The sequence below is a fragment of the Gadus macrocephalus genome, chromosome 7, assembly GCF_031168955.1.
Source record: "Gadus macrocephalus chromosome 7, ASM3116895v1".
In the NCBI taxonomy this organism is placed as follows: Eukaryota; Metazoa; Chordata; class Actinopteri; order Gadiformes; family Gadidae; genus Gadus; species Gadus macrocephalus.
Genome location: NC_082388.1, coordinates 7,574,438 through 7,646,526, shown reverse-complemented (window position 1 = coordinate 7,646,526; position 72,089 = coordinate 7,574,438). Strand labels below are relative to the sequence as shown.

General features: G+C 44.0%; 1 protein-coding gene and 2 long non-coding RNA genes across 3 annotated transcripts; 1 reads left to right on the top strand and 2 right to left on the bottom strand.

The window, feature by feature from the left end:
- Positions 1-1,885: 1,885 nt before the first annotated feature.
- Positions 1,886-4,506, top strand: LOC132461295 (uncharacterized). Its single transcript, XR_009526597.1, has 3 exons — positions 1,886-2,713; positions 2,872-2,968; positions 3,404-4,506. It is a non-coding gene; the product is annotated as an uncharacterized LOC132461295 (long non-coding RNA).
- Positions 4,507-28,651: 24,145 nt separating this feature from the next.
- Positions 28,652-38,000, bottom strand: LOC132461173 (putative nuclease HARBI1). The gene is made up of 3 exons (XM_060056218.1): positions 37,886-38,000; positions 29,193-29,636; positions 28,652-29,091 (listed from the first exon to the last, which is right to left on the bottom strand). Exons 1-3 carry the CDS (start codon positions 37,998-38,000, stop codon positions 28,652-28,654), a joined length of 999 nt encoding a protein of 332 aa, XP_059912201.1.
- Positions 38,001-60,651: 22,651 nt separating this feature from the next.
- Positions 60,652-61,368, bottom strand: LOC132461110 (uncharacterized). The gene is made up of 3 exons (XR_009526534.1): positions 61,180-61,368; positions 60,994-61,102; positions 60,652-60,886 (listed from the first exon to the last, which is right to left on the bottom strand). It is a non-coding gene; the product is annotated as an uncharacterized LOC132461110 (long non-coding RNA).
- Between the last annotated feature and the right edge of the window lie 10,721 nt (positions 61,369-72,089).

Here is a 72,089-nt window from a genome sequence, read left to right as displayed (position 1 = left end):
GGAGTTCAAGTACCTCGGGGTCTTGTTCGCGAGTGAGGGTACTATGGAGCGTGAGATTGGCCGGAGAATCGGAGCAGCGGGGGCGGTATTGCGTTCGCTTTACCGCACCGTTGTAACGAAAAGAGAGCTGAGCCGCAAGGCAAAGCTCTCGATCTACCGGTCGATCTTCGTTCCTATCCTCACCTATGGTCATGAGGGCTGGGTGATGACCGAAAGGACGAGATCGCGGGTACAAGCGGCCGAGATGAGTTTTCTCAGAAGGGTGGCTGGCGTCTCCCTTAGGGATAGGGTGAGAAGCTCAGCCATCCGTGAGGAACTCGGATTAGAGCCGCTGCTTCTTTACTTAGAAAGGAGTCAGCTGAGGTGGTTCGGGCATCTGGTAAGGATGCCCACTGGGCGCCTTCCTTGGGAGGTGTTTCAGGCACGTCCAGTGGGGAGGAGACCTCGGGGAAGACCCAGGACTAGGTGGCGAGATTATATCTCAACACTGGCCTGGGAACGCCTCGGGATCCCCCCCGTCAGAGTTGGTCAATGTGGCCCGGGAAAGGGAAGTCTGGGGCCCCCTGCTTGAGCTGCTCCCCCCGCGACCCGACCCCGGATAAGCGGACGAAAATGAGATGAGATGATGAGATGAGATTATTTGTGCCATTACTTTGTAACACGGAAGCTGTAGATCTATATTTTTTAAATAATTGCAAAGGCCTTTTTACCACTTCCATGACTGGTCTGGAGTGCATCGGTGTCTCCTCCGCCACTTATGCCCGAAATGGAGGGAGACCCGATGAGACCAGCCACTCGCTCCTCAAATGCGGTCAGTTCAAGGCTAGGGTCCACCCGGCCTCCTCCCGTTTCTTGCTTGGCCTGCTTCACAGCCGCAACACGTTATTTGGTGCCGAGCTTCATGTCGGACCATTTTTTCTTCACCTTATTCTGAATAAAATAACTTTAACGCAATGCAAACAATAGCATATATGTGAAATGTTTTAAGCTGGATAACAGAAATTTTACATTTAATTGATTATTTAGCCTAATTAATTTAATTAACAAACCTCTTCCGTAGCCCGATGAACATGCAACATCAACAACACTATTCACTGCAACATTTATTTCCTTCCATATAGCATTATTTTGCTTGCCTTTAATGCCAGCCTTTAGGCTACCAAACAATACCAGACGGTTCGCATCCACCATTGACACGAGCGTCTCCATTTCGGTCTCGGAAAAATTCCTCTCTTTTTTTTTACCGTTTGACGTTTCTCCATGTCGTAAAAGTTAGGGGCGAGACTTCTGAAGACGTGCTTTTATATGGGCGTGTTACGTTAATTACGATCGATCTCAGCCGCCGTATTTATCAACACCAAGATCCTTTGTACGCTGGGATTGGTGTGATACGAAAGTTTCGTGAATCTCACGTTGGTCCTATCGTAAAATGAATCATGCGTTCAGATTTGCGCTAATTTCTACGTTAGTTTGATAAATGAGGGCCAGTGGCTGGGTGGCTGTCATAGGCTACCAATGCCCATACATTTTGCTGTATGGTGTGTTAATCTTTCCCTCTCTTACTGCAGTGTCAGATTTAGTTAATTTGGAAGTAGCAGTTCAGGCGAACTGCTACTGTTCCCAGAAGAAAAACGATGAGCTTCACACCCTGCAGGTTACAGTGCTAGGAAGTCAGGCCTGAGTCTGAAATCAAACTCTATCTCGCTTTTCATAGTCTTTTGTGAATCAATGGGACTGTTACTTAGGCCTAACTTTCTGACCACTTTAATTAGATTTACATTTTGTGATTCAAACAACAAGCCCATCTCGTAATATGTAGCATAATGGATAGCCTAGAGCAGAGTTCTTTAACAGGGGGTCCGCGACCCCTAGGGGTTCCGCGGAGGTACTGCAGGGGGGGGGGGGTCGCAAACGTTTTTGTTGATTAGACATTTTTTTTATATTCCCCCCCCTAATTGTTTCCACAAATCGAAATGTCTTTAACTACACATTAACATGAATCCAACACATTAGCCGCGTTTACATGGACACTTTTGATCCGATGGAGAGAGCTTTTCTCTGCCTGCTCCTTCAATTAAGAAGAAGGATGGTTTAATATGAAACACAATTGTATACAATATATAAGTAGGGGGTCCCCGCTCCATCTCTCCGTCAGTTTGGGGGTCCTTGGCCGGGAAAACGTTGAAGACCCCTGGCCTAGAGCATGGTTTCAGACCTTCACAGATTCAGTTGCATGTTCAGGCTGTGTGTTTTTATTATTATTGTTTCTTGTTTCTGTTTCAAAATGCTCTCTTTCTCCAGATCTGCTGTTGCAGATGATAATGTTTTGTTTCATGTCTGCTGTTGCAGATTGTCATGTTTTGTTTTATATCTGCTGTTGCAGATTCTCTGTTCTCATATTTTGTTCCTTAATCCACTGATGTTAATGTGGTAAACTGTGTTCTCACAATTTACCTTGTGTAAAGCAAGGTGTGTGTATATATATATATATTCCCTGAAGTATGTTCTCCATGTCTAGATTGTGCTGAGTGCTGCCACACCTGTGGAATTGAATGGATTCTCCTGTTCATGTGCTGCTGGAGAGGCGTTATGCAACCACGTGGTTGCACTCCTCTTCCAGACACATCACTACCACTTCACAGGGGAGAAAAGCGTGCCAACACCTCTGTCGTGCATCAGTGTTCTGCAGTCGTGGCACCGACCAAGGACACAGGTTAATGTGTATCCCTCAGGCCTAGCCAAACATCCTGTATAGTTTACTCAATAATAGTATTTTAAGTTCTAGTTTATAGACAGACGTGACTAACACTGACTTAAGTGTTGCTACACTGATAATATGATTTATGTGCTGACATTTTCTTTTTGCTCCAGGGGATTCGCCCGGAACCCACTGACCAACTTGTGGTCAGAAAACCCAAGGCAGTTGGACGCACTAGCGTTAAATCAACGCTGTATCGAGCCTACCCAGGTAACGTTGTTTATCATTTTATTAATTAGGACAGAAATATATGCTCTATAAATTCAAGAGGTGGCGCACACAGGTCCTTTGTTAAATCACCAAAGGGTATTGAAATAGACAACGAAGGGCCGAAGCCTGAAATGTTTGGAAATTATTATGCATGTTATTTTAATTACCACATATCTTTTTTTGCTATTTCAGTACACTTTGGTGATGTAACAAAGGACCTGTGTGCACCTCCTCTTTTGAATTTGTAGACTGTCTTCATTGTTTTATACACCCTCCAATAGACAAACCGACACAGCCTAGTTGCAGATGCCATTCCAGCCTTCCCGGTATAACAATATGGCCATAATATGAAAACCTGCAGATTATGTATTATATTTGACACTGACATGTGTAAAATATTTAAAGATTAATGTTTCCTGTTACTTGTGTTCGTAGGACCCCTTCCTGACCCTGCGGTGCTGTCTGTCGGAGATGACCTGCGAGACCTTCTACCTCAACCGGGAATTTGCAAGATTGTATGTGACCTGGCCGACCTTACTTTAGTGGACTCTAAGTTTGGACCAGTCCCTCACGGTTCTGTTCTTTCATAACAGTGCCCCCCAGAAATATCCCAAGAAATTATTAAGCACCCAGAAGCCCCCTCATTCCCACAACTCCCCTTGTTAGGCTATACATTTGAACGACCCCTACAATTTGTTTCCACATACCTCCAGTTCCATCACCTTCAGACTTTAGAAGTCACCTCTGAATTGGCCACTTTAATTGAAGAGCACACAAGGGGGCAGTCAGAGAATCCTATGGGGAAGGAAGTCCTGCTGCCCCGTATAACTTCCAGTAGGTTTGGTGAAGTGGTTACTCTGAGAGGGGAGTCCTTTGCTCAGGCTCTCGCACTGAGGATCATAAAGGGGGGAAGGCAAACACCTGACATGAAAAGGGGTCTCGACCTCGAGCCAGCAGTGTTGCAACAGTATAGTGACATGTGTAATGTTAATGTCTATCCTTCTGGATTTGTTGTCCATCCTGAGGCGTTTTACGTCGGGGCTAGCCCTGATGCCACGGTGTATGATCCCACTGCAACCCCCCCCCCTTTGGCTTAGCTAAAGTCAAATGTCCAAATGTGGACAGTATAACAGAGGTCAAGCATGTGAAGTTTGTGAACGGTAAGGCCAAACTTAAAAACACCCAAATACTACAGGCAAGTGCAAGGCCAGATGGCCATCACTGGTTTGTCGTGGTGCGATTTCATTAAGTCAACAAAAAATGACCCGACAGTGGAAAGAATTTGGCATGATGAATCATTCATTAATGAGATGAAAGTTAAACTAGATCTGATTTATTTTAACACATACATTGACACATACCTCCTGAATGCCAAGTAAATATGGCCGAGGGACACACACACCCCATTTCATTTTCATTTCTTTCTGTTAAATGTATATATGTACATTTTAATTTTAATCAAAGAATTGGAAACGAACATTCCTGAACATTTGTTTAAGGTAACACACAGAACATCTTTCTGTTAAATGTAAATATCTATATATGTAAAATTACATTTTAATCAAAGAATTGGAAACGAACATTCCTGAACATTTGTTTAAGTCAACACACAGAACATTTCTTTCTGTTAAATGTAAATATGAATATATTAGTGCTGTCAAGCGATTCAAATATTTAATCGCGATTAATCACATTAAAGAGCCCATGCTATTAAAATCACATTTTTCCTATCGTTTGTTAAATAACATAGGTCTGAATAAGTTTGTGAGCTGTGGTAAGTTTGAAATCTATGCAGTTTGTCTGCTGAATGCAATAGGCAATGAAAGGAAAAAGGCAGAAGAAATGAGCCGATCTGGATAAGGTGACACTGTGACGTAGCGTTGTCAAATTATTATTCATGGCCCTGCCCACTTGGTTGGTTCGTAACCACCCACAAGAATTCTGAAGGAGTCGTGATTGAGCTAGTGCTAAATGATAATACCTGTACATTAGTTGCTGAGTTCGTAGTAACAGGCTAGTTACAGAATTTTTAATGCAATGGCAGAACGACATCGAAGTACATGAACTGCGACATGCTGCCTGCCGCCGGTTGCCGCGAAGCACCACCGCCTGGCAGCGGGCAGCCGGGCGGTGGTGCCTCGCGCCGGCAGCAGGCAGCGCGCGATTCTGTCTACTACAGATTGATGTGGAAGTGGAAGAACCAGAGACGTCGGAGAACCCGACGAAGTCCTTTGTGATTCATTATATCGTCTGGAGGTGCACACAGCTTTTGGCCGTGATAATATGTATTATTTGATATAGATATCTATGTATTATATGATATTATTTAGATATAGAGCTCCAGGACTGTAACGCAAGTGTTGTACACTTCCTTGTTATTTGGATAACCGTTCTGCTGTTGGTGTGATGGCGCATAACACGTCGGACTCTCGTCTCTGGTATTTCTACAACGAGACTCGTAGTGGGGGTTATCTCAGCCATGGTCGAGAATGAATTGGGGGAAAGGAACTTTGGCTTTGACTCCCTGAAGTAGGCATGAACCACGACATGGAGGAGAAAGGGATTGTTGACCGCGGTCATCTCGTGCCCGAGCCTCGCTGCCGATGGACCACCGCCTCGGCTTCAGGAGGCGGTGATTAGCGCTGACCGCTGCCGAGGCGGCGGGAAGCAGGGCTCAAGCGGGATACATTCGCGGCCAACAATCCCCTTCTCCTCCATGTCGTGGTACTTCAGGGAGTCAAAGTGGACAGAGAGTGTACGTCTAATTCTCAACACGGGCACGAACACACACACACACACTTGACTAAGTACACTGTATGAGGTATAAGTTTGACTAAATCAATACCAGCGAAATTATTTAGGCTAAAAGCCCACTGCAAACACAGTAAACAACACATATAGGCCCTAAAGCTACTAAAGATAAAAATTGTATTTGTTTTTCACTCACCGTTTGACTTCTTTACGGGAAAAGTATTAGTCCTTGTATAACGTGCGCTTCATAAATTCACCTCTTGTGACCGTTCAAGCCCACAGCAACAGTCTTGCTTGGTAAAGTGCACTGCTGGAACTTAGCCTACATCGTCTTTTATTTTTGGTTTCATAATCACACATGTGGAATTGCGCCTTGGCCTATTCGGCATATTGAACCGTCGGCCTAATGCGCCTCCTTTTTGAAAAGTCGGACAAACGGACCTTCGGACCAATGGGTTCCGTTTTCGGAACATTGAACCGTCGGCATAGTGGCATGTCGATCTAATGGGAAATATTTCGGACCATTGAGACGTCGGAACAATGAGGCGTCGGAATTACAGCATGGCACCACACAACAAATCAAATAGTGTGTCTTTTAATTACGGCATTTTCAGGCGTTTTACGTTACGTTGACATCAGTCATTAGTAAACTGGCTGGCGCTACTTTTTGCTAGTGACGTTTGGGGTCATCCCTATGTTCCCCGGGTCCTATGTTCCCCGGGTCCTATGTTCCCCGGGTCCTATGTTCCCCGTTTTTCCCAAAAAGGGTCCTATGTTCCCCTGTAGCCATTGTTACGTATTTTAAGAACATAAGCTGCCTCCACATAGCCTCTAGGAAGCAGATTCAAACACACAAGCTGCATTACCCTCACATAACCACAAGGAAGCAGGACCAAACATAAGCCGTAAATACTATACATAGCCACAAGGGGAGCAGGACCTTACTGAAGGCTGCAATAGCTGCTCCATCCACAGAAGGCAGCACCTCAGACAAGTGAGGAAGCCGAGGCTAATACGTCACACCGGCTCCGCCCACTTCACACAGGCCGCGTGGATTTGAACATAACAGTATACAGAGAAGTAGAGGAGGCAGAAACTTCAGGCAGCTCAGACTTAAGGGTTAGAGTTTTGATCAGCTGGGAGTCGCTCAGCACGTGTTGGACACACTTCCCCTCCTTTTGCTCCGTAGTTACCATACTGAAATACTTTGACAAATAAAGTGAGTTAAAAGCGATCCGGGATTGGGCTACTTTGAATATGAATGCTGCACCATACATACCGGGGAGCATAGTCCTATGTTCCCCGCAATCTATCAATCTTTAAAAATATTTAAACTTTGACGCGACATTCCCGTGATGTCAGCCAATCGGCGTTCAACAGCGTGGCCACTGAGTGACATGTGTAACGTAACAGCCAATCAGCGTTCAACCGGCCAACTCAGTGCAGTGCAGTCCGGGGTGAACTGCAGCATTGAAGAGAAAGTGATTGTTGCCATTTGCGACTCTTTATATAATAGTATATAATATAATATAATTGTATAATAATATCACGGCCAAAAGCTCTGTGCGCCTCCGGATGGCCGTAGCGCGGGGAGCTCTCGTAGGGATTGGGCTTCTCGGGGTTTGTTTACCGGCGTATGAATAGACCGTCAGGTTCTCCGACGTCTCTCCCTCTTCCACAAAAGGTAAAGACGTGCAATGGTAGTTATCTCGGCCGGAATTTGGCAGTAATGGTGGAAAAAGTAACAGACCGGGGAACATAGAACCCTTTTTTTGAAAAAGGGTCCTATGTTCCCCGGTCACATACATATTAGGGAACATAGGACCCGGGGAACAGACACGCTCCCTGACGGTTGACCTCATTGGCCAACCTGCGCTACTTCAGGATGGGACGTTGCAAATTTAATGCAAAATGGTTTGAGGAGGATAAATTTCGGGGGTGGTTGGAGATGACAGGTGACTACGAGGCAAGGTGTCGTTTATGCCGAAAGTCATTCATATTAGGGACAATGGGAGCAAAAGCTCTTGAGTCCCACATGAAGTCGAAGAAACATATCCGATACTCCGCGGCAGCTAGCGGGACTACACCGATGCCTGTATTATTGGAAAGAAGTGGACCGAAAAGTTCAGAATCCGTGGCTAGTACGTCACATCAGACGGCGTTAACCGGCTTTGTGTCGCCACCAGAAACCCAGAAGGCGGAGGTATTGTGGGTTCTCCACACGGTGAGCAGACATAATTCGTTCAAATCTAACGAGGACATTAGTAGCGTCTTTGCTGCTATGTTCCCAGATTCAGAGTTTGCGAAGTCGTTCACCTGTGGTGAAAACAAAACGGCCTATCTCGCCAAATACGGCATTGCATCTTTTATAAAAAGCGAGCTGTCACGCAGCGTACAGGATAAACAGTACGTCCTCATGTTCGACGAGAGCATGAACAAGACAACTAAAAGTAAACAGATGGATATGCAGAGTTCTTCAAAGAAAGTAGTCCAATCCGGATCGCTTTCAACTTAACTTTTGTCAAAGTATTTCGGTATGGTAACTACGGAGCAAAAGGAGGGGAAGTGTGTCGAACACGTGCTGAGCGACTCCCAGCTGATCAAAACTCTAACCCGCGAGTCTGAGCTACCGGAAGATTCTGGCGTCCAACCTCTCTGTAGAGATTGTTAGGGTCAAGTCAGCGTGGCCTGTGTGAAGTGAAGGAGTTCCTGCAGGCCCTCAGGGAGAAAGTGCCGTTTATGCCAGAGGCCTTTGACCTCTGCAGGCTCATTGGCCGTACATACATCGTTCTGGTCGATGTCTGCCCGAGGGACCTTCGGGGACGTGGCACGATGGGCCGGTCCAACCTATACATCCGACCAAAGGTAGATGAACATTAACAAATAAGCACAACAGGTCAAATAAAATCAACATCGACCACTGTACCTGGCATTAACAACTTATTTTACAGGGTGCTGCAGGGCTGCCATTCCCTCAACCAATGAGGTCCGGCACTCTCTAAATGCACCCGTCTATGTTGACAGTATTCATGTTATAAAATGCTTCAAAACGGTTATTTTCACAATATAAGTGAATACTTTGACTGAGTACTCATTCAAGGTTTGTAGTTGTCTAAGAAGGAAGAGCAAATGTGGAAAAGATAACCACTCTTGCACTAGCAAGACATTTTTTTGAAAACATTAATTCCAAGTCTGTCGTCTGTTCATTGAGAAACTACTTTTTCAGGGTTACCATCTAAGATCCCAGGCTCCTCTTCAGCCAGCCAGTGGCCTGAAGTTGTTAGCTTTTGTAATAGGGCTTTATTTAGACCGAGCCAGTACAGAATATCGGCATAGGTAAAGAATACTGATGGTCTTTACATTTCAGGTACCTCTGCCACCTGCTGGCCAACCTGCCGGCCCAGAAACCCTGCACACCCTGCCCAGCCCTTCTCCACCTCCCAGCCCTTCGCCACCTCCCAGCCCTTCGCCACCTCCCAGCCCTTCGCCACCTGCCAGCCCTATCCCATCTGCCAGTAGTCTGAGTAGTGAACCGTGTTTCCCATTAATAACTTAGTCTGGTGCTCCGTCAGAATCCCAATTTTTCCCTCAATAATTTAAGAATAAACTGAAATTATCTTTAAACTTGTGACAGTATCACTTTTGTCTTTAACTTGCACAGTTTTGCACTCCACTGATTTTCGTTGTTGCACTGTTCCTTGTCTTGGCTTGTCTTTTACCGTTTACTTCTTTTTGTTGTATTTTCTTTGCACCTTGGTCCATATGAAAATAATTTTGTTTACTGTAAACTGTTTATGTAAAATGACAATGAAAGTAGGAATGCGCGATATAAACGATATACACGATAAAAAATGGCCTACGATAGAGATTTTAGTTATATTGCTCTATCGCGATAATGTATGTTTGACGCGATCTATCCATGACTCGCGAAATATAAAGAGCCACGAGCTGCAACCAGCTGCATCGCATCATCCGCGACACGCGGAATTTAAAGAGCCATGAGCTCCAACCGGCTTCAACGCATCATCGTTATCTAAGTAAATATGGCTGAAAGCGAAACGGAGGAGCTGGTGATTGCTCTCATTTCATGTTCATTTCAAAATTATATGCGTTCATTTTGCACTTATTGTTTTAATAGCAAGTATCTGTGCACACACTTGGAAGATTTTTTTATTTAAAATAGCCATGCCTAATACTGGACGTATTTCCCTAATTCACAGTATCAGTTTCTTTATTAACAAGACACCACCAATTTTTATTTCATTAAGAGAAGTATACGTCATTACACAGAAGATTTTTTTCTTTTTTAAAGTCTCTGCAGCTACAACATTATGTTGTATGATTAGTTTTGCACAATAAATGTTCTCAAAACGACATACATTTAGCAGTTAAGCTTTCCTTAGAGTCTATGTAACCTGTTCTGAAATGGTTCTATTATGATTTATATATCGTGATATATATCGTTATCGCAATAGGTTGCATGTATATCGCAATATGGATTTTAGGCCATATCGCCCATCCCTGAATGAAAGTAGTTTTAAGTAGTAGTGCAACGGTTCACGGGTTACCCGTGATCCGTACGGATCAACCCTCACGGTTTGGGACGCAAGTGATCCGTGGATCGTGGATAAAAGTTGTGCATTCACGTGATCAGCGCATGCTTAAAGGACAATTCCGGTATTAACAACATCATCAAGTATCATAGCGAAATACAGTTTCTGTTGTGTTTTATTTGGCGTTCTGTAAATCCCATTGAAATGGGAACCAGAAGCGGACATGATTATGTTTGGTTGTAGTCTTGTCTCTCGGTTCTCCGTATCAACAGTAGGGTTAGAACCGAGCGAAATTACTACAATCAATCCCCCTTGCAATGAGCAACGAGTCTTCCAACCAAAATCAATGGATTTACAAAATGCCAAATAAAACCAGACAGAAACTATATTTTGCTACCAAACTTGATGAAAAAAAAGAAGATGAGGATGTCTGCATTGCCTTTGGAGAGTGTGGACTCTAAACTCTCCCCAGGTAATGCAGATATCCTGAGTTTAAAGTTGTAAATCCAGATTAAAAATAATAATAATATTGACTATGCTTAAAGGAAGCAGGAATATTACCACATTTTTCACTCTATTTTGTTTTTACACATTTGAAGATTCTACTTAAAGTCACATTTGTCTTGTTATCTTATTTGCTGTTGATCCAAAAATGATCCGACCCGTGACTCAGAAACCATGACACGTTCCGAACCTTGAGTTTTGTGATCCGTAGCACCCCTAATTTTAAGTAGTGTTCATTAATCCTGTCCTGGAGGACTGCTTATCCTATACAATTTAACCCTCTCCCTGCATCTACACAGCTGATAATCAGGGATAGCTAAAATGACTAACAGGATAAGTGGTACTCCAGGAGAGGTCTGAGAAGCACTGCTGTAAGGTGATATAGATTTTATAAAAACCTGAATCCTTCAGCCACTGCAGGACCTTGTGCTGAAATTGGGTCAGGGAAGCCGGGTGAAAGCTTTAAGGGGGGAGGAGTTTCAATGTGCCGCTAGGGCCTTCAACAGGTCGAGTTTTGACCCCTACACTAGGTTGGATGTGGTGTTTGTGGATGGCGATGGGGTGGCAGAAGGAGCAGTGGATGAGGGGGGACCGACCAGAGAGTTCTGTACCCTCCTCATCCACCAAATACAGAACAACTGTATCTTTGAATGTCCTGAGGGTAACAAAACCCTGGCCCTGAACAGTGTTGGTAAGCTTTGAATTTAATATATGGTATTGAGCGTTGCAATTTTGAGTTAACATGCATTTAAAATGAGCAACAAACTTTAATAACCTTGTGCTTTTCCCCTTATCACAGCATTGCAGAAAGGACAGTACAGGCTGGTGGGGATGATGATTGCCCTCTGCCTGGTGCAGGGGCAGGTCTCTCCTCGATTTTTATCACAGCGCCTCTACAGACAGGTTTGTAATCTGTCCCCTCTTCCTGACACTTGGGAAGAGGTGACAGATTACAATTTGAGGACCAAGCTCCAAAAGGCAAGTAAATGGTTAATGTTAATTGAAGGGTTTTTGTGTCAAGATACTGTGTGGTGTGCTCTAAAGTGTACTACATACATACATACATACCTGTAAATACAGCACTGCATAGGGAATTAGTGAACCAATGCCTAGATTGTGACAGAACCAGCTTAACACATTTTATATTTTTTTTGGAAGAATGAAACATTGATTTATTATTGCACACTTAGGGTTAAACAAGGACTTTTGAACATTCCTATTGTGATCTGAGAAATGCAACATAAACCATAACCTACATTTCTCTGCTGAGATTAATAAAGTATATCTTATCTTAACTAAGGACGACGAAAGATTGGCACATGTCAGGCAGTGTAAAATTCCTGTTAATGTTCACATGCGTTCGTTCTTACAAGTTATCTCTTATGTACTAACAGATGGAGATACGAGTCTCACCCTGGGGGCGGTTTTGGCATTTGCAACGGGCCTCAAAAGGATTCCTGCTGTGGGTTTTCCCATCCAACCCCGGCTTGAATTCCTCCATGAGGAAGATGGACCGGCCCTTTTCCCCACGGCCAATACCTGTTCCCTGGTCCTCAGGCTACCGGTGTATCCGGAGTACAATCGATTTAAGGAGGCCATGGAGGAAGCAATAACCCCCTGTGGGAGTACCTTTGGTACTAATTTGGTGTAATTAGGCGTGGCCTAATTTGGTGCTCAACCCCGTGGAAGGACGCTTGGAGTGCCCCACACACACACAGGGAAGGACACTTGGAGTGCCCCCACACACACACACACACACACACACAGGGAAGGACGCTTGGAGTGCCCCCCCACACACACACACACAGGGAAGGACGCTTGGAGTGCCCCCACACACACACACAGGGAAGGACGCTTGGAGTGCCCCCCCCCACACACACACACACACACACAGGGAAGGACGCTTGGAGTGCCCCCACACACACACACACACACACACCTTTTTTCCCACTCATGACCTGCACCTTGACATGGTGAGTGGGCTTTCCACCAAGCCAGGTCAAACTATTGTGTTCCAGCCTCACTATGTTAAAGGTAAACAAAAACAGAGTCTAGGCAGGAAGCTGTGCTCATCCCTGTTCAGTGGTGTTTGCTCGGTTAAAGGTTGGGTATGGAATTCGCTTTTTTGGCAATTTTTTGCAAAATTACTTGAAATCCTTATCATAACCCACTTACAGCCACTGAGTTAGAAGTACTGACATGAAAATTAAACAAGTCAATCATCTGTGGAACAGGCAGGGCTCGAAAAACTCCAGCCAATGATTTCCATTGCCACCGAGTTGCATTGGACAGTAAGTACGTCACTCAAACGGTCGTACTGCACGCGCGACCCCTTCGTGCACGTACTCAAACCTCGTGACCCAGAGCAAAGTTTGTTGTTATCCTGCGGTAGCTACTGGAGCTAGCTAACTAACTAGCAAATGACTCACTCTCGTGCATCTGTGTTCGCTCGTGCATGATTGCGCGTCCATGTACTTGGAATGGGTGGAGTCAGCGCTGAAGGAGAGGGGGTAGGACCATTTGAGTTGTGTATTTTCAAAATCTGCTGGCATTTCGCAAATCCCATACCCAACCTTTAAGCAGTAGCTAAGTGTAGAGTACAAGATTACAACTTTTCGATATTCAAGATATTTATTGTCGTTTGCACAGCAGAAGTACAGGTACATTAGAATAATTGTACCTGGTGGGAGATGGTTGGATAGCCCGCGGCCGTGGGGCCTTCTCTGAGCCAAGCACATCTGGCTGTTCTTCTGCTAGCCATGGAGAAGAGGCAGAAAAGGATGAGCACACAGCAGCAGGAGGACCATCACCTCACTCATGTGGAGGAGACGACCCCTATAGCACTGACACAGGATGCTGGGGTAACACCATTGATGAACAGGTGCGTGTCTACTGGGCGAAAATGGGACCAGAATTATCCACTTACTTTAATGCTTTCCAGCAAGTCCTCAGCCGTTTCATGCCCAAGGAACTGTGATCCAAAATATCATCTTTCCAGAACCAAACGTGAACATCCATCCGTTTCCTCTTAAGTGGCTGGTTAAGAGACAGCAGGGCTAGTGGCATTTGCTGCTGCTCCCCCGTCGCATGAAGCCGCTGCTGGTGAATGCTCGAAGCGTCTGATTGGTTAAGCATGGTGCTGAACTCCCGCCCCCCTGGATACCCGTATGTATCTTTATGTTGTCCCTTGAGGCTATGTGTTGGCATTGCAACTTTGTTTATGGCTATGTGCGGGAATTACACTTGTTCTTGTATCAAAGCTAACATTATTAAACATTTAGAAGATGAAAATCTCTCTAAAATATGTTTGTTAATAATTGCTGTTACAGCTTAACTTTGACAACTACGATGGAGTCATAGGATTCATGAATGTTGCAAACAACCACTGGAAATTCCTGGTAAGAACCTTAATGAACATATTACAAAATATATCCTCAATAATAATAATAATCTGCCAATAGTGAAATTCTAATGAAATGTAATTTCTCCTTGTAGTATCTCAACAAGTTTGTCATGGATCCAATGGGTCAAGATGAGGACCAAGAGTCAGGCGTTTCTGCGGAACAGTTTCGGTAGGGTCCGCTAATAATAATGTAGATTATTTTAATAAATGTTATCAGTTAACTACAAAAAAAAATTGTGAATCTCTTGCAATTTTGTATTATTTTCTATTTAACATTAAGAATGATGTAATGTAACAACATTTTTTTGTTTGTTTGTAGCAAAGTAGGCCTTCATTCAATTAAAATTACAATCAAGATATAATATGTGTTTTGAATCTTTCAACCATCACTACAGCCAGTTCTTCAGGATGCGGCAGAACCGCTATCAACCACATCATGTCAACCACATCATTCAAAAGGATGGTTTTAACTGTGGTGTTTTCTTCATGAAGGTAATGTCTTCATCCCCTGATAAATAGTTTGAATATGAAAACATTTGTTTGTTTTGGCTTGTTTTTTATAAAAACATGACTGCTATGGGGTTGTGCTGAGTGAAGAACACAGATGAAGTTAAACTGATTTATTGTTAGAAAAATCCTGGGCAGTGAAGTGGAAATGGCTGCCACGGGCTGAGGTCGAAATGGTGAAGTGTCTACTAGGCAGGAGTTGCTGAGTGGCAGATGTCTGGCTGGACCTCTGAGCATCATAACAAAAGTATGAGCTTAGTAGAACATGAACCTAACTTGACACTTGGACAAACTATCAAACTAAGAGGCAGGAACGCCATAATAATAATGGCATCCTTAATTTTCTCACCCAAAAGTTTCTACTTTGTATTTCTATGATTAAACAGATGGCTACAGACGTTATGGAGGCTTTTCCCGTTGTCCCCCAGGGAATAGAAATACCCACATCACTAAAGGACTTAAAAGACCCGAGGATCACCATGGCGAAAACCATATTGCAGTGCCCTGGTTTGTAGAATGAACAATGATAATAAAAATTGGTACTGTAGAGTAACTTCTTCAAAGAAACAGTTAGTTATTATTAGTGTTATTAATTATCCATTTTATTCGTTACTCTGGATCATGCCCCATCCACCAACATGGAGGGAGCAGGATAAATGTTATGTGATGGGGCGTTGGCGTATATTTGTGTTTATATCCATTATTTACCCCACCTTTGATCAACAGTGAAAGTAATTTGTAAAATCACTATATTTTAGTCTTCAGTGAAACAGACCATTGTTCCAGTTGCGGCCAAGATAATCCCACTGGACAGAAGGGGAACACAACATGGGTAATTTATCAATTTAATATTAAAGAAGTTAAACTTTTGAATACGCAGAGTAGTACTGTAAAATCGCCCCTTCAATGGATACGGCTTTGGCTAAAATTTGATAGATATACAAATAGCATTTTTTTTCAAGAAAGTCTAATCTAATGTGCCGTGTTCTTTTTGGAAAAAGTCTGCCGAGTCAGGATCGCTTTAACTCACTTTATTTAGCAAAGGTTTGGACCAGCATTCATGAAGCAAAAGGAGGGGAATTGTACAAACACGCGTGGAGATACACTTAGTAGGGCATTCAAAAGGATGCTTTACCTGGAGCGTTCTAGCCCCCTGGGCTATGTGTTGGGACTTATCTACTGGGCAGGCGTGGACTCTATTATGTGCTCTGATTGGCTAAGCATGGTGCTGAACTCCCACGCTCCTGGATACCCGTATGCGTCTTTGTGCTGTCCCTTGCGGCTATGTGTTGGCATTGCAACATTGTTTGTGGCTATGTGCGGGAATTACACTTGTTCTTGTGGCCTTGAGCGTCTGGGTCTCTCGAACATCTTGACCGCTCGTATCTCTAGAATTGACACATGATGAATGGCCTCCTTTATGAGCTGGATGCCTCCCTAGGCTCCGGATCTCTCCTTAGCCTGATAAAGAAGACTCTTTAATTGGTAAGGGCATATGTGGCCTTGGTATGAATTGCGTTACAATTGTGATTTAAAAATGTATTTCAGGTTGAATGCACTAAATGCAAGAGGTGGTACCATCCGACCTGCATGGCCATGTCGGATGAAGAATGGGAAAAAGAGGAAGTAGCATTGAAATGGAACTGTGGCCTTTGCTGATTTACCGTACAAGGCGTCTACGTTACATATTGTGGTAACCCGGTGCTCGGTTGGGCCGGGTTCCACGGACAAAACACGCTTGGCATTGGGGTTTTAGCCATTGCAGGCATTTATTCACAATCAACTTAAATACAACAAGGAGCTCGCAGTCTCTAGGGCCTCCGTGGGCCTCTAGCCTCTCCCGGACACGAGCACTTCCTCCTTGCTCCCGTGCCGTGCCGTGCTGTGCTGTCCTGGACCTCCTTTTAAAATGGCTCCTCTGCCACCGGCCAGGTGTCCACCAATCCCCCTGATTGGGGAGGCGAGAGGGATGCTCTCCGTCGCCGGCTGGTGGGTGGGGGTGGTATACCCCGTCCTTCACGGTACCTCGGGCCTGTCCAGGCCGAGGTTTACGTGGCGGGATGCCACAATATATAACTTTGAATGTGCCTGGTATGTATGTAATGTAAGTAAACATAGAATAGATAGAATTCCTTCCTATTCCTGGCTGTAAAATTCATTTGAGCTTAATCACTTCGCTTTAGCAACTCGCAATTAATGCTAAACTCCCTGAAAGGTTGTATGTTTCATGCTCAAATAAATATTTGCATGCTTGATCTAAATTAAGAGCAGCAAATTTGGAAGAAAAATAAGTCAAAATAAAATATGAGAAATGTATTTAAATGACGCTCACTGTTATTATTCTGTGTAAGAATCTTGAAAAAGCTTTTTAAAGGGAAGCAAGAAGCTGTGAAATCTTCAATGTGAGTTTATGAACACATCGGTTTGGTGGGGAGCGTGTCTATGTTCCCCGGGTTTTATGCTCCCCGGGTCCTTTGTTCCCCTCTTTGTATGAGACTGGGGAACATAGGACCCTTTTTTAAAAAAAGGGTCCTATGTTCCCCGCTATATGTATGTGACCGGGGAACATAGGACCCTTTTTAAAAAATAGGGTTCTATGTTCCCCGGTCTGTTACTTTTTCCTTCATTACTGCCAAATTCCGGCCGAGATAACTACCGTTGCATGTCTTTACCTTTTGTGGAAGAGGGAGGCGCACAGAGCTTTTGACCGTGATATTATTATACAATTATATTATATTATATACTATCATATAAAGAGCTACGGGAGTCGCAAACGGCAACAATCACTTTATCCTCTGCACTGCACTGAGTTGGCCGGTTGAACGCTGATTGGCTGTTACGTTACACATGTCACTCAGTGGCCGATTGGCTGTCATCACGCGAATATTGCGTCAAAGTTTAAATATTTTTAAAGATTGATAGATTGCGGGGAACATAGGACCCTTTTCCCAGAAAAGGGTCCTATGTTCCCCGCTTTTCCGAAAAAGGGTCCTATGCTCCCCGGTATGTATGGCTACAGGGGAACATAGGACCCTTTTGGGGAAAAACGGGGAACATAGGACCTTTTTTTAAAAAAAAAAGGGTCCTATTTTCCCCGAGCGGGGAACATAGAACCCGGGGAACATAGGACCCGGGGAACATAGGGATGACCCCGTTTGGTGTTGATATCTTTAAAAACAAGGGAGCTATTACAAAATAAAAGATTTTGTGCTAATCCACAATGATTTTCAATTTTGAAAGCATGTCTCGTGTTCAAGGTTCAAGGTTTTTTATTAAATGTCCCAAGAGGGCCAATTAGTTCACAGCGAAGGAGGTAGTGGCTAAAAACACACAACAGAACAAGACAACAATGTGTTGTCTGTGGTGTGGACTCGGTGCCATGCCGTAATTCCGACGCCTCATTGTTCCGACGTCTCAATGGTCCGAAATATTTCCCATTAAATCGACATGCCACTATGCCGACGGTTCAATGTTCCGAAAACGGAACCCATTGGTCCGAAGGTCCGTTTGTCCGACTTTTCAAAAAGGAGACGCATTAGGCCGACGGTTCAATATGCCGAATAGGCCAAGGCGCAATTCCACATGTGTGATTATGAAACCAAAAATAAAAGACGGTATAGGCTAAGTTCCAGCAGTGCACTTCACCAAGCCAGACTGTTGCTGTGGGCTTGAACGGTCACAAGAGGTGAATTTATGAAGCGCACGTTATACAAGGACTAATACTTTTCCTGTAAAGAAGTCAAACGGTGAGTGAAAAAAAATACAATTTTTATCTTTAGTAGCTTTAGAGCCTATATTTGTTGTTTACTGTGTTTGCAGTGGGCTTTTAGCCTAAATAATGCAGCATTCTTCGAAGGAAGTAGTCCAATCCGGATCGGTTTTAACTGACTTTATTTGTTAAAGTATTTCGGTATGGTAACTATGGAGCAAAAGGAGGGGAAGTGTGTATAACACGTGCTGAGCGACTCCCAGCTGATCAAAACTCTAAAACTCTCGCAAGTCTGAGCTACCAAGAGTTTCTGAATCCCTCCACTTCTCTGTAGACTGTTATGGTCAAATCCACGCAGCCTGTGTGAAGTGGGCGCGGTGTGACGTATTAGCCTCGGCTTCCTCACTTGTCTGAGGTGCTGCCTTCTGTGGATGGAGCAGCTATAGGCTCTGTGCACTAGAACCCGGAAGTCAACTGACGGTGTCGGCATTCTAGTTTCCGGTCTACTTACTGACCCAGTCCATAGCGTGAACATGTCTGGCTTTTCTCGATGTCTCCAAGACCTACCGACAATAAATGTTAACGATGTTCACCGCATTGTTGGTGCTAGTTCCCTTGCACCTACAAGCAAGCGGGAAAAAGGATTTAAGCTCTATATTTCGAGTTATTTGCATAACTTTGAGGGTAGGTAACAGACTACCGGCTTTTTAGTGAACATTTGTTAGCGACAACATTTTTTTCTGTATTTAAAACACTTAACTGCCGTTGTTGTACTAACTGTACTAACGTGTGTCCATTTTTTAGTTTCTAGCAAAGATAAGGGAACATCGGAGGTGATTATCAGAGCATTGTGCCACAGGTCCATGAAGAAATCAGAGAAGCCTCACAGCTTGAGTGTATGTTAAAGCTAGCGATAAACAAACCATTATAAACAAACCGTTATACGCCTGTTTCTTTTATAACAGTGTCCGTGGGGGGATTTAGCTGAGGTCATATGTTTAATCAAATAATCAATACAAACATGTGTATTTAAAAAACACAGCGCACTTTCCTCGTCAGCCACCACAACACGCAGAAAGCTCCAGCCGAGAGCGTCCACCACGGCCCCAACACAGTGCAGGCACGCGAGCCGCACACACACAAACACACCAGCTTCACATTGCCTCAAACTCCACTAAAATGTCTCTTTTTGTATAGCACTGTAGTGCTCACGGTCAACACACACTGTACTAGTAGCACTGTACTCATGGTCTAAGTCCATCGGAACGGGTAGCTCAGGCTCTTCGGGGTCGGAGCAAGGCTCGGGACTCGCCGGTCTCTCTCTTCGCTCCCACACACCAGCCCGTGTTTGCCTCGCGATGAAGTTGTTCCAGTTGAACAAGGCACTGAGTTGGGCAAAAGGACCCGTAACCCTTTTCCAGTTGATGTGATCAACTTGTTGTCGAAATGCAGACTGCACACCTTTGTGTGGTTGGTGACTTCAAACCCCGTCCTCCTGATCTTCTGTATCCACTGCGCCCGAAGAATTGGGTTTTTTGGGAAGTGGTGGAAACTTAAATTGCCATTATACCGGCTGGAAGCTGAGCACAACGGTACACAGCAGTGTTGGTTTGATCCGCCTTCACTCCGTTGAAGCTTGTGAAGTCTTCTAACATTACATTTCCGTTGTTTGGTTGGGTTTTCCATCTTTTTACTATTTATAGTTGCCGTGGTAACTGATACGGGAAGTAGACCGGAAACTAGTATGCCGACACCTGGCGACACCGGAAGTTCGCTTCTAGAGTTGTGCACAGAGCCTATTGCAGCCTTTAGTAAGGTCCTGCTCCCCTTGTGGCTATGTGTAGTATTGACGGCTTATATGTTTGGTCCTGCTTCCTAGTGGTTATGTGAGGGTAATACAGCTTGTGTGTTTGAATCTGCTTCCTAGAGGCTATGTGGGGGCAGCTTATGTTCTTAAAATACGTAACAATAATTTTGCTGGTATTGATTTAGTCAAACTTATACCTCATACCGTGTACTTAGTCGTGTGTGTGTGTGTGTGTGTGTGTGTGTGTGTGTGTGTGTGTGTGTGTGTGTGTGTGTGTGTGTGTGTGTGTGTGTGTGTGTGTGTGTGTGTGTGTGTGTGTGTGTGTGTGTGTGTGTGTGTGTGTGTGTGTGCCCGTGTTGAAAATTAGACGTACGCTCTCTGTCCATGGGGCTGAAACACCGTGTCTAAAGGAAGTGAAGCGTTGTCACTTTGCTCTCCAATATTCATCGTGTACGTGATATGTAGGCCTAGGTTGTATTTTGGAGAGAGAGTGGGACAGAGCGAGAGAGAGCGAGAGCGCGAGCGAGGTATAAAACTCTTTATATGTAGGCCTATTCGGCATATTGAACCGTCGGCCTAATGCGCCTTCTTTTTGAAAAGTCGGACAAACGGACCTTCGGACCGATGGGTTCCGTTTTCGGAACATTGAACCGTCGGCATAGTGACATGTCGATCTAATGGGAAATATTTCGGACCATTGAGACGTCGGAACAATGAGGTGTCGGAATTACGGGCAGGCCCCTGTTGTGCGACAATTTCCCCTATAGTCTTAAAAAAAAACCTGCAAAATGTAATACCTAGAGCAAATTTACAGTAAATTTATGACAATTTATGGCCTTAATTTCACAAAAAAAAAAGTAAGACTTTTTAAGGACCCGCGGGAACCATGGATCAGCTATTTTCCACTATTAAAGTATCTATATGATATGTAGGCCTAATAATAATCATAGTTTAACATAAAATGTAAGGTTAATTTCTACCATACCTGGAGAATGAAAGATGAAACAAGGAGAGTGCTCTGAAGAGGACGGCAGCGGAGGAGGAGCTTTTGGACCACAGAACCCAGCGTGATGTACTAAGCCTGTTACGTATTTTAAGCACATAAGCTGCCCCCACACAGCCACTAGGAAGCAGGATCGAACACACAAGCTGTATCACCCTCACATAGCCACTAGGAAGCAGGATCGAACACACAAGCTGTATCACCCTCACATAGCCACTAGGAAGCAGGATCGAACGCATAAACTGCAATAACTACTCAAGCCACAGATAGCAGCACCTTTAGACAGGCGAGGAAGGCGTCACGTGGCCATTACGTCACACCGACCACGCCCACTTCACATAGGCCACGCCCACTGATCCTAACAAGCCAGACAGTAGCTGTGTTCGAAATCGTTCCCTATCATGGATGTAGTGCACTAAATAGGGTGCACGCCATTTTGTAGGGTGTTCGAATTCTCAGTGGTCCACTATATAGGGCACTATATAGTGGACTTAAAATAGGGTACATACGATGTTCCCTACATGTTACTCCCGTATACCACAATGCAATGCGGTTGTATTTTTCCAGGGGAGAAGAAGAAGCCGAATGACCGCGAAAACTAATACATTTAATGATGGAGTCTCCGGCTTTCGTTTAGAAATGTCAACAATTTATTTGGGATTTGACATAGAATATTGAACATTAAAAATTAATTAAACAAGGAAATGTAACATTCAACATCAATACAACCTCCAGCTTTCGTCGTGAGTGCCAGGTTTGTTTACATGATGTGGGCGCATCTGTCTGCGTCACACAAATACCCGGCGCATTTACTGACGCAAATGACGTTTAGAAATGTTCAGCGTAGTGTCCGAATTCTCGTTCCCTATTCCCTATATAGTGCACTATATCATGTACACTATATAGGGAATAGGGAACGAGTGTATAGGGAACGATTTCGAACACAGCTAGTGAGATTGTGTTTCAGAAACATCCGGTAGTCCAGACTTGCGAGTTAGATATAGTGGCCAGCTGTTTGTCGCTGACACGCGTGCACGATACAATTCCCCTCCTTTTGCTTCATAGTTACCATACCGAAATACTAATTGGACTACTTTCTTCAAGAATGCGGCAAGCCGTGTTTGTGAGTCGCTTGGAAATGACGCGGACAAAGTTGGCTGAGCAGGCTGAGGGAAAGGCCGGGTCCAAAATGGCTGAATTTATCACCAAGTCCAACACACTTCGCAGAAGGCAAAAAGAAAAAAATAAGAACTCGACCAATTGGAGGAAAGGATCCTCACAACTGAAACTTTTGTGACTGTGTAATCTCACATTTCTCTCCTTGACCCCTCATCTCTTGCTTCTCTCATCTATTTTCTCCCTCTCTTCATGTGTGTCCATGTCATCTCCTTTCCTCTGCCGTCTCAATTCCCACAGCCCCCCCTTCTCCTTTCTCCCTCTGTGACTCTCTATCTCTCTGTGTGCCAGCTAAGGTTATCACCTGACAAATGCAGGTAAAATTGTTATTGTTATATACGTTGTTATCGTTAACTTCTCTCTTAAAATTAGTTTTCGGACATGTTCAAACTGTCATGCATCACATACCACTCCATGGACTCTTTGAACAGCTTTTTTTTAGTCCAAAGTCCTGTGTGAGTTATTGTTGCATAAGTTAAATTGTTAAAATAAATTCCTCCTTTGGGACAGTAATTCACTGCTTAAGTCTGTGTGTGTGAGAATGTGTGTTTGTGGGTAAGTGTGTGAGATGAAACACACTTTATTATTAATCTTTATGGTTAAGTGTCTGGTTTTTAAGAAGTGCCAAGGAAACAATTCACGTAGGGGCTCGGTTAAGGTAAGGACAAGTGAAACTCGACTCAACACTATTCATGATGGGTATGACAGTGTCACATTTATACCTTATAGTAGGTAGAAAGTGGTGCTTTATATACCCCCCGCCCCGCTGCTTGATGTCGTGTTGGTAGTGTTACGTATTTTAAGTACATAAGCTGCTCCCACATAGCCATTAGGAAGCAGGATCGAACACTTAAAGGACAATTCCGGTATTTTGATCATTGAGCCCCCTTTCTGGTTTGTTGAGGATGAAATAGAGTGGGTGACACCGAAATTTGAATTATTGGTCCTTTCTCGGGTATTTGGCTCATTTTGAATCGCTCCTGCCTGCTTCACAATGGTTGTCTGTGTGCATACACAAACCTGTCAACCCAGCAACGCTTAACGTTCGTTTTCAAAAATGTGCACGTTACCGAGTGGTTAGTGGCATTCGTGAAGTTTAAAAAAAAAAAATCGGCGCAATATATGGTTTCCATCCGTGTTAGTTGCTAATTGGAACTATTTTTTCAGATACCTCACAACCGCATACACTTCCGCACAAGGTCCCACTCCGTGCAGCACCTACTTTCGACTTCCGTCGGCATCTGCCTGCACTTCCCACAGGCACACCACCAATTTCCCGGGATCCTGGGGACCGCTTCAGCCGGAGCTTCAGGCGCCTCCGTAGCCCTAGCCTCCATCTCACGTAGCTCCTCTTGGGTGAATTCTGGTTCAAAACTAAATCCAAACTCAAAATCGAGTGCGTCCTCCAGAAGCCACCTTTCATAATCCATTTTCAGTGATTTTCCCTAATCCGAGGTGCTCATGGTACAAGACTTTAAACCAACGTAAACAGCCCACCTTTCCGGTTCGGCTGAGTAATATCAACGTGCAGTAATGAGTCTTCCAACTGAAACCAACTGGCGATAAATGTGCAATAAAACACGACAGAAACCATATATTGCGCCGCTAATTTTTTTTTTTACTTCACGAATGCCACTAACCACTCGGTTACTTGCACATTTTTGAAAACGAACGTTTAGGGTTACTGGGTTGACAGGTTTGTGTATGCACACAGACAACCATTGTGAAGCAGGCAGGTGCGATTCAAAATGAGCCAAATACCCGAGAAAGGACTAAGGCTACGTTTACACGATGACGGTCTGAACAGAAGACGCAAAAGTGGCGTTGTGTATTCACTTTTTATTCTGCGTTTAGACGAGCGTTTTCGGGAGGAAATCTGCGTGCATACGGTGACGCAAAAGTGTGTGGAATTCGAATGGGTATGCATGCCAGGCGGCTAGGTGGTGCTGTGATACACTATCACACAACACCGCCATGTCTGAGCGCATGCGTAGAATCTTCCTTCTTCTCTTATCCGTGCCGCAAAAACCAAAAAGATCCTTCTTTGTTCAGTAATTCTATCTGTACATTTCATGGAAAGACTCCTCTACGCTTGTTAGAGCTGCCAGAGCAGCTTGAAGGTCCGACGCATGGAAATAATCTGACATGTTTGTTTATTTCCTTGTACTGGCACATGTATGTGACGTAAACGCGTACGCGACGTGAGCAGATCTGAGCAGTGTTTTGCGTCTTGGCAGTGTAGACGGAAACGGTAAGGCGGAGCGTATTCAACTTTTCCACTCTGGAGGGTGGTTTCAGATTTATGCGTTTTCATGCCCCTAAAACGCCGTCACCGTCTAAACGAAAGGCACTTCCGATAAAATATTTTGTCGTTTTTACCCGCAAGCGTCCTCGTGTAAACAGGGCCTAATAGTTCAGATTTCGGTGTCACCCACTCTATTTCTTCCTAAACAAACCAGAAAGGGGGCTCAATGATAAAAATACCGGAATTGTCCTTTAAGCTGCAATAACTACTCCAGCCACAGATGGCAGCACCTTTAGACAGGGGCGGAGCCATTACGTCACATAGGCCACGCCCGCTTGACGGGCATATAGCGTGTGATTCAAGTGGAGAGGACAGAGACTATAGGTAACCACGGAGAGAACCAGGCTTAAGCCCACGATATTGTCCCTCACACGCGTTAGATACAATTCCCTCCCTTAAGCTTCATAGTTACCATACCGAAACATGCCTACTTTAACAAATTAAGTGAGTTAAAAGCGACCAAGGATTGGACCACTTTCTTCCAAAAATAACGCAATAGTAGTAACAAATATTGTGAAGTAGTAAAAAAGGTAGTAAATTCATCTCTATTGTTACGTATTTTAAGCACATAAGCTGCCCCCACATAGCCACTAGGAAGCAGGATCGAACGCATAAACTGCAATAACTACTCCAGCCACAGATGGCAGCACCTTTAGACAGGTGAGGATGGCGAAGCCATTACTTTACACTGGTCACGCCCACTTGACGATCACAGCACGGAATTCAGATTGAGAGGCCAGAATCAATAGGTAGCCCCGCCGAGAGGAGCGGGCCTATGCCCAGGACTCGGAAGTAGTGCACGATTTTAGATACAATTCCCTCCCTTATGCTTCATAGTTACCATACCGAAATAAGCCTACTTTAACAAATAAAGTGAGTTAAAAGCGATCAAGGATTGGACTACTTTCTTGAAGAAAAAACGCAACACTATGATTCCTGCATATACCCTGTAACAGTACATTTTGTTGTGTGTGGACGCCACCCAGGCGAGAATTCCCAATTTTTTTAATTTCAGAATGTTGTTCCCCACTCTGTGGTGAATATACGAAAAAATGAAGTACTCGAGAAGCAAAGGTGAGCAGTTTATTAATTGTTCTAATGACATCAGGATGTCAGGAGCAACGAAAGCAGCAGACCCAGACCTAGTACTGAAGTGAAATGAAAATTGAGTGGAAGTAGGTAGGTGGGCGGTGCCAGGCTAGCTCAGTCACTGTCGTATCCATCCCAGTCACTCTGGAAGTCCATGCTGGTTCCAGTCAAAACTTGAGCATAACAGTCTCTTGCATGCTTCATCATGGTGGTGACTGTTTGCTTCTTTTTCAAAGTTAAGCTGAGGAGACCCTTGATCCCTTCTTCATTTAGTCCCAACAGCTCACCTTATGGGAGTAAAACAAAAAAGATAACGGCTACATTAAAAATCTCCGGAAAAACACTGTACAATATAGTATTCCATCATATTAATCAGTCCCTCCAGAAACATGTGGCGTTTTTTATGTGATTGTTGCGGCCAAAAATCCTTGATTATGCGGCACGTTTTCTTAAAAAATGCGATGAAATATGCGGCATGTTTATGCGATGGAATTGCGTGAACTTGCAAAAATTGCAGCTTTTCGATGACGTTCACGTCGCTTATTTACGTCACTTAGTAACGTTTCCATGGCAACGGGGAAATGGCTGCTCTTGTGTGAAGTAAACGCAAAATTTGAGATAAGACATTACTTTTTTGCAATGAAAATGCGGGGATTATGAAATCATGCAAGCCCCGCATATTTTGCGCGGAAATCAGCAATTGATGCAGTGAAAGTGCGGCATATTTGAAAATGTGGCCCACGCATGAATATGCAGACTTTGGCTGATTATGCGTTGAATTGTGCAATCGCGTATTTCTGGAGGGACTGATTAATTAAATACTGACTTTTCAATGGCTCCTTGTGTTACGTATTTTAAGCACATAAGCTGCCCCCACATAGCCACTAGGAAGCAGGATCGAACAAACGAGCTGCATTACCATCAAATAGCCACTAGGAAGCAGGATCGAACACATAAGCTGCAATAACTACTCCAGCCACAGATGGCAGCACCTTCAGACAGGGGCGGAGCCATTACGTCACATAGGCCACGCCCACTTGACGGGGAAAAGCGCGTGTTTGAAGTGGAGAGGACAGATGGTCTGTTAGAAACCACCTACTTGCTTCCTACTAACTATGACGTCAAATTGAGTAAGTAGAACGTAGTAAGCGAGTTTTAGGTAAGCGAGTAGTATCCGAATGTCTTCTACTTCCGGAAAGATTTTGTGTAAGCATCGCTAGCTTACTAGACGTACTCAACCGCCCCAGAATGCACTGCGTCTATTCAAAAGAACAATGGAAGCAATGGCGCTAAACGGGGAGCCGTAGCAGCAGAGCCCACAGCCATACCGATGTAAGTGAATCGTCTATTACCGATCGTATGTGGTCAAAATATATTTGATTTATTAGATTTTTTAGGATGAACGTAGCTTTGTTGTAGTCCAACATGTGTTTAAAGTTACCGTTCTTGATGACTAAAGGGTCAGCCTGTTGATAGCTATATAGCTTGTAAATACACGGGTAACAGTAATGCAAGTGATATCACCGTAGTTGTAATTAATTAATGTCACCAGCTGCGTTTCTATCCCCCTGCTACCATCGATAAAAAGTGTGCGTTATTGATCGTTCAAGGGACTGATGAAGACACGGAGGCGCTAATCAGATGGAGAGGGGCCAATGATGTTTTCTTCACGGGGAGGCGCAATAACTCCGTGTCCAGATTTCAGTGAGACACTCACTTTTCAATTGTGTTATTTCATTGTGTCATCTTACGTTTTATATAGAGGCACGAAAATATATCAAAGGGTTGAGGGTTACCTTTGTGCTCTCATGAGAAGTGTGTTTGTAAACATAGGCTATTGGATGAGACGAGTTAGTTTAGTTGCCCCTTTCATACGTTTATGCTAATTTGACCACTGTTATTTGTTTAGGACCTATATAAAGGACATGGAGCTGGAGGGGAAAGTAGAGGCCCTCTGGGCAAAAAAGAAGTGGGAGAACTTAAAACAGAAATACAAGGTGAGTCCAGGTATCATATTTTACCTTAGCTTGCCTTAAAAAAAAAAAAGTAAATAAAAAATGCTCCTGAAAAGCAAAACTGTTTATTCGTAATCTCTTAAAAAGAAAATCTGGAGGCTTGTATAGTGCATTTCAGATCCCAGTAAACCACATACGTAACTGATGAATAAAAAAAGGCCACAGCGAACTAACGTTGTAACCTGTGAATCATAGTTATCAGATGTTTCTTTGTTGTTGAGCTGGAGTGGCTCTCCTATGTTAGGAAAATGGAAGAGAAGGAAGAGGAAAAGGAAAGAAGAGCGGACGAGAGAGAGGAGCAGAAAGAGAGAGGAACTACAGAGAGAAGAGAGGAAGGAGAGAGAAAAGAGAGAGGAAGACAGAGAGAGAGTGGCGAGAATGGATGGATGCGAGGCAAAGGGAGGAAAGAAGAGAGAGAGCAGAGAGGGACAGGGACAATATGGCCAGGGAGGAAAGGCTGCTTGCCCTCTTAGAGGCCATAACAAAAAATAATAAATAAATAAAAAGTAAATTTGAACCGTTTCCTCTTTTGTTGCAGATAATTCTGAAGGATTATAAAGAGTAAAGGGAGGCAGTAATAACATGATATGAATGAAAACCATGCCAAATATGTACAATAACAAGCATTGATTTGGTTAGAATAAAGAGATATCAATATAACTATGTACATTAATTGGTTATCATGTTAGATCTAATTAAAACTGATCAGAAAAATCAAGTGAAGTAAAAAAAAAATATATATATAACTATGTACATTTATTTGTTATCATTTATATCTATTTACATTTGTGTGCTATAACTATTTACATATTTTTTTTATGTTATTTTATTTTTTTTACATTTACAAGATAATCAACAAAATCAACAATAATCATGTTCCAGAAGAACAGGAATCCTGAGCTCAGGAGCAGGAGCAGCAGACACTGCAGCTGCGAGTCTGTCCCGAAGAGTGTCCCCCGACTGCTGCTGGCACTCTTGGGCAACCTCATCCCCATCTCCGTTGTCGTCCTCCCCCTCAGGCTCCAGGATGTCCCCAGTGCCGATGCACAGGTTGTGTAGGAAGAGGCAGTCGATGATCACCTCCGACACAAACTCCACCTTCACCTCAAGGGCCTTTAAAAAGATGGAGCGCCACCTGGTCTTCAGCACCCCAAAGGCCCTCTCCACCACACACCTTGCCCTCGACATCTTCGCGTTATAGCGGCCCTGGACAGCGTTTCGGACAGGCTCCCGGTAGGGGGTCAGCAGATGGATCGGCTGAGCCAGGCAGGGATACCCTCCGTCGCCAAGGAGGCACCAACCTGGAGGGGGGTAAAGCTGATGTACGTAGAAAGGGCTGCTCTTCAGGAACCTGGCGTCGTGCACCGAGCCAGGGAACCCCACGTGCACGTCCAAATGCGACCTTCATGGTCGCAGATGGCCTGAAACTGTATGGAGTGGAACAGCTTTCGATTGAAGTAATCTGAAGCAAAGGCTCCAGGGGGCACAATGCGAACCTGGCATCCATCAATGGCCCCTGCCACATAGCCAAAAGCCGGGGATCCTGCCAGCTGCTGGAACCCAGCCCCAATTTCTGGCAGCTCATCCCTGCTCGGAAAGTGGATCTGCTGCCTGAAAATTTGCTGGATGCCTTTGCTCACCCTGTGGACCAAATCGTGGCATGTCGTGCGGGGAATGTCGAAGGCCTCCGACACCACTCGATAGGACGTTCCACACGCCAGCCAGAACAGGAACACCAGCACCTCAAAGGCCTTCCCCCACCCGTGGTCGACTGGCCCCTGGAGACGGTGGACCAGGCTATCCAGCGTAGGCCTGGAAAGGCGGAAGTCCTTCCTTAGGTCACCGTCTTCAAAGTAGAGGCGCACCAGGGGAACATGAATGTTCAGCCTGCAATATGGCCCTCTTGCACCAACCTGTAAATTATAATTATACATTCAATATCATTATTTATTCCAATCATGTATTTATTTATTTGTTCATTGTTTATTTAAATGTATGTTCTTATATATTGAAGCATTTAATCACATCAAATTATTTGTGTACTACGTTAATAATGATTTATTCATATCTATTTATTCTTACTATGTATGTAGGCTATTAGACTATTTATTTAAATGTATTCCTACTGTCTTATAGCCTGTAAATGCTTCTGCCTATGGTTTCTGCCAGATTATGAATAGTATTCATATCAAGTGTATTGATCAGTATTACATTAACAATGACTATTTATTCTTATCACTACTGTAGGCTTCTCATTAGTCTGAGGAGAAAATGAAGCAGTGTTCTAGACGCTCAAATAGATAGTAATCTAGGATTGCCATACTCTCTTATCAATTGTTGACAGCACTTTGATACAGTTTACCTAACAAATAGGGTACTTACTTCAGTACTACAACATAAATGTCCGTACATGGCAACCATGTATCGACGGCGAGCTGACTCCCTCCTTCGTCTCCGTGCTGCTGCGGCTCTCCTACGGCTGGTCATGTACATTTTACGAACGCGAGGATAAAAAAACAATAAAATAACAAATCTAAATCAAAAATGGAAATATAAAAGGCTGTCTGTCTAATCTAACAATCTATCTATCGGTCTATTTATCTGTAGGCTAGGTATGCAGGTAGGTATATATTCTGTATTAACTGGCAATCTAGCATTAGGACAAAGAAGAGGAAACGCGGGAAAATCAGATAGACAAGAAAAATATAAAATAATTAATCATTTTTTTAATAATTGTTTTAACATATCACCGCAAATCCTTAGGTTGAAGGTGTACTGTGACGTTAAATGTGACGTTTATATATTTATTTATAATATTTATTAACGGCGCCCGGCCGGTAGGTTATTGACACGTCATTTGATTCACGTCATCTGAGTGAGGTGAACCTGAGGTGGTTAAGTAACTTAACTTAACCTGAGGTGGTTAAGTAAGAACGGTCTTCCGAACGTCGATTGCTCAATCATTATTTAAGGATTCGAGTAGTAAGCCAAGTATTGAGTAGGTAGTAATTAGTAAGTCATTTCGAACAGACCCAGAGACTATAGGTAACCGCGGAGAGAACCGGGCTTGAGCCCAGGGCTTGAAGCTCACGATATTGTCCCTCACACGCGTTAGATACAATTCCCTCCCTTAAGCTTCATAGTTACCATACCGAAACATGCCTACTTTAACAAATAAAGTGAGTTAAAAGCGACCAAGGATTGGACCACTTTCTTCCAGAAATAACGCAATATTGTAAAAAATTAAAGTTACGCGCAACTACTGAAAATATGGTAACGAAACATAGTTCCTTTTTCAATTCGGCGCCACGTTACTTTTCCCAGGGACAGATTTGACAGCGCTACTGCCTTCTCAGGTAGTATGCTATTGCGCAAGCACGCGCCTGCGCAATAGTCCCTTCACAAGCTCTCATTCCACACCGACCGTACGAGACAGACGCTGGTAGCGTGAAGCTGTCTCTGCAATCAGACATTGCTTCCGCCGGCATTTTGAAAGCCAGTCCTTACGTCAAAATACCAGGGGTGGAACGAGATAACAAACGCTGTCACTGTTTACCTGTCTAAAAACATGGTTCCCTTTCAAAATGTTGAGAGAAAGGGCTTTAAAGAGATGGTTAATACACTCGATCCCAGGTACGCGTTACCTGCCCGCACACACTTCAGCCAAATTGAGATTCCAGAACTATACGGCAAGGTCCGCAAGCAAGTGGAGAAACTAATCCATACTATTAAACTACTGTTCAGAGGCATTTATATCGAAATTAGAAGATAAAATTAACATACCATGAGATAATACCGTTACCGTCATACCGTGATATACATTTTAGTCCATACCGTACAGCCCTAATTTGAGAACTATCTTGTGTTAAATTCGAGGTAAGTCAAGCTTTTTGGAGCAAGAACAACAGCTTTTTGTTTGCTTGATTCACGTTAGCTACCGCTTTTTTGATGTGATATAATTTAAGGGTGTTGTCCTAGGCTAATACCAACAGCAAATTTTTGTATAATAAAGGGCTACATTTTTAATCGAAATCTGTCAGTAGAAATCTTTCCATTGTATTGTGTTCTACAACCTCCGTAATGAATATTCACACTAAATCCCGCCCAGGGTAGCTCAGAATTCGAGTAGCCGTATATCTCGAAACACCGAACAGTCCTTGGACCGATGACTTCCCCCCCCCCCGGCAAACAGGCATGACATCTCGTTGAGCGTGTCTGCACGAGTGGAGAGAGATTTCCAATGCTTTGCCATCTCGGCAATAACAATCTTCCTCTACTCCTCAAGTCTCCTTATTGCCATCACAACATCGAATGTCTTCCTCTTTGTTTTCAAATCTAGAGTGTCTGGGATACAGGTGTGGAAAATAAGCCAAAGTATGATTATTTTTCAAAGAATTTCTGAGATCATCTGAAATAAGGCATATTTGGCTCTGTGCTACTATGTGAATCATATGAAATGGGCAACTGATTTGTGTATATACCACCATGTGAAAGTTGCCATGGCCAAACTGTCTTGCCAGAGAGAATGCTGTCAAAGACGATTCTTTCTGTATTTGGAACCCTGCTGTTGTATTTGTAAACAGAGCTAAGAATGGCCTTCTCTCAGATTTTGCGCCGAATCCGGGCCCGAACTTTGCTGCCATCGGCGTCTTTGTAAAGGCGCTGGGACCTTGTTTTAATGCTGGCCACCAACACTTCCATTCTACTAATCACTGCGTCAAAATCGGCATTCTTTTGGGACGTTGTTGCTGAGAAGAAAAGAAGTGTAAACATTTCCCTTACTTTTTCAAGGTACTAACTTAAATGAGCTAAGTCTCAATGTAACACAGAAGGCCACAGGGAAGTCATAAGGATTCTGCTATTTTTCTGCAGAACTAACACATTGATCAGTAATAGTATAACTCTCACCTTCTGCCCACTCTTTTATATCAGTGACCCAGCCCTCAACTTCAGCCTGTGTCACTGCCAGTTGGATTCTCATGAGCTCCAGGTCCTGAAGCTGGCTTTCCAGGCCTTTTGTGGCCTTTAAATAACAAAAGACGAGAACAAAAAATAAAAGTTATCCCTACACAAATATACAATAGAAGGCATCTAGAATATAAGCAAAAAAAATGACTCATAGCACTACCTTCTGATATCGGAGGGCAAGTGAAGTAGCCAAGTAATTCAACTTTTGCTGATTCCAGCGCAGGGCCATCAGCGTAAGCATGTCTGTACGTCCTGCAAAAAGTAAACTCATCTGTGTTGTACTACATGTCCCTCACCTGCCGTCTTGTGCCTTTTTCTCGTGAACAGAACAAATTATTAGCAGAGAGTTGACGGTGGGGGAGAAGAGTAATCAAGTAGCTTGGTACGGTGTTGCATGACCGTAGACAAATGGCGCAGGGCAGAAGAGTGGTACAAGTCAGTGTCTCGAGACATTTGGCGTAAAGTCTGAAAATGTGTGAACTCAACAAAGCTCAACATACTGAGGTACAGTAATTTGAGCGCTTTTGTTAACAGGGTGAGAAGGTGGAGATTTGCAGCTGCTACACTTTCCTTATAACACTTTCAATCCAAGTAGTGCAGTGTGTGGTTAACTTACCTGCTTTGGACATATGTTTTGTGGTCACAGCAATCCTAGAGAGGAACTGCTCAACCTCCTCCCCAAGTGTCAATCCGGCCCCTTGCTGGTAAGCTCCACTCCATTTAACATATCAAAGAAAATATTTATAAGCTGGCAGCATACCTTTGCAGGTGTTCAGGGACAGTCAATGAGATGGTTATGTTTTCTTACCACGCATTTAAAGTCATGGGCTTGAAACACTGACAGGAATGCCTTCATGCAAAGAAGGTGCTGGAGCTCCGGGCAGCTTTTTGCCACTTTGATGAGGTAGGGCCAGTACTTGCAGGTTACATTCATGGCAAAAAAGGTTATTGGCTCATTTGCCAGCATGTTCTGCAGGTAGAGGGAGAGTCATTCTGACTCCAGTCAATTTCGTGGGGTCCTTTTTGGGGCTCTCTCAGGGGCCTCTCGGAGATGGTTAGTTGAGGGTTAACGTTGGCTGGATTGTTTGAGGGTCCAGGTTCCTCAGCCTCGATGATTTGGCAGCCCCTTGACAGAGTGGGGAAGGTAAACTGCCGAGCATTGAAACACTTACAGGACACATTTTTCTGCGTGACACACATACAGCTCACATCCCTCGTGATCAAGTGGCCTTTTTCGTTAGTGACCACCTGATGTATTCTCATTGTCCCTGGGACAGACAGAATTTTCTCTGGCATGAGAGAGTGAGCTTCCTCACCTCTCTCAGCCTCCACGTAAAACAGGTTTGACTGAGGTGCTTGCCGTGAGCAATGCACGGTAGAGTGAGGCAGGGTCCGGAATGTCACGCCCTTGACACACAAGCTGATCCGCCAGTCTCTTCAATACTCCCCCCACACCATCGGGAGCTCCCTTTCCATTGCTGGCCTCGAAGAAGTTCCATGTACCACTCTTGAATCCTTTCCTGTACAGCTCTGTAGGGAACAAGAAGAAATTCCCCTTCTGCCTGTACTGCGTACATGGCCCATCAATAAAAAAGTGGACTACAGACACGGATGGATAATTGGCCTTAATGTAGTCGAATACTGGGTCAAAATGCTGCCAGATTGTTGGTGGACCTTTGTACTTGGATTCTGAGAGTGCAAAAGCAGACAGGGCTTGCATTTTCACCAACATACAGCACACCAGTATGCATGGTCGCTTGTTGGTGCGAGAAATGCACCACTTGAATCTCTGTACTCAATTTCCACAGTTTTTTGAGAAGTCTACATGTACAATGCATTCCTGTGATGATAGAGTCCTCTTAAGTTCTCTGGAGAATGAGAACTGCTGCCTGATGTTGAATGTATGCTTCTTGAACTTATGAAGCAGTAGAGTGAAATGGTTAATGCTGGTTAAGCTCCTTTAAGGAGCTTTCAATTTGTTTTTTGATGCTCACTTTGAATGACACAGCCTACTTTCCTTGTGGCCTGCATATCTTTCTCTTCAGTGTATGTTACCCGCATTGAGTGATCATATTTAGCAGCCAGAGGGAAGGTTTTGAGGTTGCATGACGAACACTCGCCATGCATACATTCCTTGTTTACTAGGGATGAGTCGGTCGCGACCGATTCGTTCACAACGAACGAATCCCGAACGTGAACGACAAGAACTGGTTCTTTGATTATTTTTTTTTAACATAAACCAAAAATATGGTCACGTAAATAAAATATACAAACGAACAGAGCTTCGTCTCCCCGCGACTTATATTGATTGAGTCTACAACGTTCTCAAAGATTCAGCCAATGAGAGGTAGCAATGGTGTTGCCATGGCACCTGGTTAAACAAATGACAAGGCGGTACCGTCGAATATGCGCGCTTTCTGTCTGACGTATCTTGGGTCATACCATTCGACGTGGGGCCACTCATATACCCCCCTACATTTCCGAAAATAGACTTGACCTCCATCTGTTTATTTGATAAACGCATTTCCCTTTGGAGTCTTTGCTCCATTCTACATCAATTCAAGAACAAACAAAGAAATTAAACTGCAGTTCGTATTTTTTATTTATGACCATGAAAGTTCTGTAATGCCTGAATAATGAAGAATTAAATGTAAAGTAAAATAAAATTATAAATATAAAACCATGAATGACATATAGAGAGTAAGCAAGTGGTATAAATATTGGTGGGACGTTTGGTTATAATATATAGTATATCTTGTCGATTTTCACGGGGGTAGAGCCTAGAAGTCGCTTAAATTATGCTCAGGGCCGTCTCGCGAGGGGGGCAGACACCAAATGACGTAATCTGACGTAACGAACGAATCTAAATGAACGAATCAAACAAACGAATCGTTATAGTGAACTGAACTGAAAGAACTAGTTCCTGGAAAATAATCATTTTGCCCATCCCTATTGTTTACAGTGCTGCAAGCAACCTCCTCTGTAAGTCTCTCAAGGCTTGAATCTGTGATCAAATGTAATTGTTTCAGCCTATCCACAACAAAGCCAAGGTTTTTCATGGACTTTGTACATGCAGGTATCTCTGTCCTGCATTGTTGGGTGTATAACCCAAAAGGGAAAGAGTCTGCAAAACAGGGAATAGGGCAGGGCCCTGTGTGGGTTTTCTGATTACAATTTCTTGTGTAGATTTAGACAAGAAACCTACACAAATCTACACATGTTTCTTGCCAGTCGTCAGGCGACTGACATCATCTCTCTCGCAGAACTCTTGTGATCTTGGTTTTGAATGCCTTTGGGAAGCGATTCTTAAAGGGTTAGGTTATTATATCGAAGTTCGGTTCTTGACCGTCATAGGACCCTGGGTGCACTGGCACACCATCTCCCAATCTTTTCATTCAATTTTTTCTTTTTTAGTGTATAATATTTATCATTTTTTTGTGTGTTCTTTTCTTTTTCTGTGAAAATAAAATCAGAGGAAGGGAAGGAAGAGCAGGGGGACCAGCAGCTGGGGTCTGAGGAGGCGCGGAGCAAAGTCAAGTGAACCCTCTATTATTTTGGTCTATTTTGTACCCCCAGGGGGATCGGAGGGAGCAGGGTGCCGTCACCGCCTGAGTGTCCAAGGGGCCGGGGCCCCGTGAGACCTCCCATAATGGGGCAGCCAGCACAGCAATCAGGTCGATATAAAAAAAAAAAGTGTATATACATGAATAAAAATAGAAGAGGGACAAATATATAAATACGCGCTCATACATCCTGATCCATCCACACCCATACTGTGGGTATGGGTGTACTTTGTTTCGCCGACATAAATGATGTGGCATTCGGAGCATGTGATGGCGTAAATTATATTTTTGTCCAGTATAGTGAGTTGTTGTGTGATAGGGCTGGAGGTGGAGGCGCGCTGGTTCCGGATGACCGCCAACTGCTGGAAATGGCCTCGGTGTTGAGAGGGGGCGCCTCTAGTGTCCGAGGAGAAGCGGGCCCGCACCAGGACATCCTGCAGGTTCCGGTTTTTCCTGTGAGCTGATATGATTGTGTGGTTTTGGAGTGCGGGGTTGTTGTGTTGTGCGTGTGTGAATGCGTTTTTCAGTTTGGAGTGTATGTGTATATGTGCTGATGAGGGGTATGATGCGTGTGTGTGGCTGCCGCCCTTGATCGTCTCCGCTCCTGATGGCAGGGGTCCCCTCAGGGAACCTGTTTGGGAAGACCACCTGACTTAGGGATCCAGGCACTCCTAGGCCCCACCTCAGCCGGGCTGTGGATAGGGGCGGACACCAAGTCCGTCCCTCCAGTATAAGGGAGCCGGCTAAGGTGAGGCATAGAGGAGGGGGGCTGGTTAGGGTCAGGGAGATGGTGGTGACTGATGTTCAAGACCTCCCCCGTATGTGCCTCCATATTTGGTAATAACAAATGTAAAAGTTATTTTGAGATGGTGATTCTTAAAGGGTTAGGGTTAGAGGAGTGGATTTCCTTCTAAAGTTTTCCACCTTCTTCTTGGAAACCCAGTAGCTTTTTGCCTGTATTTCTGGAGGTGGTATATTTTTATTATCTTCCCAGAGAATAGTTTAGAGATGAACTGTCTCTCTCTCTTTCATCTCGTGAGTTTTTATATTTACTTACTTTAAGTCCCTCAAAAGTGCAGAATGAAATGTGAGGGTTTTCCTTGCATCCGACCATTCGGATGGGGTTCTCAGGTGGTTAACTTTAGGAGATGGGGAAGGGCTTTTAATTTTTTTTTCTTATTTCAGCTTTTGCTTTATTTCCTCCAGTTCAGGTCGGAGCGTTTTTCTCTCCCTCTTTGACCTTAATCGCCCCTCACGACGTTGCCTGCAACACAATGAACTGATTGTCATCTACGTATCCAATCTTTCTTTCTCTCGCTCGCTCTCTCTGTCGCACTCGCTCACTAGCTCTGTCTCACTCTCACACTTTCTCTCTCTTTCTGTCAAACCTAAATTCACTTCAGGCCATAACCAAACGCCGCCCACTACGTGAAACTTGCATGTTCCTCCCCAGCCCGACAGAGAAGCATCCGTGAACACTGAGATGTGTGACGTTGCTCTGCCCAACGGCACCCCTTCTCGCAAGAGTTCGGGGATCGCCCCAGTGGGTCAAATCGGGGCCCACTGGTCAATTTGCGCCGCCGTTGGCGCACCGGGTCGATGCGCAGGCGAGAAAACCATCTCTGCAGCCGCCTCATGTGAAGCAGCCCCAGTGGCACCACCGTGTGAGCGGCTGACATCATGCCCAGCAGCCTCATGACAGAGAGGGCTGTCACGACGCTGCCCGGGGAACAGCGGCGGAGGAGAGACCACAGCGTCTCCATCCTCTGCTGTGAGAGCCGTGCTCTCATTACAGCTGAATCCAGCTCTACCCCCAAATACATCACTCTGTGAGGGGAAGGGGGAGCTCTTCTTCCAATTTATGGCGAAGCCTAAATTTGACCGGTGCATCACCAGATTTTTTGTTTGAATAGCTGCTTCTTCCTTGGAGCGAGCCATCAAAAGAAGATCGTCCAAGTAGAACAGTACTCTCATTCCTGTTGCGTGAAGCGGCCGGAGAGCCGTCTCCAAGCACTTGGAAAACGTTCGTGGGGCTAGGGAATAGCCGAACGTAAGACGGTTGTACTGGTAGTGTGACCCTTGGAACGAGAAACGCAGGAATTTCCTGTGTTTGGGGATCACTGTGACATGGAAGTAGGCGTCCTTCAAATCTAATGAGGTGAACCAGTCGCCCGGTATTACACTCTGTAACACTCGTCTGATTGTTAAAATGTGAAACGGCCTCTCCGCGATGCATTTGTTGAATAGGGCTAGATCGAGAATCGGTCTCAGCCCTCCTGTTTTCTTGGGTACCAGGAAATAACGGGAATAGAATCCCTGCATTTCCTCTCCCTTCGGGACTGTGGAAATCACTTTTTTCGCTAGAAGCTGCTGGAGCTCCGCCAGAAGTGACGGCTGTTGATCCTTGCATGACAGCGTTGTTTCCACAATCCCGTTGAATCGCGGCGGAACTGAGGTGAACTGCAGGGTGTGGCCCTTGCTGATCAGCCTGTCCATCCATTTGGCCAGGGTGCATGTTTTCAGCCATTCTGAGTAATGCTCTGAAAGCGGCTGTGCAGCCTCTTGTTTTGATGCGGCTGTCATGGAAACGAGCCACGCTTGAGCCGCTGCGAGGGGAGGAGTCCTCCTCGCAGCCCATGGGGAGCTCTGCCCGAAAGGGCTGGGTGTGTGTGTCATTAGCAGAGGCATGCCCTGCCTGCTCAGCTTGTGACAAGAGTGTAGCTTCCTCTCTCCTGAGCGTTGGGACGCGAAGAGGAATAACACTGTGACTGGGCAGCAGACTGCTGACACTGTGAACGAGCTGCGTGTCATTCGTAGACAGAGACCTCGTTTTAGCAGCCGTCTCGCCACATGTCATGCCAGGCATGACGTGGTGAGGGGAATGTAATGTAGGGCTTGCTCGATCAACAATACAAGGTTATTGACGGCCTGCCTACATGTGGGGGGGATGCGTGTGAAACAGTTATGGCCGGGCCGGTAGGCTCCGGCATTAACTGTGTGGGGAGAAAACAGCCCTCTTTAGTAAAGTGGTGTTCGACATCGCCCCATGAGCCCGCTGCCCGAGGCCTTTGCTGGCCACTCGCCGCAGCCTGCGATGGAGGCGGGCGGGGCTGGTAAGCCGGGCGAGGCTGCCTTTGTAAAGGTAATGAAGGTCTGGCTCGACGGCCTGCCTATATGTGGTGGGAGATGCGTGTGAAACAGTTATGGCCGGGCCGGCAGGCTCCGGCGTTAACTGTGTGGGGAGAAAACAGCCGTCTTTAGTAAAGAGGTGTTTTCCGCTGTCACACCCCATGTCATTACGGCCCTTGCCCCGAAATAGTCTGCGCTTGTGGGGCGGGCCATCGCCCCATGAGCCCGTTGCCCGAGGCTCTAGCTGGCCGCTCGCCGCCGCCTGCGATGGAGGTGGGCGGGGCTGGTAAGCAGGGCAAGGTCGCCTTTTTAAAAGCAATGAAGGGCTGGCTCGACCAATGACACAAGGTGTATTGACGGCCCGCCCATACGTAGCGGAAGATGCGTGCGAAACAGTTATGGCCGAGCCGGTAGGCTCCGGCGTTAACTGGGGCACGGGGAGAAAACAGCCGTCTTTAGTAAAGAGGTGTTTCTCGCTGTCACACGCTTCTCCCTCGCCCCGTAATAGGCCTATCTCACAACTTCCTGGTTCGGCGTTTGATTTTGCCTGCATCCCGGTAAAGGGACTTCCGGTCGAGTAGTCCATAATATTTGACAATGGCGCAGTCAAAAAACAAAAGCTTCTGTTGTGTACCTCTATGTGCCAATTCAAAACAAAAACAACCGTATTTACATTTCCACGACTTCCCAACTAATACAGACAAAAGACAGCAGTGGGTCGGAGCTACACCACAGCCCCGAAGAAAACACCTGTGTATATGAATTTTTATGATTTTGATTTTAGTAAATCTTCAAAAATCTTTGAAAAGTGCCTTCATAATATCGAATTAAATAATTTGGCCCATTAATTGTTGCATCAAATAAACAAATCTAACTTTAAGTGTGCTGAATTTTGAAATTATTTCCTGACATCAATATGATATGTCTACAATTGTTCTGACCACACAAACAGTTTTTACATCCTCTGCAAACCATAATTTGTTCAAACCAAAGAATGTTCAAAAAGCTAAATCCGTTTCTGTAGACCTAATTACAATAGAACAGGACACACATACTTGACTGATTTAGAAGAAAAGAGGGGGACTGAAATGAGATCAGAATCTGAATTTATCAAATTAGACAAGAGACAAATATAAACAAATGAATATAAACAAATATCAGCAACAATAAAAACAATTTAGTTGTGAAGGCCGCTGAAACACAGTGTCCATCCTCACAGGAAGGGGGGAACATCAATAATTATTAATGATGTTCACAGAAGGATATATACATCCATATACACATTGTGGTAATACAAGTCTAGTCTCTCCTTCATGGATGCTATGAATTCATCATCACGCCAAATTCTCTGTATAGTTAAGTCTTCTTCTGTATCCATCACAGTCACACCAATGTAGACCGGTAACTGCAAGCTGGCATTGAACCTGCCAATAGTATTTGTGGCTTTCTTTAAGTTTGGCCTGGCCGTTCGTGATTTTTATGTAAGGGACACTGGCAACATTTTCCGCTGAGGTGCTTTTAACTTCCACCAGGCCAAATGGGTAGGACTCTGTTTCATCAAAAACTTTTCCGTCTGGACTGGCTCCTAGATGTGGTGCCTCCGGATGTACCACAAATCCCCAAGGCAGGACGATGACGTTGGTAGATTCAGTATATTTTTTTAGAATATTTGCCTCTAATTCCAGGCTCATAGCATGCGTTTGTTTTGTGCCTCTGATTATTCTGGTTACCAATGCTTTCCCTGATGTTTCCCCTCGCACATGGCATACCTCATGGAATCTGCTTGCAGTAACCCTTGACCGACGTACTTGTACCCAAGCTTCACATTTAGATTGCTCTCTGGTGCCCTTTTCAATTTCGTCAGCTGTAGTTGGGGAAACTTTTAGGGATTCTAAGTGTAGTGCTTTATGGGGATTTGGGAAAAAGGCCAAATTAGAGCTAAATGAAAATCCAGGCAGGGGGAGTGGGGGGAAATCAATGACTGGCAAATCTGGGGTTAAAGGTGGACACTGGTAAGACAGAGTGCAACCACGAGGCACAGGTCCAAACTGAGATGGTACCAACTCCAAGCCGGATATTCCCTCTAGGATGTGGGACATCAAAGGGAGAGGGTGAATCTCACTCAGCTTTGCTCCAGACACCAAGATGTGTGGTTCTGGTAGGGGCGCTAGAGGAATCGTCAAATAAAAATGGGACTGTTTTTTTTAAATATTTTAGTGACAACAGATATATTCTAATATACATCTTGTCATAATGAGCAAGTTTAACAGAGTGCAAATTGCAAAACAAATGTCTTACCAGCATACGCTCTGTAGAGTGTGGACTCCAGTCTACCCCACCGACTTGGGTTTTTTCACCACAAGGTCACTCACAGCCTCTGGATGGAAACAGCAACAAAAATGTTGTCATACAGGAAATGCTCATATACTCTAGAGTCTAGACAAATACTGAATTGTATGTGTATTTGAACAGAGGTCGATCCCACATCTGTGGTTGACTGGTACAGGCCAGGGAAGGTGGAACCACGTCAAGGCCCAGCTGCACATAATGCGCTGTATGGAACAGCAGAGCAGTTACATGGCTACAGAAGCCTTTGCCCGAAGCACAGCTACAGCTGCGCTCTGTGAGAACAAGTTGTCCAAAAGCCTCCAGGGTGATCTCTGAACACCATAAGAATTGAGTTACTGAACTTAGTAGGTAGGACCTTGATATAAGGCCATTGGAAAATGGCAAGGAGTCTGCAACCGCAGAAAAGCCATGTACAGTTCCTTGCAAAACTCTTGGGCCACCATTACATCTGTTGTTTTCGCAATGTTATAACATGAACTAGCCTAGATGTTTGTCCTTTTAATGCACTGAACAAATTTCCTTTATTTATGGCTTGTACCTTAATGAAGAGGAAGAAAAATACATAGGTCTGTACATCCACAACATTGCAGCAAGCTAGGTGGGCCAAGTCTTAAGCACGCTACTGTACTGTTTGTAAGAAAGAACAATGACAATTATCTGAACTTCAGAAGAGGAGGAAAACGGCAACTGCAGTTGTTAGCCTGCGTTCACACCAAAAGATGCATTTGCTGCCCGAACGCGTTGTCGCCGAGACTTCATAGCCACCATGGCTAATTGTATTCATAACAACATGGTCTCACAGGAATCCGTGAAATGACTACGGTCGGACGCTTAACTCGAAATCCGTGGCCAGATCACGGAAACACACCGATATCCGTGTGTGAGCCACGGAATAACCGTCATTTACTAGCATTGGAGCAAATTCCATGGCCAAATCACGGACAATTGAAGTGATTCCGTCAGACCACCACGGATTTTGAGTTAAGCCCCCGCTGTGGTCAAATGTGGCACAAACACAGATTGAAACGGGAGCACACACACAGATTGAAACGGGAATCTGTGTGTGTGCCACGGAATATCATTGTCATTTACTTGCATTGGAGCAACTTCCGTGTACACAACAAGGACAATTTAAGTGTTTCAGTGAGACCACCCCGGGTTTTGAGTTAAGCCCCCGTGGTCGACTCGCTCGTTGAAACGGGGATCCGTGTGTGAGCCACGGAACATCAGCGTCATTAACTTGCATTGGAGCGAATTCCGTGGCCACATCACGGAAATCTGCGTGTTTCCGTGATGTGTCCACGGATTTCGAGTTATTCGTCCGTAGTCATTTCACGGATTCCTGTGAGACCAGGTTGATTCATAATATTATAGTCTACACATAACAAATATGATCATTTTACACACATTTCACACACAGACAATATTTCTGACGATTGATATGGATCGTATATGGTTTGCTTGTCATCACAAAACATGAATGAGCAAGGCCATTGAGTAGCCTACTGACAACAACAAAACACCTTAGACCAGCGGTCCCCAACCTTTTTTGCGCCACGGACCGGTTTAATGTTGGACAACATTTTCACGGACCGGCAAATACACAAAATTAAATGAAAAATTGTATTTTCTAAATATAATAATAAACGTGAATCAACTTGTTACGTATTTTAAGAATCTAAGCTACCCACACATAGACCCAATGAAGCAGGACCAAACATATAAGCCGTAAATACTATACATAGCCACAAGGGGAGCAAGACCTCATTGGAGGCTGCTCCAGCCACAGATAGCAGCACCTTTATATATACGAAGAAGCCGAAGCCATTACGGTACCCCGGCCACGCCCACTAGGCCACGCCCACTTGACGGTCTCTACCTGAGCACACGAGGTGGGGAGCGCCAGAGATCAATAGGTAGACGGCGCAGAAAGCCACCCGGGCCTAAGCCCGGGGGGCTTGAAGTAGATCACGGTATTTTCCTCTCACTCGCGTTAGATACAATTCCCTCCGTATAGCTTCAGTTACCATACCGAAACATGCCTACTTTATAACGAATAAAGTGAGTTAGAAAGCAACCCGGGATTGGACAACTTTCTTCAAGAATATGCAACAAACTTTATTAGCAGCGCCCTCGTAACATCATGCAAACAACATAACATGAGTAAATAACTGAGGCTCTGCCCCCAACACTCTCTGGTCGCTATGGTAACGGTTAAACATGCCTTCAAAATAAGACACAACACAAAAACAAATATAAAGTGCATGAAAAATACAACTCACTATAGGCCTATTTCTAAATCAGTGGGAGCCCTGAGCTTGTTTCCCTGCAATGAGACGGTCCCATCTAGGAATAATGGGAGACAATGACACCCGAAGTGTGTTGCTTATGTCCAGCCTACTCCGATATTTTGTTTTGGTTGCTGTCACTGCAGAAAATCCCGCTTCACACAAATAGGATGTCGGAAATGGCAACAGGCTTTTCAGTGCTGTTGTGGCGATCTCAGGGTATTCTACTGTGACTTTAATCCAGAACACCGGCAGAGTGGTTGTTTCGAACATACTTTTAAGGCCGCCGTCATTTGCGATCTCCAGCAGCTGATCTTCTTCTTCCTCACAAGCTTCCTGCCTATATCTGCGAACTGCGGACGTCGTTGAGGCCCGCGGACGTAATTGAGGCCCACGCTGTTGGTGGGCGGGGATTACAATTTTTTCAGTGCTACGGCTCACGCCTAGGGATAACCCAATAGCGATAGCCTTAAAATACGAAGCCTATACGACATAGAACAGATTTGAGGGCAGAAACATATGAGAGCCCCGGGGCTGGAACATAGCTCTGCAGTATTTTTTCTCCACGTGTGTTAGATACATTTCCCCCCCCTTTTGCTTCATAGTTACCATACTAAAATACTTTAAAGGGGACCTATTATGCTTTTTCGACTTTTATGACCTATAAACTTTGTTAAAATCTTTGATAGTCATGTTTAACCATACTAAAGTGTCAAATAATGACGTACATGCATTTCAACGTATTCCCTGCTGACAGTCTGGGGTGGCTGTGCAGAGCGCTAAACACTCGGAACAACGTTTGCGAATCACTTGTTCACATTTCCAGGAAATCATCTAGAGGCACTCCTGCCACGCCCCCATATGCCTGGTCAAATCTGCCCGCGGGCGCGCTGCAAGTCCGCACTTCTCCAACGTCTTGTAAAAGTCTTATTTCTCGGGTATTTTCGGGCTATCTTTGCTCCATGTCTGGGTCTGATTCGGGGTCCAAAGAATAAGGCTCAAAACACGCCATTATACGTGAAATTAGCTTTTAATATGTCTCCAATTACCTTTGCTGTAGTAGGCTACATGCACGCGCAAAAGGAGGGGGTGGAGCTCGGTTGCCCTTCGCAGGTCTTCCGGAAGGTAACCAATCACAACAGAGTGGGGTTGGCAGGAGGGGGGCGAGGGGGCGGAGAAGGACGAAACCGAGCGTTGACAGAGGATGCTGAAAGCGCCCAGATGAGAGGAAGAATTTGCCGAAAAATCTACCTCGTTTTTTGTGCTGTGATTCGTGTCGGGTTGCGCTATGAGTCATTAATAAGAAATGAAGAACAAAAAAGTTGTATAATAGGGTCTCTTTAACAAATAAAGTGAGTTAAAAGCGATCCGGATTGAACTACTTTCTTCAAGAACGCAACAGCTCGTACAACGAACTTCACAAACCACTTAGGCCAACGCTGCTTTCGGGAAACGGGGCCCTGGTCCACTGACACTATCGGCACGCATTCGGAAAGCAAGTAGCCTATTGGACAAGCCACGCACCAGGCAGAAATGACAAAAGACCATATACAGAAAGCCAGGGCTGCCCTCAAGAAGGGAAATGAACGAGTGAATGAGTAGACCTACTGCTGCTGAAACGTCTAAGTACTGTGTCCTTCCATTCGCTTGTGCATTTGCGTTTAAAGGCTAAGCAAATTTCGTAAAACCCTTTTTTGTTGATAATTAGGCTAACTGGGCTGTGTCTGTTTGATATAGGCGGACAAACTGTCTACCATATTATTTTCGAATCAAACCAGAATTCTGCACGCTGCAGCTCAACGTTATGTTGAATCAAATGTAACAAGTTAATCAACAACCAATGAGCATTGACCAAGCCTAACCATGCACAACCAAAGTGATGCGATTTCCCCGTTCATTTATTTTATTTTATTTAAGTTACAGTTTGCACATTTAATATTAAAAGAATAACAAAGGGATTTTTTTTCGGCCACGCCATGACCTGTGGTAGGAGGGGCATTAATGACCGCTGGGGGGGCACAGCCCCAAATGCCCCACCTTAGCACCGACCCTGTCATTGGGGTTCTGAAAGACGGATTCAGATGGATTGACCGCTCTGGTGGAGTGCTCCAATACACCCCTGAAAAGGGGTGTAAAATCATCACCTGAGCCTTCATCCTACATAACATCTGCATGATGTACCGGCTGCCTCTTCCTGATGTTCCAGACAACCATGAACCAGGGGGAGATGTCCCCGCCCCATGTAATACCTTTGTTAAGCCCAAATTTGGCTTTGGCCAATAGCAGTCTTTCTCTCTCCACCAGTAAAATTTGCTCTTGAACTCTTCTCAGTTGCCGCACTCCCTCCAAAAGGTCTCTTTGAATGAAGGTCATGTCCTCCGTGCTGTGTTTCGTCACTGGTGTGGGCTGGAGGAGGGACTCTGAAATGAGTTGCGACAGAGTAAGATCTTCTTCAGAATTCTGTAAAAACAAACAACAGCAGAAGGTTCCATTAAAATTTAAAGCCAACCAGATCAGATTGTGAAGAGGAGGGCTAATAAAAGCTTTCAATGGTGAGAACTGAGATTTCCATCTCTGCAGTCATCTCATCTAGGAAATCTTATCCCAGAAACAGCCTAGGCTACTGTTTTTCTGCGTTACAGCAAACAGCAATACATAACTGCAGTTACACTACTTTTGTAACACTTTACGCCCAACACTGGATGGTAGGGGCAGAAAGACACTCATGCTGAAAAGTCCATTTCTCCCCCCTCCTCTTTGTTTGACATTGAATAGCTGGATGGCCCAGGGGACACAGTACCTCCTCAAACTCTTCACTGTGGATGTGAGCTCCATGCCAACAACAGAGCCAGCTTTCCTAAACAATATCAAAATGTATTGTGTGGTCGTCAGTGTCTGATACAGTTATAAACGTACATTTTGTTGAACTTTAAGTTCAATGTGGGGGGGGGGGTACGATGACTAGGGTGGGTAGCCTGACAATAACTTGTCAGGCTACCGCCTTTCTGAATTAAGTGGGCCGGCATAGCTCAGGAGGTAGAGCACAGGCAGTTGTCTTGTAACCGTAAGTTTGCAAGTTCGATCCCTAGCTCCTCCTAGTTGAGTGTTGATGTGTCCCTGAGCAAGACACTTAGGCCCAATCTCAATACTTCCCCTTACCCCTTATCTTCCCCCTTACCCTTGAAGTTGCGCGTTCATGTGAGAGCTAGTGGTGTCTCAATACCCAATTTGATCAAGATTAAGGGATAAGATTGAGTGCTATGTACCCCTTATTTTTAAGATGATTTGAGAGCTCACTTGCTCCTCCAAGGGCTATCCCAGAGCACAGAGCGAAACCGGGAATTTTCAAAAAAACATGGCTGCTTGATGCGAGGAATATTTTACAGCTATCTACACAACTTTTTATATGTTTATAATGACTCGGTTTGATCTGAAATGTGCTACACGAACGATGCATAGTATTGTAGGTCTTAACTGAAGCTTTCAAACGGTAGTTTTAGGATACAATTAGCGCGTATACCACCACTCCATTGGCTTATATGGTAGCTTGCCAGCTAGATGCTAGGCCTGCTGCAGCGGATTCGAATTGTATCCGAATCCGTTCGGTTCGTTTACCACAGTTCGGAGCATTCTGGAGATCCGCGGATTTCGGTTTCATGAAGGCATTGCCTTATGTAGCGTATTTTGCCTACCGTAGCCTACGTCCGATACAAAAGGGTGTTTAGGACCCAGCGGAATGCATTCTCTCCAGTGCTGCCCGAGCCAATGAGACGTTTCCCGCCCCTCCCTTCAGCCTGTCAGCGTTCAAAACAAACTGGGCTTTAAACTTCGTTGCGCTCGTCGCCAGAGTTCTAAGCCTCGTCGGCCGTTATCCCTTACATGTTACACTCAGTGCACCATGTTTTCAAATGCATTTAGGGGAACATTTATTGCACAAAAAAGCCTTGCAAGTTGTCTGATTGCAGTCAATTAACACATTGCAAATAGCCTGTGGGTCTCATTCATTTTTGTGTTTCTCCCCCAAACCCTCCGTCAAAAAAAAGTCTGCCTTTTTACTATCACGGACATGATCCGAACCGTATCCGAAACCGAGGCCCAAAACGGTTATCTGAACCGAACCGTGGACACACTGATCCGTTTCACCACTATGCTACACACACCCTCAACTCTTCAACGATGGCGGCAGCATCTAAGATATATATATATATATATATATATATATATATATATCGCTCTTCTTCTCTGGCTTTTATTGGCGTTTCGGCGCTCTGGTGACGGGGCAGCCAGCTGGCGACGATGAATGATGACGTACCCGAAACCGAGTGGCGTCTCATTTCATAGGGGAAAGATCTCAGCCCTTGGCCCTTACACAAGTGCTAGGGTTAAGACAAAGACAAAGACAAAGCAAAAGGGGCAAGGGGAAGAATCGAGATTCGGCCTTAACCCTAACTGCTCCTGACGAGCTGGCTGTCGCCTTACATGGTTGATTCCGCCGTCGGTGTGTCAATGTGTGTATTAACCGATGTAAGTCGTTTTGGATAATGCGTCTGCTAAATGCGCTAATTGTAATAGAATACAAAGAAGTTCATAAGACAATCGACAATCCTTGGGAAAAAATGGTGAATAGCGCTAAGATTCTTAGGAACTTCTTATATTTCTTAAGAATCTCCTTAATGTTACGTATTTTAAGCACATAAGCTGCCCCCACATAGCCACCAGGAAGCAGGATCGAACACGCAAGCTGCATTACCCTCACATAGCCACTAGGAAGCAGGATCGAACACATAAGCTGCAATAACTACTCCAGCCACAGATGGCAGCACCTTTAGAAAGTTGAGGAGTGCGGAGCCATTACGTCACACCGGCCACGCCCACTTCATAGGCCACGCCCATTTGACCCGAACACAGCGCGAAGTTCAGAATCAATAGGTAGCCCCGCCGAGAGGACCTGGCCAAAGCCCGGGACTCGAAGTAGTGCACGATATTATTCTCAATACGCGTTAGATACAACTCCCCCCCTTTTGCTTCATAGTTACCATACCGAAATAAGCCTACTATAACAAATAAAGTGAGTTAAAAGCGACCAAGGATTGGACTACTATCTTCAAAAAAACACAAAATTAAGTTTTATCTTAAGAAAATGTTAGTGAATCCGGCCCAAGTTCTTTTGATTTTTTGCAGATTTTCTTTTTTCATTTTCTTGAGAGAGTTTAGTCTTGTTGTTCAGATGCACATGCATTTTTTGACATCCTCTGTGAAAGGGAGAAATTCTGGGCTGTTCCACTTTGCTTGCCTGAGTGTTTCCAGGGCTGACATTCATTCACATTTACATTTGGGGCATTTAGCAGACGCTTTTATCCAAAGCGACTTACAATAAGTACATTTGTCATAAGAAGTGAAACAATATATCGCTGTCGGTACAGTAAGGATGTTCATCGAAGTACAAGTACAACAATCGCTAGGCTAACCAATTCCCCGTGTTACAGCAATGATAGCAGCTACTGCAGTTGCTACACAGTTAAGTACTATAATACAATGCAACACAATACAATGTACAAGGGTGGCCAGAAAGGGGAGGGTGGCTATGCAGAGTCGAGGTGGACTCTGAACAGGTGAGTCTTGAGTCTTTTTCGGAATATAGTGAGCGACTCTGCGGTCCTGAAAACGGCAGTGAGCTTGTTCCACCACTGAAGTCCCAAAACCGAGAAAAGTTGTGACTTTGCTGATCGACCTTTGCTAGCTCTTAGCGATGGCGGTACCAGACGTCCAGCTGAGGTAGTTGAGCGGAGGGATCGAGCTGGGGTGTGTGGCATTACCAATGCTTGGATGTAGGCAGGAGCAGTTCCATCAACTGCCTTGTATGCCAGTACCATCGTCTTAAATTTGACGCAAGCTACTACAGGGAGCCAGTGGAGGTCCCGTAAGAGGGGGTCACATGGGAGAACTTCGGTAGGTTGAACACGAGGCGCGCTGCCACATTCTGGATGCGCTGCAAAGGTTTAATCGCAGAGGCAGGAAGTTGTAAAGTGCAAATCTGCAGGAATGGGCCACCGCAGTGATGTTTGCGGTGCAGCATAACTGATTGTCCAGTACCACACCGAGGTTTCTGGCAGTTGGAGAAGGAGATACAGTGATGTTCTCAATGGTGACCAGTAAGTCCATGTTTGGGCAATCTTTCCCCAAACAAAAATTTAGGAGCTCAGTTTCAATGCCAAAGAGGGGACTTTGTAGACCTCTTCATCTTCTTGGAATCCTGCTGTATCTTTAACAGCCTGAATGACGCAATATAAGTTTTAGGGCGTTCCAAAATCTTTGATACCACGAAGCGCTCCCGTTTTCTTTGCACTTACCAACAGCCTTCCAGCCTCACACATTTTAGTTCTGATGTGTTCATGCTTATTTTTGTCACTGCCCATTTTGTTGCATACATGTTCTCCAAATTTGATGATACATACATCACTTTTATCTTACAGTGTTATTTTGTCTTGCTTCATGTCAATTATGAGGTTCCATAACGTCTTACTTACACCTTCAGGGACGGGCTGTGCATATGCGCAGAGGGCTTGAACTCGAGACCTGCCTGGCGTTGTGAGCTGGCACTTCTTGGCCAAATTACAAGTCTCTTTTGAGACGAAAGTCTCAAAAGAGACTCGTCTGAACAGCCCATATTAATGTAAACAATGCATGTAGTCCTTCACACCCACATGCTAGGCAGCTGTTTGTTGACGTGGCACCAATACACCTTTGCCTGCCTTCAGAACCTTTATGTTGTGCTCACGGTTCCCTCTATTCCTCAAAATATCTTGATTAACCTTTCTTTCTTTAGACCCCTTTCGAAAGGTAAGTGCTCTTGCTACCTCAACCTCGTCCTTATGCAATTGGGCAAAGTGCCTTGCCATTTTGCTGAATTGTTTGTAGCAGGAAAAGCAATAATCCTTTTTGCTATGCACCCTTTGGCCATATGCAGTCTTCTTCAATTTCATTACCGAAACGTCACTGCTGTCATAATTTACTAGCTGAGTTGATGTCTCCTTACCTTTAAGAGAGGAAGACTGTTGGGCTGCAATGATGGAAGATGAATTATCATCGCTGATGTCTAAGGTCACATTGGGAGATGAGAGACGGGTCAGTGACAGACGTCTGCTTTTCCCCCATTGACATTCTTCTGAACAGTCTGATTCTTCTGAATCTGGCACAAAATCGTTGTCACTGTTTTCAATGCTGCTAGCTATTGCTGCAAATATGTCATCTGGAGCTGAACCGATTTGTGGCAAACGAGCCAACTGATGACTTTTTACAAGCAGCTCTGAGATATCGTTAGGCTGCTTCATGACGTTGCAGATGTCATTTGCAGCGCTACTTAGTTGCGGAGGAAACCCGCTGGCTGATTGGTAAGTAATGTCCGCCTTTAGCAACTTTGGTCTAGCTCCAGCGAACGTATAGGACTTGACTGGCGGCTTTACATCCAATGTTTTGGCTGGGGAACTATTCTCTGCTTGCTTCTCTGCAGGAGTGCATGGCGTGTTGGCAGCATCAGCATACTCGTCTTTGATATCTGTTAGGGGGTACGGAACGTGGAGACCCAAGCGCAGACACAGGCAGAGACGAGGTAAGGGGAACGGGGTTTATTTGAATGTAGACGAGTCGGACAGGCGGGGAGTCAGGAACCAGGAGGAGCGTCGGAACAGGCGGAGAGTCGGGAACCAGGAGGAGCGTCAGAACAGGCGGGGAATCAGGAACCAGGAGGAGCGTCAGAACAGGCGGGGAATCAGGAACCGGGAGGAGAGTCAGAACAGGCGGGGAATCAGGAACCGGGAGGAGAGTCAGGCAAGCAGGAGTTCGGCGACCGGGAGTACTGAGAGAGGAGGGAGAGTGTTACCACGGGGACAGATTGCAGGAAAACTTGAGATTACTAGTAGGACCGATACTGACTGTGCAGAAGTAACGACGAACTGGCGCTGACTGGCAGGAGATCTCCGACTGAAGAAGGAACTGGTGATGAGCTGATAGCACACAGGTGCGGGAGGAGAAGAACCACCGGCGCCAAGTGGCCACTAGGTGGAGGTAGTGGACCGCGTAGCAGGACGCTGCGTGACAATATCACCTTTTTCCTGGGCGTCATATTCTTCATAAATCTTGATTTTAGCATTAGACATAGCCAAAGCCATTTGCTTAAGCCCAGCCGCCTTGGCTTCCAAAGCTGTGCGCTTAGCTTCTTCTTTTAAGCATTCAGACGATGCTGATGACGCATTGGAACGTCCACTTCCAGACTTGGAACCACTGGAACGTGTCACCATAGAAACACTGTCCATATGAGTAACTCCATCTTCACATGCTTGAGGGCATGCTTTAGTAAGTTCAACATCCTTAATCCACACATCAGCTGCTTGAATAAAGCTCTCAAATGTATCTGCTTTAGGTTCGTACCAATCACCCTGGTCGGCACTCTTTTCTTCCTCATTAAGATGAAGCAGAACTGAGTTGTTACATTTCTTGAAATCCTCAAAAAGTGCTTTGAAATATTCCATCCCGTCTTTAACTTCCTCCAAGTTAAGGCCATTTTCCATTAACTGTTCGATTTTCCAGTAAGTTGCCTTAATCTTCCTCTTTTTGTATTAATAGTCATGCAACTTTCCACTCAGTTTTTTCTGTGTCTTCGACCGCCCTCTTTTGGTCATCATCCGCAACTGCCCCATTTGCAACTGCCTCACCGTCCGCACTTTTCTCAGCCATGACGTAGCCAGCTTCAATTAGCTCATGGCGGTTGCTCTTTTATGGATATTGGAATCAGAAACGTGCGTGCAAACAGCCAACATCCAGCCATAAAAGGTAAGAATGTTTCCACTGTCCATTTAGCGCTTTAACGTAACGCTGCCGTAAAGGCCTGATTCCACCGGACGCGTTACGGTTGCGGCACGTCTTGGCCGCGGTCAACACAGCAGATAGGTTCCACTCTAATCAATGAGACCATTTCCACCGGGCGCGGCTGCGGAACGTCTCAGCAGCGTCTCAGGAGCGGCTCGCCGTGCCGCAGCGCTATCATTCCGTAGCATTTCTATTTTTGGTAAAAGCCATAGAGCATCCGGTCAATTTTCAAAATAAAACACAATACGCAGCTCATGTAGCATATCACAACTTCGCATCAACATTATTACGTCATGACCGGTGGCACCAGGTCAGCAGTCAATCAATCGAAGGGTCTCGGAGGGTCGGCAACATGGACGACGAGAGACTCATTGTCGGAGTTCAGCAACATGAAGTCATTTATGTACCAAATCATCCTTTTTATAAGGAAAATGTCAGAAAGGACAAAGCGTGGCATTTAATTGCAGTCGTTTTGGGAGTGGAAGGTGAGTACATTAGGTTTAGGATTATCGCGTGAATACGGCAGGCTCGCAAGGCAGCGTTGCGCTGCCGTAACGCGCCCGGTGGAAATGCAAGCAGGGCAAAGTTGCAGCCGTTCCGTACCGCAGCCGTAAAGGCCGATCCATCCCTCCGGATCCGGACGAAAATCGTCCGTCGCCCCAAACGTTTCCCCCGGAACTACCCTTCATACCTCCGTCTGGTTTCAGCGTTGTTATGGATATACGCAATAAATCCTCTAGAGGGCAGTGACTGTCGTTTCACAAATTAACGGCATCGACAATCGCAAACATGACATCTGTAGAGATGATTTTGCTTTGCGTCATCCGAAATCGGCAAAAAAAAGTGCAGAAAGTGCAGTGGCATGTGACACCCCTCACCAACCCGCAGATTATCTCCTCAAAATGTTGTTAAATGACCAGTTACAACTCATTGCCAAAGCAGGGGAACAATAACAATAAAATAAAAATGTCAGGTATATAGTATAATAATAAGTAATATAATACAAGTACAAAACGTAAAATACAATATATATATATATCAGATATTATACTACTCTATCTATTTTCGCGAATGGTCTGACTTTTGACTACATAGGGCCCTATGAAATCCGTTTTGTTTTTTTCCAAATTCCATTTTGTTTTTTTCCAAATTCCGTTTTTTCCGTTTTCATTTTCATGAATTTCGTTTTGACACTTTAAGCTATTTAAATCATCAGAACGAGTGTCAAATAAGTGCGAACGAATACATGTATTAAAACATCACTACATTGCACTGTTTTCAGTGCTTCAAATAAGAACATTACATAAATAATAAAGTGCTTATAAACTTTTCACAGTGTCCTTAAAGTGTAAAAAATGCATAACTGAGGACTTGAGGACCCTTTTTGTGACAATAAAAAGTGCTTATAACCTGTCATTAATTTTAACAAATCATAACTGTGAATAAAAACATTTAGTCAAAGCACTGTTTGAAGAATACATCAAACCAGGGGACAAACAATGCAGAATTAAATTAAACCTTAACCTGCAATAAAACCTGAACTAGGAAAATCAACATCATTGATTTTCTAACAGGAGGCCTACTGTCCTTTTGAGCTTAACTCCTATGACTTCCATCGGTCACAGACATCTCCATTGAAGTACAGGATTGTCAGCCTCTTTGTGTTGAGCTCAGTGAGGGCCTCTCTCGTCTGTGAGCAGAGTCTTGTACTTGCTGAAACTCCTCTCACAGTCAACTGAGCTGACTGGGAAGTAGATGTAGGGCACTGCCACTTCTGCAACTCTTGGGAATCTTGACCTGAGGCCCCTCCAGTAAGCAGCTAGCTCCATATCAGCTGGCAAGGGCTCCCTGGACACAGTGCTGGAAGGCAATCCACTGAGCTCTGGTGATGGATTTGCCATTGGTTTCAGTGTGTTGTAGGCTTCAATCGACTTTTCCATAGCTGGAGCCTGCCTTGGATCGAACACCCTTACCAGCCTGTAGACCTCTCTGGCTGGATGTATGTCCCAGTGCTTTGAGAACTTGGTGAAGGCCAAGTGGAAAGCATCATGGAGACTTTCAAGCACCACATTCCTCTCTCTAACACCCATCTTCCTCAGTAGCTCATCGGTCTTTGCATCAAAGCCACATGTTTTTGCCGTTCCATTAACTAGGTAAGAGCCTAGATCCTCCATTATGTTGTAGGCAGACACTGCTGTGGGACGGTGGGTTCCCTCCAGGATTGTCAGAGCTGTCATCAGTTTGGAGCAGCCCTCAGAGATGAAGGTTAGTTTGACAGTGAGGGCCTGCACCTTCTCCTCTGTATCCACCTGGCTGAGGATGTTTGTGACTGCCATGGATGAGGATTTTTCTGCCATCCGGTAGAGCCCATGGGACCTTCTCTACAGCCTCTACAGCCTTTAACTGAACAATTGCACAATAAATGGTCAAACTCTTGGCATGAAAAATGATAATTAAAATCCACGGCATATAAAGACTGGGACCAGAAAATAATTACTTTCTCTCCATTGAAACCCATTCATATTTTTCGATCTCATAGGTCCCATGGGCTCTACCGGAAGGGATGTGACTTCGCCACTATTGCAACAATATATTAACAGGCTGCTAAGTTAACTCACCAATGACAATGTTTAGGACGCTACAATCCCGTGCATCCGTTGTTTCATACACAACCACAGCGAACTTCTTCCCCTGATCAGCTTCAAAACGGCAGTTATGTGTTGATCAAACACTCGAAGCAGGTGAGTCTGGCGGAGCCTACTGGCATTTTGGGGGAGCGCTCCACCCTGTTTACAGTGTTTGACTAGAAACGGGCGTAACTTTTTTAGCTTTTCAAGGGGGATGTCAGATGCGGCGCACACAGCCACAAAGTCTTTGGAGAAGAGTTATCAGAGACTAGAACAGGATGCTTTTGATAAACAGTGATGAACAGTTAAAATGCTTACCCATCACTACTGCCTTCAGGTGTAGATTTTCAAATGAAATCTTTCCATTCATCCCCCGCCATGAGATTTTCTTGGCGAGGTCATTTTTGATGGCCTGTTTCAGAATGCGCCACACTGTATCTTTGGCATCAGCTCCCCCTGCCAATCCAAGAGTGATAACCTATAAAAATAAAAAACAAGAACCAGTAGCATTATTTATCCAAAAGAAAAGTAGCCTACCATTATTCGTATAAATCATTCAGCATTACCCTTAATTATACCACGGTCTGGGGGAATACTCGATTCTGATTTGCTGCAGGGTGTGCATTAACTCCTGATATACGGACACCTGATAAGTAGTTCCGTCAAATTGTCTGTTCACAGTTCTCAATTAATGCTCTAGCTGGCGATCGTATCAGCCTGTCTTTAAAACGAGAGCTAAAACGAATTGTGAAAAATGAAGTAAACTGTAATCAGACAACAAGGTTATATGCTTTAGTATCTGTGGTATAAAGGCTGGGGAGAATTTCGAATTATGAATATGTACAATGCATTACGTTAGCTCTCTCCGGCTTATAGCTGAGCGGACTAGAATACCTCCCGTTGCCAAGTCGTAGCTAAGGTCGGTCCTATTTACTGGAGGAGTGAACAACGTTTCCGTTGCATAAGAACCTTACGGGAGGATAATGGTTGTTCCAGGTATTAGTCAACCCCTCAGGCGTTACCAGGGAAACCAAGTTATGGCTTGTGAAAAACGTTATATTTGGATTGTAAAACGCATGAAAATATAAATGAATGGTCTTAATTTGTGCAAGCGTACCGACGCGGAGGCGTGAACCGTTGTGTCTGAGCCAGTTCACGCCTCTGCGTCGTCCATTAATTCCCGATAATGAACACCTCGTCGGGCATTATCCCTTACGTGTTTCCCACAGACAGAAAGCAATGTGTGGTGTGCAGAGTTCCCATTGTCCGGTAATTACCGGTCTTTGACCGGAAAAAAATGAGGAGGACAGAAAATTCTAAATGTCTCCGGTCAGAATGACCGATTGGAAATAAAGCCCCGTCCACACGGAGCCGAAACGGGCGAAAACGATCCGGTTTCGTTTTATGCTTAATGTTCAAGGCGCTGGTTCTCCACAGAAAAAAGTGGAGCGCATCAACCCTGCGCTCATACAGCATGCGTGCTGTATACAAACATTCAGTCACGAGGAGATTCAACCATTGAGCAGAACAAAATTGAGCAGGTCCTATGTTCCCGGTTTTTCCCAAAAAGGGTCCTATGTTCCCCTGTAGCCATACATAGCGGGGAGCATGGGACCCTTTTTGGGAAAAGCGGGGAACATAGTTCCCCGCAAAATATTTAAACTTTGACGCGGCATTCGCGTAATGAGAGCCAATCTGCGTTCAACAGAGTGACATGTCTCACGTAACAGCCAATCAGCGTTCAACCGGCCAACTCAGTGCAGTGCAGTCCGGGGTGAACTGCAGCATGGAGGAGAAAGTGATTGTTGCCGTTTGCGACTCCCGGAGCTCTTTATATAATAGTATATAATATAATTAGATAATAATATCACGGCTAAAAGCTCTGTGCGCCTCCGGATGGCCGTAGCGCGGGGAGCTCTCGTAGGGCTTGGGCTTCTCGGGTTTGTTTTCCGGCGTATGAATATACTGCGTCAGGTTCTCCGACGTCTCCCTCTTCCACAAAAGGTAAAGACATGCAATGGTAGTTATCTCGGCCGGAATTTGGCAGTAATGGTGGAAAAAGTAACAGACCGGGGAACATAGAACCCTTTTTAAAAAAAGGGTCCTATGTTCCCCGGTCACATAGGCCTACATATCGGGGAACATAGGACCCTTTTTGGGAAAAGCAGGGAACATAGGACCCTTTTTTAAAAAAAAGGGTCCTATGTTCCCCAGTCTCATACAAAGAGGGGAACATAGGACTCGGGGAACATAGACACGCTCCCCTATAGACTACCGTAGGTTTATGAACTAAACGGCGGCAAGCTTTGCGGAGCACCGGTATTTAACAACCATGGCGAATCAAAATATGATCACACACTTCTTCTTTATATAGCCTGCCTATCAATTTTTTTAAGTGCAATAAACACGGACAATATCCGACCGTTTTTTTTTCAATTTGACCGGTAAAATGAAACCTTCCCGGTCACATGACCGGCACCAATTTCTTCTAGCGGAAACACTGGTGGTGTGTGAGGCGGAGTGGGACCCCTTTTCAGCCCGGGGGTTTCAGGCCCATACCGCCCCCCTGCGCAGAAGTCTTGAGACAACGAAGACGAGTCCTGACGGGGGGGGGGGGGGGGGGGGGGGAGAGAGAGAGACGAGTAGTCCTGTAGGCCTGGTTCTGACGGCTGTGTTTTCATATTAATCTCATAGTTTTTTCTGAGTTAACAATCATTTTGGCCAGGTGTTTTTCTGCACGGTAGCCTATATCATACTAAACTTTTGGGTTTTCCTTTGATAGGCGCGTTGAGCGGAGGAGCGGGCGAATCTGCTGTTAAGTGTAGCCTACCCGCGCTTTTGTGTGTGTGTGTGAACGAGAATGTCAGGGAGAAAGAGTGCTATGAGGAGATAAATGAACGGAATGATATTTATATTTAAAAATCGCAAAAAAAAAGAAGCAGAATCAATTTGGTGCTCAGTGTTGATTCTGTGGCGCAGTGCCATACATTGTTCTATGTATGGGAAACAAAGGTAATCAAAAGCAGCTCACCAATTCCCGACGAAGGTCCCCGCTGGCTCTCCAGGTCGCCCTCCAGGGCCTCCAGCGCCTGTTTATCCCCTAGTGGAAAATAGGCAGTATGCCTGGAGGTGGTGGACATCCTCTGACCTCCCTGGGTGTTTCTGTGGAGGTCTTGGATCATGCGTATCATGGTCTTTTGCTGGTCCATCAGGATTTGTTGGTTAACCAACAGGTCAACCTGAAAAATAAAAAAATATAAACTATAAAATAGCAGTTTTAAATCCTCAACAGTGTTTCCCATACATAGACCATTGTGTGGCGCGGCGCCACAGAATCAACATCGAGCACCACGAATTGATTCTGTCTTTTTTTTTTATTTTTATAAAAATGTTTATTTTTTGGTTTTAATTATTATTATTATTTTTAATAACGCGATTTGGAAATCTAAAAATCGTTCCGTCCATTCATCTCTGCATAGCACTCGTTCTCCCTGTCATTCTCACACACACACACACACACACACGGAGCGAGAACGACGATGCTAACACATGAACCCACCGATGTCACCCGTCGCTTAGCAACCGGACACGCTGGGGTTGTTAAGTTACCGGACTACTGAAACTACTACGGAGTGATAATAACAAAGACGTGAATCAGGCAATAAATCCAATTTCCTTGACAGCGGTAAGGTTCGGTCTGCATTAAAGTACAGACGGAGTGGACCAATTGCGAACTACTGCAGCTGCTCCAAGTTAAACCCCAAACTAATCTGAATAAGTATTTATAGCGGACTACACCACCTATTCTATTCCGCATAGAATTCTATTCCGAACCGATTGAGGCGTATATATATATGATACTTTTCTATTCCGATTGAGCTGTTCTTCCACATCTATGCAAATCAGATGTGTCCGCATGTAAACGCGGAGTTACATGCACACTCACTGACGGCCGCATCGCCGTATCGCAGACGTCAGTGAGTGCGCCGCCGCCCCGCCCCCCCCCCGCACCACACATTGGTCCTTGGTCTGTGGGAAACACTGCTCAACGCATGTATTTTTGTATGTGCATTCATATTTATTTATGTATGTATCTATTTATCTATTCTATTCCAAGGATATATACTCATATATATATACCGTATTTTCCGGACTATAGGTCGCTCCCGAGTATTAGTCGCATCAGTCAAAAAATGCTCCATGACGAGGAAAAAAACATATATACGTCGCATCGGTGTATAAGTCGCATTTATTTTTAAACATTTAAACAAGAACGTTTAGTCTGGAGAGACTGAATAAAATTGCAATAGCAATATAGGCTATATATAAACATAACAAGCCAAAAAGTTCCCGACTTCAGTCTGCATCACCAAATCCATCGAAATCTTCGTTCTCGGTGTCGCTTCTGAACAATTCCGCCATCTCCGGAGGAAGATGAAGCGCCGTCTCCTCCTCTGCTGGGCTGTCATCAGACTCACCACCAGCATTTTATTTTGTGTTCTCTTTTGTTTTGTCTACGGTCTAGTTTATTTATAATTTATTCGGTGGTTCAGTAGGCTTGCAGCGTTCAGTTGTAGGCCTAATGAATGACGGTGCCATCTTGCGGCCGAAGATTATGTACACACAATTTTGGCATATAAGTCGCTTCGAAATATAAGTCGCAGGGCAAGCCAAACTACCAAAAAAACGCGACTTATAGTCCGGAAAATACGGTATATCACTCATATATCAAGTGAAGGCTGGAGGAGTGTAACACATTAATTCTTACTTCCACACATTTGATCACAGCCTCCCTTCTGAGTCCCTGTCCCTGGACTGACAGACTGGCTCTGATAAGGTGTCCCTACCATCTCCTCCTCTGACCCTGTCTCTGCCACGTCACCTCCACCATAACTCGTGCCAATTGCTTGGCGAAGGGTTGACCCCAGGGTCATTAAGTGCTGGAGGTGGGCGTAAAAATATATTGTTATTATGACTTGCTATTATTTCAACTTTCAACTTAATTTTCAATTCTGATTGCCTAGTTTATTAGTGAACAACAATTTACATATTTTACCATCTATCATCTCCACTAAAAAAGCGAAATTAAATAGCTTCTGCAATTCTACTACCTGAAAACCCTGAGGCTGCTCATTGGTCACAGGGACCTCATAACACCCACTTTGCGTGGGCTGCGCTACTATGAAGCGCCTGATGTTGGACGGTCCAGAGATAGCAGTGGCCTTAGGGAGGATTTGGAAGGCCTGTTTCCTTGGAGGACTGCAGGGGTCTTGACTTTCAAAGTCCATTCGGACGTGTCTACTTGGCCTTTATTCGAGAAAGACAAAACAAAAGACAAATACATGAGTTCATAAAGAGACTGGCTTTGCACAAATATGTTGGAACAAAAGGCACTTGAAGCATAAAAGTCATACTTGATTTTTCTTTTGGGTCTCCGGTCTGGTGTTAGGTCTTCGGCCTCTGATGCCAAATCCGTCTGGTTTTGAGCCAGTGGCAGCTTCTGGCGACACTCCAGATAGTTATCTGTTGAACAGAACTCGAATTTAGGATTGTATTTATTGATATCATGACTGATCAGTTAATTATTAAAGGATACATACCTGAAGAAAAAAAAAAACCTGGCATTGTCGAATAGAGGCCAGGTATCCTGGGGCTCCTCCAGCTGCCTTATGGCCCGATTGACTCCCTCAGCCTTGTGGGGGGGCCACCTGCATGCCCCATTATTGTACCATTGCGTTGGCACAACCTCCACCTCCTCGGAATTGTCAAAGCAGACAACGGAAAACATAGTAGGTGCGTCTCTGAAGTTTGACCTTGTTTCTCGTGATGGTATCCTTCTTACCTGCGAGCTGTCTGCTGTTCTCGTCTCTGCTTAGAAAAGCAGAGACCTTCTCTCGTCGAGTTACCTTTTTTTTCAGATTCACTTTCTTCATATTCTTCTTTTTTGGTTGGAGCTTTTTCTTCTCCCTTTGCAAACCCTTCCTTAGGTTTTCACTCCTTCTTTGTGCTTGAGCCAATTGTTTTTTAAGTTGGAAAAGTTCTCTCTTCAGTGCAACATTTTGGTTTTTGAGTCTTTGTGTTTTCCTTTCGTGTTTTGGGGTGGAGGAGGCCAGTGGCTCACTGGCTCGTGCACACCCAGTCGGTGGAATGACTGCTGGTGGAGACTGAGTCGGTGGAATGACTGCTGGTGGAGACTGAGAGTGTGGAATGACTGCTGTTGGCTTGGTTGGCTTGCTTTCTTCTCTGATAGCTGGAATGCAGATTTGATGCAATTACTGATGTGAACACATTATAACAACATTCTTAATTCACATAATTTAATTTATAATGAAGTTAATATTGAAATCCTAAATACCTTTCTCTTCTCCTTGCTAGTAGCTGTGCACGTGCTATTGGATCTATGTTAATTTTCTCTGTGCTTTGCGACTGCTGATTTGTTAGAAGGCATCTAGAAAATCCATTATTTTTTTTATTATTAATAACTTTAAATACATTGTTTACAAAAATGTAAATTAAAGATACTATAAGGTTAATATTTTTCATTAACTTAATAAATATGTATAACAATAATAATTAAAGCTGCAAGCAGCATTTTACATTGTGCTTTGCACAATGTAAAATACCTTCAAGCCTATCCAGAGTGGAGACTCAACTCTCCAACGACTCGCGGCTAGACATACTTACTTCACATCTGTCCTAATTATCTAATATTAATATTAGATAGTTAATTACCTTGTTTTTTTTTAATCGCTGAGTAAAATGCCACCACATTATCTGTGAAAAAAAACACGAAAAGAAAACGTTTTTATATATTTTTTATATATATATTCCATATTTTTCATAGGCAGTGATCGGCAATTGGCAGATCATGATTTTGGTGATCGGTAATCAGTGATCGGGCCCAAAAATGCTGATCGGGGCATCGGGTATTACTACATTAGCATTACTCATTATATGAATCCTAATTATTACACTGAATGACATCCATTACACTGAATGACATTTTAATAAGTAAACATGTTTTACAGGCAAACAGTTAGCCACCTATATCAAACAATGACCTTGACCTACAAAGTTTATAACAGTTATTTACTAAATTCACTTGTTTAGAGGAATATCTAACAATAAAAGTGTTTGCTGGCATTACACTGAATGACATGTGGATTTCTATATCAAGTGACCACAACATGAAAAGATGAAATATCAAATATTTAAATGGGATAAACTTACCTTGCTGTGTCACCTCAGGGGTCTCCAGGGGTCCTCTTGATGATGTCACAGATTGTCACATGACATCAGTTTCTGACCTAGCTTCTTGATCTCATTACACTGAATGACCTCTAATGAACTGACTATTTGGGACAAAAGTCCCCTAACAATTTCACTATCAAAACATAACAATAACTCAATGTCCTTTTAATATCTCAATCTCATCAGTCATAAAAATGTGCCAAGAAAGTTTAAATATAATTTTGTTTGGTATTTTATATATTATTTCAAGCTGTATTAGTCAAATTGAAGTCCGGACCATTACACTGAATGACAATTTTGCACATCATGACATTATTTAATATATATATTTACAATTTATTTTCATTAAAACTCTCTGAAATAATAAAGTCGATATTGAAGTTTCACTTTATACATTCTCTTTTATATTAATTTAATGTATCCGGATCCCAAAAAAGGCTTGTCACGTCTTTGACCCAGCTGGTCTTCTGCATGAAAACAAAAATCAAACTCTGTTAACCAGTTTAACCCTACTGCCTTGCCTACCTACACAAATTTAACAACAAGAACGATTCCAAAATAACTGAACATATTGACAAATCAACAAATGCAAGTTTTACTGTGTGTGTGTGTGTGTGTGTGTGTGTGTGTGTGTGTGTGTGCGCGCAAAACACCTAAATTGTTTCTTCATTTTTAGCAGTATTTGGGGGAAAAGCCCGCCGCCACCACCACCACTAAGACAGAGTTAAATAATAAATCAAGTAAATCAGCTAAACAATATCATTAAAAGAATGCTCACGAGTCAAGTTTCGAGGGTTGTATTGAAATCATACAGAATTTATGGTCAACAGTAACTATCAAGGTTTCCAACAGTAGGCCACACAAACAAATGAACAGTTCCACCTTAAACTAACAGTGTCTAAGATGCTGTGTTTAACAAGAAAGAAGTTATAATAATAATAAAAATTCGACACCAATACCCACACAATAATCAGAGTGAGACAGAAGCTGTTTAACAAATTAAATAAAAGGTCCAAAACAAAGAAAAGTCATCAATAATCACTTTTACAATTCCCTGTTTACTTCTAAAAAATCTTGGAACTGGGTCACCAGGTCAGTTCAGGTGTAGCAGAGGGAATACAACAAAGGTGTCTCTAGTCTCTAATAAAGGAATTCTGACATTTTCTTACATTTCCATCAAGTCTTGCACATTTTAAATTTGGTGACAGGCCTGAAACAACCAGAATGTCTAATTCAGTCGAGTCCACAGGGCAACTAAAAAAATGCTCTCCTAGTGTACAACATGTACATTACATAATAGGACCCTTCATGCAGAAGAATGTTTTGCACTAAAGCAATGTCATCATGAATTCTAAAGCAGTTGTCACCACCACATGAAGTTCTGATTGTTACACAATCGATGACTAACTTTCTAAACTGCTTTAGAGAGCTTTCCATCAGCTGTGGCACAGGTCCTTCATTGTGCTGCCCTGTTGCAACTTTTTTGTTTTTCAATAATTGTTTCCTCACCGATGCTCTTCATTTCTGAGACACGCCTAATCACTTGAGTCAAAGGACTGTGTGGTTTCCTAACCATTTTCTTTAAAATGTGTAGATAGTTTTCAAAAGGAAAACCAGAAATTAGATCTAAGTGACCATGAACCTTTACATCATCACAGAGATGAACTAGACCATGTGTGTTGTAAACTACAAAATCTGTACCATATAATTGACTGAAATGGTCCACAAAAGAGCACAGTAGTGTCCCGGCAAAATCATTTAAAACTAAACATAATGAAGGACTCGCTAGAACACGAATGGCAACTGAAAGCAACATGAAGTTATTGTAAACCTCATCAGCTAAAACATCCCTCGGTACAACTGGACCTGTATATAACAAAAATGGTCTCAATTCTGTTGCTTTCCATCTCTGTCTCTCTGTAAGCCCTCTTGGTTTCCTAGCAAACTCAGAAGGTACAAAGGCTCTCAAACCAGTCAATCTGTCAGATATGATGCTGCATTGACCAGCTGAAATGCGACAATGACGAGGCCCAGCAGAACCCATCCACAAATCCAATAGCTTACGTACCACACCAAGACACACCAAATGCATATAATCATGAGGGAAGCAGCTCATCATGCCTATATTTAATTCTGAGAAAGGCGAGAGCCCCTGATGATGATCTTCATCATTACAAGCCTTGAAATTCTCATCGGTTCTGAGAGGAGCATTTATTTCTGGGAATGTCATGCGATGGTTACTGTAAACACCTGACTGAGTACATTTATCGCAACCTGAATATCCAGTGTGACCCTTGACAGCTTTGACATAAGCTCTTGCAGGGGCATCGCATATTACTGAACTCGCTTTCACAAAAAAAGTATTTTGACCAATAAGAAATCCATCCTTTAACATATTTAACTCATTTACAAAATCCCTTAGGTACTCTGACAGGGAAGTTGGCTTGGATCTACCACAGAACAATGCAATCAACACAGGTCTTTTCATAAAGTCTTGCAACATACCCAAGATTGGCCAAAATTGAACAGAGGAGCTTTTAAAAAGTGGCAAACCATCAATGTTCAGCTGCAATTTAAACAAGTGTCTATCTTGAACTTTACATGACAATTTCTCAAATATCCCAGACAGCGTATTCAAAACTCTGAAATAATAGAAAGAGCCACCTGCTAACTTTTCTACAACGTAATGTGTCTTAGTTTTCAACAAAGACCGACCATCCTTTGGAAGGAAAGGGTGGTGAACTCTGAGTATAGACAGAAGTGCTGATAGAGCAACCAGAGAAACACCAAACTGAATGGCCCAGTCTGATAACAGAGATGCCAAGTTGGGGACGACGACGCTGTCATCATCAGAACTTTCATCTGAATCTGTTTCACTACCTAACCCCTCTTCAGGCATGACCAGATCACACAACTGAGAATGATCCGCAATACAGTTTGCTCCATCATCACTCTGAGTTAATATTGTGTCTGAATTGGACTGCAAGGACTGGAGCATATGGTCGACTCTTTTTCGAGCTCTTCTGCTAATGTTACTCCACTGACTGTATGCCATAGCCTATGCACTGAAACCAAAAGAGAAAATAAATGTAATTATATTGTAAGATTGGCCGGGGGGTAATTAATTGACAATTGCATAGGCGTAGTTGTTGATACCCTTCATTTTGGTGCACTAGGCCTACATATATCCTATTCAAATTAATTTCAGTTCACATGAAAATGTAACCCTTACATCCTCCTAGCACAAGACCATGCATAGGACATCCTCCTAGCACAAGACCATGCATAGGACATCCTCTGGCCTATAGGCCTACTTTTAAAACATCCAAGCAGAGTTCTATAACATCCAGAGAAATGATACTGATATTCTAATGTACATTCATTGGATAGAATATTTAAAGAACGTTTAAACTGAAGGGGGTCGCCGGCCCTCCTCTGCGCGTCGGGCCGAACAACGCCCCTTAACAGTGGTATAATGAGCACATACCACAGCCTGTCGTGATCTATTGCTTAATTATATTCCGCATAGAAATCTATACGGATCAGATGTGTCCATGTAAACGCGGCTACTGTTGAGCCTACTATTTATTTTAACTGTCTCTGCATATTTCCCACGGTCCCACCGGTATAGAGCGTACTCATTAGCCTAGCCTGCTCGACTTTAATCGACATAGGTTTCGAAGGTAGCGCGGATGGACTCGGGATTTACCATAGCCTATTCTAATACACCTTTATACACTTTAAATGCAAGGCGTATTATCCGCAAGAAATAGGCTAGAATATATTCTAGCAGAGGAAATATTTATGATGATCGGCTCGCTGCATTTGCCTGCTCTATATCCAACCATAGACCTACATACATTTAGTAATTTAGCAGACGCTTTAACTTACAGTAGGCTATAAGCTATTAAATGTAACGTTGTGGAGTGCATGACTACGGCGTTTCAAACAGATAAAACGACTATGAGTAACTTGATGTGATTAATAACAATACCTTTTTTTAGAAAGAGAATAAATGTAGGCTATGCAATTTACCTTAAGGTATCACGCCGGCAAAGTGAGGTTGGAGGGCTCTTTAGGCATGAATCTTCAAAATTCCCGGGCTTGGCGCAGCCTTAAGGCAAGCCGGATAGATGCCAAAGCGCACCCGTAAGTCATGAAATGCATTCCCGCTCATCACCTTGTCGGCTGGTTAACCAGACATAAGCCATAAGCGCACCCAAAGTCATGAGATGCAGTCCCGCTCATCACTCTGTCGGCTGGTTAACCAGACATGAGCCATAACTCAGCCAGAATAACATGGCGCCCTTTATTTATTATGGCAGATCATAATTAAGCCACAGGTCTCCCAAACATCTTAGAGGAGCTTATCATGTGGCAAAACAAGCCCAAAGAGGCCAAATGTATGCCTAAACAAAGTCAAAATGATTTGCTATCTGGGGTGCAGTTGCCGTAAACAGATGTAAGATGAATCAAAATTCAACTCAATACCCTGCATCAACAGCAGCGGATTCACTGTCAAATACCACATTTACGGTTTTCACTGTCTCAATATGAAAATGTATTTGCCTAGAACAGTCAAACAGTCAAAGTTATCACAAGTGGCCCTGACTGAACATAAGGCAATATGCTGGGAATTTCTGGCCCATTTTCTTACCGCTCTCCCTTTGTGTTGCAACCAACTTGCATGTCAAATGTAACAGTTAAAATGAGTTTTAAATCTACTTTTTTTGGTATGATTTTGTTTGTCTGTTGTAATTGTTAAATTAATTTTTCTAATCATGAACATATTTAAAATAATAGTAATTATGCACTGAAGTTGTGTCCCACAACATGCGCGCAACCCTGTTACCGAAACCAATTTAGCCTGACAGTGGAAGAGAAAAAACAGTGAGTCACATGACACAGAGGAAATTACATCATTAAACCATTTGCTAGCACCATGGGTAGACCAAAGGTAAGTCCTTTCTTCTATTTTTCATATTTTTCCAATCTTATCAGCCATGATTGAATGTGTCACTCTGACCAACGCAACTCTGTTATTCATATTATCAAAATAAGACCAATTAATTTCAAGTTTTCTTTCTTTATTTATATAACTAAGTTTGTCCTTGACCTTGACTTAACATCACATTCCACAGCTAGCATCTATTCATGAGAAAAAGCTAACATTAGCATTGATTTGCAACCCTGTTACTTGCAACCCTGTTACTGTAATTAGAGTAACAGGGTTGCACTACAGTAACAGGGTTGCATCTCCTTCAGTTCACTCAGAAGGGACAATCTATTATCTATAGTAAAATTAAATGTGTATCTATAATTTAGCATGATCTACATGTTTTAAATGTATTACCATATTTTCCAGAATATAAATTGCCATTTTTTTTCTTGGACAACTTCCTGGATGGGATTATTAACTCAAAATGAACTTGACTGGGTTTAAATCATGTTCAGATCATTTTCAATAGGTAGGACATTTTTTAAATTTGTTGATTTTGATTTCTTTGTTTGATTTCTACAGAGTTCTTGCACACCATTGAGCGCTGCTGAAAAGCAGAGGCGCTACCGTGCCAGGCGGGATGCTGATGAACAGAGGAGACGGCAGTACTTAGAAAAAGAGAGAGAAGTGGAGGAAAGATGTAGAAACAGGGAAGAAGAAAAAGCAAAAAGACCGCAGTGTGAGAGCGCAGCGCGCCCAGCGAAAAAGGTGGAAAGAGGCTCATGAGAGGAGTAATGCCAGGAAAAAGGTACTTGAAGGATTAAACACCCCTCCAGTCGGCCCTGATCCTCCAGCCAGGCCAGAAATTCGAGTCAGGCCAGAATCTCCAGACAGCTCTCAACTAGGGCCCGACCGATATTGATTTTTGAGTGCCGATGCCGATTATTTTCAGAGAAAAATTACGATTACGATTTAATCGGCCGATAAAAAAAAAAAAAAAAAAAAAAACATAAAACGTAGTTTTTGATACCTTAAATATACTTTAAACACTTTTGACGAATATGTGAATTGAATGCAGAATCTTTGAGTGTTTTAGAATACATTTACAGTCAAAAATTAGTGTAATGTAAAATGTAAAATAAATAACTAACTCCCAATGTGCTGCGCTCGTGAGCAGTGACTAACACGTGCGTGCTGAGCAGTATGGTCTCACCGTTAGAGTCTACAGTATAACAGATTAACATGGCCTGGGACCTAAAGAAAAACAGGCACAACATGCTCAAACAACGCGCCTTGTGTACATTGGTGAGGTGAGCGCGCAGCTGCCTGAGCGAGCGTGCTTTCATGTTGTACGGTAAAATTCAATCTCCTCTTTTTTACTCCAGCTAAAGTTGTTAGTTAGCAAGGCGAGTAGGAGCTCAATCTGCAGGATACTAATCGCAATAACATTTATATAAAAAAAATAATAATCGGTTGTAATCGGCGTCTTTTTGGCCGATGCCGATTATTTTCAAAAAGGCTATAATCGGCCGATTAAATCGGCAGGCTGATAAATCGGTCGGGCCCTACTCTCAACCTGGGACTTCAAGGTCAGGACATAAGTTTAGGTTATTATGGAATGCAAGTGAGTGTAAGCACAGATCATAAGGATATGTAAAGAAAGGTAAAGGAACTGTATCTGTACAATGAACAGTGAAATAGGCATCTCTTTTACTTGATAGGTATAATCCTTAATTATTACAAGTCAAAAGATATCCATTTTCGATGATGAAAAGGTATTGTAGCTATCAGTATGATGTTTGTTATGACTATCATGAACCACTGCATGCACCATGGATTGCTAGTATTTACTACATATGTATCTATTAATTACTGGGTAACTACCCTCAAATAAGTTGCTACTGTGAAATCAATAATGAAAGTGTTTATATTTTTCTTTTAGGCAACGTGATCTTGGGAGAAGAAAAAGGAGGGCTGCCAAAGCAAAATTAAACAGGCAGTTGCAGAAACTACAGGATCAGTTAAGTAAAGTTGAAAAACGAGCAGAGAAATACAGAAAGCGGCTCCAACGATCCTAAAAGGACCATCCATCTCCAAGATCCAAAGTCAACAAGTTGCTTCGGGAAATCTCGGGCACATCCCTAAGGAGAACCCTGTTGTTCCATACAGCAGTAGCTGAGGAAGTACGTACAAAGTACGCACATTCAAAGAGAGAGAGTGACAGACAAGTCATTGCAGGAATAGTCACCAGCAAAATCCTGAAGAAGTACAGGCTGCAGAGATTGGCAGAAGAGGTTTTTGGATTTTCAAGGCGGAGGTGGACAAAACTGGCAAATGAAAATGTCTGCAGGTACCCGAGGAAGAAGCACGAGGGGATTGCTGCCACGCTGAGTTCAACGGTGAGAACGTTCTTTTCACGTGATGATGTCAGCAGGATCACAACTGGCAAAAAGCAAACGGTGACAAAAGAAAAGAAGAAAATGCAGAAAAGATTACTGGTGGATTCAATGAAGAACCTCCATTTGAAGTTCCTTGCTGAGCAGACCAACCTCCGTCTATCATACTCACTGTTCTGCACACTTCGCCCCTACTGGGTTGTGCATCCAACATTGGCAGATCGTGAAACATGCATGTGCAAACAACATGAAAATCTAGGCTTTATTGCCAAAAAGCTTCACCAGATGCACATCATCGACACATCCAATTTGGAGAGCCTGACACAAGCCATCACATGTGACACCACGAGCAAGCAATGTATGTATGGGGAATGTGAGAAATGCAGCAATAATACCTATGCACTCACAAGCCACTACAGAGCCATCGATCGTGTCTCCTACCTTCAGTGGGCCACTGTGGACAAAGAGCACAAAAATGATCCTGGAGCAGCCTCAAAGATCACCTTGAAAAAAGAATTTGAATGCTCCCAAGAAGAGCTGGTGGAAACGTTTGCCATTTTGCTCCAGAAGTTCAGGCGCCATCTCTATAACATCAGGCAGCAATATGCTTTCACACGGGCCCTGAAGCTGAACCTCCCTGCAAATGAATGTGCAGTCCATATTGACTTCTCAGAGAACTACGGCTGCAAGTACAGCGCTGAAGTACAAGCTGTCCATTTTGGTGCATCACACCAACAGGCCACTTTGCACACTGGGGTTTACTATGTGGGGGGGGCATCTGCCCCTACCTCCTTTTGCACTGTATCGGCATCCAGACTGAAGGGACCACCTGCCATATGGCAACACCTGGAGCCCATCCTGAGGGAAATCCGAGAGAGATTCCCGGATGTGACAACCATCCATTTTTTTAGCGATGGCCCCTGCTCACAGTACAAGCAGCGTGGTAATTTTTACCTCTTTTGTACTGAAATTTTCAAGAAGGGGTTTACAAGAGGAACCTGGAACTACTTCGAAGCCAGCCATGGCAAAGGTGCCCCAGATGGTGTGGGTGGCACATTGAAGAGGAGGGCCGACAGACTTGTCAGCCAAGGAGTTGATATTCCTACTGCATTGTCCATGTACCAAGCTCTGAGTGAGGGACAATCGAAGGTGAAATTGTTTTACATTCAGGAGCAAGCTGTGGAGGATGCAGTGAAAGAAATGCCAGCTGACCTTCCAGCTGTACCATCCACAATGAGGCTCCACCAGGTGGTCACTCTTTCACCTGGGAAAATTCTCTACCGTGACGTCAGCTGCATGTGTTCGGCAACAGGGAATCTGGAGTGTGACTGCCAAAAAACAAAGTCCTTCAGTTTTAATACCAAAGATGACCACACAGAAAACCCCATGTACAGCAAACCAGAAGAGGTGGAGTGGCACAGTCCAGAGGTTGTGGGGAAATGGTGTGCCCTGGTGTACGACCACACCATCTACCCAGGGATCATCCAAGAGGTGAATGAGACCCACTGCCAGGTCAAATGTATGCATCGAGTGGGGGAAAAACGTTTTTTCTGGCCGTTGAGGGAAGATCTCCATTGGTATCCCTTGGAGGATGTGCTGACCCTCATTCCTCACCCAGAGAACGTTACCGCACGCCACATGGCCATCGCAAGAGAGGTATGGGATACTCTGGCCAGCCGCGGAAATTAAATCAACATTATAACACTTTTAAAATATTGATCAGTTCATGACTATTTTTGATATGCTCGTTCATTTTAATGCCAGGTTGTCGGCATACTGTAATATAACTATTTTTTTATGTTTGTCCATTGAATATTTTATCAGATCCAGTTTGTGGTCAGTTTGTGGTTTGTGGTCTCGTTTAATAATATTAAATATTATTAAACAAAATTCCTGTGGTCCTGAGTATTTATTTGTCACATTT

What these genes read in the sequence shown, in the direction of transcription:
- LOC132461173 (XM_060056218.1), bottom strand. Translation starts at nt 38,000, where the DNA reads ATGTCAGCCGCTCACACGGTGGTGCCACTGGGGCTGCTTCACATGAGG. An exon ending in ACGGCGGCGCAAATTGACCA is followed by an intron (nt 29,637 to 37,885) that starts GTGGGCCCCGAT and finishes TCTACTTTGAAG; the next exon opens with ACGGTGACCTAAGGAAGGAC. An exon ending in GGCCATCTGCGACCATGAAG is followed by an intron (nt 29,092 to 29,192) that starts GTCGCATTTGGA and finishes ACCCCCCTCCAG; the next exon opens with GTTGGTGCCTCCTTGGCGAC.